This window comes from Solanum lycopersicum, chromosome 9 (genome assembly GCF_036512215.1).
Source record: "Solanum lycopersicum chromosome 9, SLM_r2.1".
Lineage (NCBI taxonomy): Eukaryota > Viridiplantae > Streptophyta > Magnoliopsida > Solanales > Solanaceae > Solanum > Solanum lycopersicum.
The window spans coordinates 462,513-518,730 of NC_090808.1; the positions used below are offsets into that span (position 1 = coordinate 462,513).

The following is a 56,218-nucleotide window of genomic DNA, read 5'->3' on the forward strand; positions in this document are numbered from 1 at the left end:
TAATTAACGGATTATATTATATTCTATAAATAATATGAATTTTCCATTGTAGGACAGTATAGTGTATATATTCCCTATGCCCTTATCACCTTATGTATTGTTTAACCAGACATAATTTTATTTTATTTTGAGAAAAATAAATTTTTAGAATTTGTAGGCTTAAATTAAATCTTAGACATTTATGTGATTACGAAAAAATTAAAAAAATTTAAGATTAAATTATTTATTTCTTCTTCTAATAGTAAAGTACTATTCTATTTTTAGACGAATTAAAAAAATCAAATCAATATGGGACTAGACCGTCTTTGTTATTGTAAACTGAGAATTCAAAGGTCATCTGACTTTGCTCTTTTCTTTGTTTATCCCCTTTATACGGACCTTCAAACATGGGCCTTAATCTATTGAAAGCCTGCTAAAAGTTGCTTATGAAATGTGCTTTTATAAAGGAGAAATTATGCAAATAATCAAACATATATATAATTCGTTAGCATAGGTATAATGTAAATTAATTAGGGCAATTTTTATATATAGCAAACATAAAATTCATATTTGTATGCTATAGCAAAATTTGCATAATTGCACTCCATAGCAAACATATAAATATATAATTCGCTATACATATACAATTGAAGCGAATTGTATAAAACGAGAAAGAGAAAGAGACTTGGGCAGAGAATTGTATAAAAACGAATTGTATAATTTTAAGTGTATAAAACGATTATATACAATTTGAATTTGTATAAAATGAGAAAGAGAGAAAGGTAAAAGAGACTTGTGCAGGTAATATACAATTGAATCGAATTGTATAAAACGAGAAAGAGAGAAATTATATACAATTTGAACTTATACAAAACGAGAAAGTGAGAAAGGCAAAAGAAAATGGGCAAGGGAATATTTTTATTGTATAATTATAAGTGTATAGGACGAAAATATATGTATTTGCATGTGTATATGCAATTTTCTCTCGCTTTATACAAACAGAAACACAATTTATACATTTCGTTTCTGTTTGTATAAGCGAGAGAGGAGAGGATGGCGAGCGAGATCTGGGAGAAAGGAGAGAGTGGAACAAAAATATATGTATTTATACAATTTTCTCTCGCTTTATACAAATAGAAACAGATTTTATACAGTTGTGTTTGTATAAAAGTGAGAGGAAGCGGGCGAGAGATGGAGCAAGAGAGGAGAGTGGCGAGCGAGAGTTTGAGGGAGAGATGTAACTGACAAAGAGTTTGCTATGGGACACAATTAAATCAAAGGTTGAATATAGCAATTAATTTAATTTATTAGTTTGTCATTATATACAATTTTCCCAATTAACTATCATTCACAACCTTTTTTGAGTTGTAGTTATATGCACCTTTCTCCTCTCTCTCTCGTATCTCTCCTCATTTAAATATATATAAATACAAATTATACATATATATTATTATATGACAAATATACAAATACAATTCGTCTCTCTCCATTCTGTACCCTCTTTCACTCGTCTCTCCCAAGATCAATCGTCTCTCTCCTCTCTCTCAATCTCAATCATTAGATATACAAATACATATGTATATCAGTTATATATATTCATTTAAAAAACACCAATTTATTTGATTAACTGAACTTAAATATAATCCGATCTTACAATATGCGTAAATTACACCCATAAAAATTTGCCAAGTTAAGGAGAGTATTTTCAATAATTTTTTGGTTTTTTATTAAGAGATACATGCTCCTACAAGAATATGAGATCACTTATTATATCATGTAGCAAATCAGATGTGTATTTAAGTTTAGTTAGTCAAGTAACATATTATTTTTAAAGCTATCAATAGTTTAGAAACGAAATTGATAATTTATATAGAGTTGAGTGAAATTTTCAATATTTTTCTCTTATTTAATATATATATATATATATATAACATATATATTTATTTTATAAAAATATCCTTTGACAAATATGACAAAAAGAATTGAAAAACGATTTCGAGAGGCAAGTGTAATTTTAACCGGAGTAATACATATATTAAAAACTCTTTTCATCCTTGACACTATGTTTTTCAATGTATTTAGCTAAACTAAACCTGTTTGAGAAGGGAAACAATGTAGAGTTATTCTGAATAATTGAAGATTTGAATGGCAAATTGATCAGACAAAGAAACTACTGTCACAGGTAATTTCCAATTTCTTCTTTTGCCGTGTTGTTCAATTGAAATTTTAAGCTCTTCATTCAGTATAATGTGCTAGTTTAATTGAATAAACTGAATACTAGGTGTTCGGTAAAATGTCTGAACCACTGTGAAACTGGTAATGAAGATTATTGTGCTTCATTATTAATAATGCAACAATTCCAAATTACTCGATCGAGTATTGGGGATAGGTGGTTAGACAGGACATGGAGCAGTTGCGACTTATTGAGGACCTTAGATAGGAGGTGTAGATGACACAAATCAGGGGTAGCATGCTAGTAGGTAGGAGTAGTGCATTGTGTTGGTGCCCTTTCTAGTAGTCTTAGTGTTATACTTGTAGTTTCTTGTTCATTGATTTTTTTGGTATATGTTGTTTCGTGTAGTTCGTTTGTAGTATTATTTGGTTGTAGTATTGTTCTGCTACTATCTCTTGTTTTGTAATTACCTATTGTATCTTGTATTTCCATTACGTCTTTCTTTAGTCTGTTTTTGTTTTGAGCTGAGGGTCTATCAGCAATACTCTACGGTCCCCAGACCTCACTTTTGGGAATATATTGGGCATGTAGTTGTTTGCTCGATTCAAGTTCATAGTGTGTGTCTAGTAGGTGTACATGTTTGAATGAATTAATGATCATCATAATTAAACTATATTGAACAATAACAGATAATAATTAATAAATGACTTCAAAAGAGACATTAATTTGCTTTGGATCAATCCTGTGCTACCTGTAACTATATACAGATTACAAATGTGCAGATATGAAGAAGCTTAAGAATCAAAACTTTTTGTGATATATGACTAATAAAGGTGAAGAAGAGGACGGCGTAGGAGGAAAAGAATTGGGGGATGATGACATATGACAAGTGCATTTTGGATCATGCATTGCTTCATTTTTCTGAAAATCAAGTTTACTACAGAAGACACAATAACGCCCAAGAGATGCTTCTTTTCCCCCCTCATCGTCATCTTCGGTGTCATCTGGGGTCTCATCTTCATAGTGTTCCACAGCCACAACCTTCCCAGGGTCAAATCTGGTGTAACTGAACCAGTATCTAGGAAACATCAGTTTAAGCATTCTCTCCAAATGTTTGTCAAAGTATTTGTTTCCTTGCTTGTAAAACAACAGAGGTGCAATGGAGATTGCTGCCCCTACTCCATATCCCACACCCGTAAATATGAACTGCCAATCATAAGAGTCATCTTGAGAACTTGGTGCTGGTTTCAACTCTGAAGTATCGCTTTTGCAAATGACGTTAAGAGGGAGCCCGCATAGGCCTCTGTTTCCTTCAAAGGATTCTGCTGAGAATGTTTCAAATTGATTACTTTGCGGGATTTTTCCAAACAAATTGTTGAACGATAAGTTCAAAACTGCTAAGAATGTGAGACTTGAAAGCTCTGAGGGGATCTCCCCGGACAGGTGGTTTCTTGACAGGTCTAGTGATTCAAGCACTTGTAGCTTCCCAATTGATTTTGGAATTGGTCCCTCGAGGGCATTGTGTGACAGGTTCAAAACATAAAGTGAGCTAAGATCTCCAACAGTATCTGGTATCTTTCCTTGAAATCTATTGGAAGAGAAATCAATAGATGTGAAGACCCTAAGAATCTTCACAAGCTCCAGCTCCATGCCTTTGATGATTAATGTCACTGTATCCTGATAGTACAAGTTACTTAGTTGTAAGAACTCATACTGGATATGATTGCGTCCTGTCTCCACGTAATCTTTTGCAACCATCATTCCTCTCCAATTTGTAAAGCATTCTGCATTCAACATACCAGTAAAATTGTTGGAAGCTATATCTATGATCTGGAGATTCTTCCAGCTATGTTTGGTTATATTACACGTAAGATTTCCATTGAATTTATTGGAGCGCAAGACTAGGACCTTCAGGCTGGTTGAGTTCCTCAACATGCATGGGAAACGATCAACAAGACTGTTATTTCCAACATTCAGGACCTCCAACAACGTGCAGTTGACAAGCGATTTTGGTAGCTTCCCTTCAAAGATATTCCTGCTGAGGTCTAAAGTTATTAGAGCACAACCAATTGGAAATGAATCTGGTATAACACCATGGAGTCTATTGTTCCCTAGATTCAGCACTCCAAGTTTTGGACTATATTCCAGTAGACATGGTGGTATTGTTCCACTCAAGGCATTGTTAGAGAAATCAAGAACTTGAAGGTAGCTGACGTTGCATATGGATTCAGGAATTATTCCAGTGATGCTATTGTTTGCTACCGAGAAAAAGGAGGCAAAACCAAGAGATCTTCCAATATCTGTTGGGATGGAATTGTTTAAATTATTGCTCGAGTAGTCCACATAGATGGCAGTGGAAGGTGGTATTAGTAAGTCACCTTTTAAACGGTTGGAATGCAAATCAAGGACTACAAGATTGCTGGAAACAGTGTAAGGCTGTTCCACGTACTCCAGCTGATTGAATGAAAGATTCAGGTGGGCGAGACCTCCACCACCAATTCCCCAGATCCAATTTGGTATTGCCCCCAATATTTGGTTGTCTGAAAGGTCTAAGTGCATCATCCTTGACTGATTCTTGAGATCGGGGAACTTTTGCAGCCGACAAGACGCTAATTTCAATATGTTCAACTGGGGAAATGTGAAAGAGGTTGAATTGCTGCTACTTGCATCAACAGTCAAGTTATTGTAAGAAAGCTCCAGTCTTGAAAGGTTGCTCAGCCTCCCAATGAGGTCAAGGGGAACTGTCCCTCTAAAGAAGTTGGAAGAAAGTGAGAGGACCTTAAGCCTCCCAACTTCAAACATGGACTTGGGAATCGATCCATTCAGGTGGTTGTTTCTCAAGTCAACTGTATCCAACGGAGAGGAGGATGCATTGCGAAATTCGTCGACTTGGCCAACAAATTGATTGCTGTAAAGAAAAAGCTGCTTCAACGAGGGGAGCTCAAATATATATGCAGGAAGGCTCCCGTTGAGTGAATTGTTCCCTAAATTAATGTAGACAAGTTCTGAGAGTCCTTCAAAATGAGCTCTAGACAAGAGACCAGTCAGACCATTACGTGAAAGGTCCAAGTAGATGAGTTTCTTGGCCCCTTGGAAATATGGGAGGGAACCAGTGAAATTGTTGAAGGAGAAATCTAAATAAACAAGATTGGTAAGGTTCGCCATTGTGGAAGGTATTGGTTCACTGAAATTGCAGTTGGAGAGTTCTAACCTGGATAGGTTTTGAAGGTTCGAAATGGTGTCTGGTAATGAACCAGAAAACTTGGTGTAGCTTAGTGATATCGTCCTCAATGATCCAATTTGAGGAAAAATCGGAATACTACCACTAAGCAATTTGTTAGTTGACAAGTCCAAAAACTCTAAGACTGGTACCTGAAAGATTCTTTTAGGAAATGTTCCTTGCAGATTACAAGAGGAGAGGGTCAAGGTAGTCAAGTTTGAGAAATTGGCAAAGTATTCAGGAACTGTGGTAGAGAGGTTGTTCTGGTCAAGACGGATGAAAGAGAGAAAGTGAAGCTTAGAAAGTGATTCATCAATAGGGCCTGAAATTCGACAAGTACGCAAGCTCAAGACAGTCAAGTTAGGCAAATATGAAGATAAAGATTGACACCACTCAGTCCTCTGAGCTGAGAGATCAACCCCATCAAGGTAAAGCTCTCTAAGCTCTGTTGAGTTCTCAATGAAATGACTCAAATTGGGATTCTCTAGTTTTAGTGGCTGGGCAAAGTCAGGGAAAAGAGTTGAGAGATCAAGAGTAACTAGCCTTGTTAACCTTGATAACATCATAGGAATTTGGCCAACAAAACCGGCATTGGATAAATTCAGGTACGTCAAGTTGGTGAGGTTGCCTATACCAACTGGTATGCCAACATTGAACTTGTTGTAAGCCAAATTTAGCCTCTCAAGATACTGAAGACTGAAAAGAGCACTTGCATTCTCAATTCCACTAGAAATTTTCTCATCATCCAGTTCCAAGGCAATCACATGACCAGAGAGGTCACATGTAACCCCATTCCAGTTACAACATTCACTTGTGTTGTGGTTCCATCTTGCCAATTTATTTGACAAAGTAGAATCATATTGGAAGCTGCCCTTCAACTGCAGCAACAATGACTTTTGATCATCAAGACATTGAGAGGAAACCAATAAAATCTCATTACCTAATAAAATTTGCAAAAAGGGTATGATGAAGAAGATCCATAGAAAGTGTAAAAATCTCATTGCTTAAGTCTTGGAGGAATTATAATCCATCAAACTTGTTGTTTTTTCTACTTTGGGATTGAAATGAAGGGAGAAGGTAGAAAAGAAGATAAATAATGAGGGGAAGAAATGGTCAAAAGAAAAACATGACAAGTGCTTGGTTGTTTAATTTTATGTATTTGCAGATTGTATTGTTTCTTTCTACGCGTTTTTATGTCGGGCCTATTTGTTTATTGGTTTGGTGACTTTGAATATACTTAAAGAAAATACTAATCAAAACCATGACTTTTTTTGCATTTGTTTGAATTTATATTTATGATTTAGGAGTTTCTATTCTAAGTGTGGGGTTGGCTGTTTACCATGGGATTCTCTCACATGCAAGGTTTTGATTACTACTTATATATTTCACCATTGGTCCAAAATAAGTATTTTTAATACTCCAACAATAATATTAAACAAAAACAAGAACTGTGTTGATTTCATACCATGAACAGATGTGACTTGTGTGTGTGTTTTTTTTTAAAAAAATCTTAGTAGCACTTGTAATCATTCACCATATTTATTTATTTTTGTCTTTTTTCCTATTTTGATTAGTAAATTGATATTACTAATAAAATTAAAAATGTACCTATTGTAACAGTAAGAATATATAGATGAATAATAAATTGAAGAAGAGGTATGGACAGGAGTGATTTGTAATAATTGAAATAATTGTTAGAAAATATTTTTTTATATATTTATTAAAAATAGAAACTTGACGATAAAAAGTCAATAGCAGTCCATTTTCAAAAATAGGGAAATTACGCATTTCTTTAAAGGAAGCAATTGCCAGACAGCCAACCATCTTCTTTAGAAAATTGTGGCTGACCCTACCTACTAGAAAAAGGTTACGATGACACGAAATTCGCGAAATTTAAGATTTTTTTTTAAAAATAAATATATATTAATATTATAATATTACTTACGTAGTTATTTAGTGTTAAGTATAAAGATATAATAATCTCGAGAATTATTCTTTGTTTGGTTGGATGTTTAATAAATCTTGAATAATTTATTCAATATTTATATCTTAGTGATGGAACAAGTTACTCATATAGAAGATAACTTATTCTTGATTCCAACCAAATTATAGAATATCTAAGGATGAAATAAAAAATTTTAAAAATAAAAATATATCCTTTTTAAAATGAATTTACATGTAAAGGGTATCACATAATAATTTACGATATAATATCGGAGAAGGAAAAATAAGAAAATTCTAAGAGAAAAATAATATGCCAAGTTGTTTTGCTATTCAGAACGGGAAAATGTTAATTAATTTTATAGGTGATAAAATTAAATAAGTAAACTTATTATAAAAATAAATAATAAGTTTGATTGGATTGTAACGAACTTGAATAACGTAATTATATAAATATTTTATAATGATTATATAGACTAATTGTGTTCTACCAAACATGTTCCAATTATGCTTCAGCCGATAAAATTGAATTTAATAGGTGAGACAGAGAGTTGGTTGTTATCGTTTTAAGTAATATTCTACGTCATTTTAATAAGTTTAAAATTCCGAGCATAGAAAACTGAATAAAATAGAAAAAATTATAGCAATTTTTATGGGTCCTCCTAGCTGAAGTTGATGTTTTGTTATTTTTTTCTTATGCATGTGAATCTCAATAATATAGGTGAAAATCAATTTTGTTCTTTTTCCTAATACTAAGTAAGGGGTTGTTGTATATAAAGATGTTTGGCGTGCAACAATACCTTGCAATTATAAAAATACTAATTAGAAAGCAATAACTGGTTTTTTCGGATATTCAATAAAGTTGAAACGATATAAAGAAAATTAGTGTGACTTTTACTCAAGAATGACATACACGAATTGAGAAATTGTTTAATTTATTTTAAAAAAAAGAAAGAAATTAGCCTACTAGTTTTCTACGTGATTGATTTTTTTTTTGGTATGTCTTTTTGTTGACTTACTCAATGTTTTGCAGAAATCCATAGATTAACTAACAAAAACTTGCAATTTCAGCAGTCCCCTGTCAACATGAAAAATAATTCAATATACGGAGTTATTCGCTAAAGCGGAGGCTATGATTCATCTGAACCCTTTTCAACGAAAAATTACACTATGACAAATTTATTCTAAACCGGTGTATCATTTTCATGAATGAAGCAAGACCAAAGAGGAGACTTCCACAAGTGTTGTGCAGGAGTCAATGAATGAGAATCTTCAGAGTCTTCTACACAATGAACCAAAAGGGCTAACATCAAACGAGGAGACTAGGAGGTAATTCAATCTCTACAAATACATAATTATTTTTTCGCATTTTTTATACGTGATTAAAATTATACTTTGTGTGTATATAAAAAATATTAAACAGTAAATTTAAGTTAAAGGTATAAATCAAAATAACTTCCACTCATATATAGGCCATAAATGAGGTAATTAATTTTCATCATATTTATAAAAATATCTCCTTTCACACTTGAAAGTGATCATTTAGTTGACTGTTGATAGAACATAAGCCTTACCCAGAAAATGACAGATTGTTGATGATCAAATACACTAAATTACATTATAGTAGTTATGTAAAATATCGTACTAAACACAACATTAATTAAAAGTAGAAAAAGAGAGTGGAATAACAAGCACTCGAGTAGAAAAATAAATCATCCTTCCTATAAGTGTTTTGCTATCCGGTTAAATAAATATATATGTATATTAATTTATGAACCACCAATAAAATTGATTGTTGGCTTAATGGTAAGTAAGGACCCTTATAAATGCTTCCCACACCAGTGTTTTAAAAAAAGGAAACATGTTTTGCAATATTTTTCTCTTTCTATCCTAAAGTTAAAATTCTCAAACAACTTCTGTAGTTACAATTACAACCTTTCGGAAATATCCAATAAAATTGAAACGATACACAAAAGATTAGCATGACCTTTACTCAAAGATGACGACATATACAAATTGAGAAATGATTAAACAGAGAAATTAAAACAAAGAAGAAAGAAATAAGCCTACTATTTTTCTACACGGTTGAATGTTCTTCTTCTTCTAATTTTTTCTTGTGGAATTTCTACATCTTTTTTTTTTAAATTTTTGGTCTCCAACTAAACCAGCCCCAGTTTGGCTAGTGCTATTTTTTTTTTTGTTGACTCTAGTGGAAGTCTCCTAAATTTTTCTCTTCCTCTGGTCTTTTGGTAGATTCAAGTTTTTAAAAAGTCAGAAATGTATCACAGTAGTACTTAGATATGAAAATTCTAACCATACAATTCCAATCATATTAACAATTTCATAAATGAAGCAAGACCAAAGAGGAGACTTCAAAGTCTTCCACAGAATGAACCAAAAGGGCTAACAACAAACAAGTTTTTAAGTTCCTTCGAACTGCATAACTGAGTCATATTCAAGCTAACAAGTTGCATGAAAATGATGGCAACTCTGTACTTCCTATGGCTTCTCTTGATTCCCTCGTTTCAAATCTTATCAGGATACCACATTTTCTTGGTTTCCTCTCAATGCCTTGACGATCAAAAGTCATTGTTGCTGCAGTTTAAGGGAAGCCTCCAATATGATTCTACTTTGTCAAAGAAATTGGCAAAATGGAACGACATGACAAGTGAATGTTGCAATTGGAATGGGGTTACATGCAATCTCTTTGGTCATGTGATCGCTTTGGAACTGGATGATGAGACTATTTCTAGTGGAATTGAGAATTCTAGTGCACTTTTCAGTCTTCAATATCTTGAGAGCCTAAATTTGGCTGACAACATGTTCAATGTTGGCATACCAGTTGGTATAGCCAACCTCACAAACTTGAAGTACCTGAATTTATCCAATGCTGGTTTTGTCGGGCAAATTCCTATAACATTATCAAGATTAACAAGGCTAGTTACTCTTGATCTCTCAACTATTCTCCCTTTTTTTGATCAGCCACTTAAACTTGAGAATCCCAATTTGAGTCATTTCATTGAGAACTCAACAGAGCTTAGAGAGCTTTACCTTGATGGGGTTGATCTTTCGTCTCAGAGGACTGAGTGGTGTCAATCTTTATCTTTACATTTGCCTAACTTGACCGTTTTGAGCTTGCGTGATTGTCAAATTTCAGGCCCTTTGGATGAATCACTTTCTAAGCTTCACTTTCTCTCTTTTGTCCAACTTGACCAGAACAATCTCTCTAGCACAGTTCCTGAATATTTTGCCAATTTCTCGAACTTGACTACATTGACCCTGGGCTCTTGTAATCTACAGGGAACATTTCCTGAAAGAATCTTTCAGGTATCAGTTTTAGAGAGTTTGGACTTGTCAATTAACAAGTTGCTTCGTGGTAGTATTCCAATTTTTTTCCGAAATGGATCTCTGAGGAGGATATCACTAAGCTACACCAACTTTTCCGGTTCATTACCAGAGTCCATTTCGAACCATCAAAATCTATCCAGGTTAGAGATTTCTAATTGCAATTTCTATGGATCAATACCTTCCACAATGGCAAACCTTAGAAATCTTGGTTATTTGGATTTCTCCTTCAACAATTTCACTGGTTCTATCCCATATTTTCGACTGTCCAAGAAACTCACCTACTTAGACCTTTCACGTAATGGTCTAACTGGTCTCTTGTCTAGAGCTCATTTTGAAGGACTCTCAGAGCTTGTCCACATTAATTTAGGGAACAATTTACTCAGCGGGAGACTTCCTGCATATATATTTGAGCTCCCCTCGTTGCAGCAGCTTTTTCTTTACAGAAATCAATTTGTTGGCCAAGTCGACGAATTTCGCAATGCATCCTCCTCTCCGTTGGATACAGTTGACTTGACAAACAACCACCTGAATGGATCGATTCCGAAGTCCATGTTTGAAATTGAAAGGCTTAAGGTGCTGTCACTTTCTTCCAACTTCTTTAGAGGGACAGTGCCCCTTGACCTCATTGGGAGGCTGAGCAACCTTTCAAGACTGGAGCTTTCTTACAATAACTTGACTGTTGATGCAAGTAGCAGCAATTCAACCTCTTTCACATTTCCCCAGTTGAACATATTGAAATTAGCGTCTTGTCGGCTGCAAAAGTTCCCCGATCTCAAGAATCAGTCATGGATGATGCACTTAGACCTTTCAGACAACCAAATATTGGGGGCAATACCAAATTGGATCTGGGGAATTGGTGGTGGAGGTCTCACCCACCTGAATCTTTCATTCAATCAGCATGAGTACGTGGAACAGCCTTACACTGTTTCCAGCAATCTTGTAGTCCTTGATTTGCATTCCAACCGTTTAAAAGGTGACTTACTAATACCACCTTGCACTGCCATCTATGTGGACTACTCTAGCAATAATTTAAACAATTCCATCCCAACAGATATTGGAAAGTCTCTTGGTTTTGCCTCCTTTTTCTCGGTAGCAAACAATGGCATTACTGGAATAATTCCTGAATCCATATGCAACTGCAGCTACCTTCAAGTTCTTGATTTCTCTAACAATGCCTTGAGTGGAACAATACCACCATGTCTACTGGAATATAGTACAAAACTTGGAGTGCTGAATCTTGGGAACAATAAACTCAATGGTGTTATACCAGATTCATTTTCAATTGGTTGTGCTCTACAAACATTAGACCTCAGTGCGAATAACTTACAAGGCAGGCTGCCAAAATCGATTGTGAATTGTAAGTTGTTGGAGGTCCTGAATGTTGGAAATAACAGACTTGTTGATCATTTCCCATGCATGTTGAGGAACTCAAACAGTCTGAGGGTCCTAGTCTTGCGCTCCAATAAATTCTATGGAAATCTTATGTGTGATGTAACCAGAAATAGCTGGCAGAATCTCCAGATCATAGATATAGCTTCCAACAACTTCACTGGTGTGTTGAATGCAGAATTCTTTTCAAATTGGAGAGGAATGATGGTTGCAGATGATTACGTGGAGACAGGACGCAATCATATCCAGTATGAGTTCTTACAACTAAGTAAATTGTACTATCAGGACACAGTGACATTAACCATCAAAGGCATGGAGCTGGAGCTTGTGAAGATTCTCAGGGTCTTCACATCTATTGATTTCTCTTCCAATAGATTTCAAGGAGCGATACCAGATGCTATCGGGAATCTCAGCTCACTTTATGTTCTGAATCTGTCACACAATGCCCTTGAGGGACCAATCCCAAAATCGATTGGGAAGCTACAAATGCTTGAATCACTAGACCTGTCAACAAACCACCTGTCCGGGGAGATCCCATCAGAGCTTGCAAGTCTCACATTCTTAGCAGCTTTGAACTTATCGTTCAACAAATTGTTTGGCAAAATTCCATCAACTAATCAGTTTCAAACATTCTCAGCAGATTCCTTTGAAGGAAACAGTGGCCTATGCGGGCTCCCTCTCAACAACAGTTGTCAAAGCAATGGCTCAGCCTCAGAGTCCCTGCCTCCACCAACTCCGCTACCAGACTCAGATGATGAATGGAAGTTCATTTTTGCAGCAGTTGGATACATAGTAGGGGCAGCAAATACTATTTCAGTTGTGTGGTTTTACAAGCCAGTGAAGAAATGGTTTGATAAGCATATGGAGAAATGCTTGCTTTGGTTTTCAAGAAAGTGATTATTAAACCCATAAATAATGAGTTTATTCTTGGAGTGTTTTGTTTTAAATAAACAACAGGATAAGGAAAATCAAGTCAATAAACTCGCAGAACATGATTGTTATTTCCTTTGATGAATGTATACAATTTTCAATATTGGTTCTTCAACCATAACCGCAGGCTAACTGTCAGTTGTTGGAAGTCCTGAATTTTGGAAATAACATACATTTTTATAGTTTCCCCTTCATGTTGAACAAAATGCATCCAGTCTTAGACTGCTGGAGTATTGCGCTACAACGGATTTTATGGAGATTGTCAATGTGATCCAACCAGCATAGCTGGAAAAATCTTAGTCAGGGGCGGAGCTAGTTAAGAAAATCATTAGAAATATTAAATTTAGAACCATAAAATTGGAAAGGTTGCAGTTTACTGCTGTTGCCATCAACTCAGATGATGGCTTGGATTGCATTGTTGTAAAAACAACCCTGAATGTGGAGTTTTATTCGTAAACAAATGAAAAGTACACAATTCAAATTTTAATATATATATATGTTTGTATATAACGTGCTATCTCTATTATAAAAATGATGTAAATTCCCATTTCGTCGTCTGCTTTGAAATGGTCTTATCAAACACTTCCTCTTATAAATTGTGTCAATGTATCAATGACATGGAGTGAATTTCACTGAAATTATTCAAAATAAATGTACTCGGCTAGGATCATTTTTTTTTTAATTCCTTTATTATTATATTATTTTTACACTAAATAATAATTTCGTAATCTACGATAAAATCTCAAAGGCATGGGATATTGTGTTAATAATTGGTCAAAATTTTTTATATTTTACAACAACTTTTTTTTTCTATTATTTCATTCAATCAATTTTTGTGTTTTTACGTGTAGTTTTGAATAATGAAACCAATTCCACAATTTTTGTTTATGTTTACTTTTAAGAATAATCTAACTAAAATATAAATAAAATTGAAAAAGTATTATTTAATGTAAAAATATATTTTTTTAAGAAATAACAAGAAAAATAATCTTGATTATTCATATTCACACCATTTGAAAAGTAATGGATAAAATAGTAATGAAGTAAATCAATTTGTGTTTCATATTATATATTTCCTTTTTTACCTCGTTACAAAAGAAAGTTACTTTAGCGAATAATTTAATTTTATTTATTTTATTATTATTAAAATATCTAAAAAAAATTATTTTATATAAAAAGTTTTAAACATTTATCAAATCGATGTCAATTTTATGGGAAAAAATTTTCCATTATACATTGTCATTTTTGTTTTCTTTTTTAAACCCTTAGCAAGTGTCTCGGGTAAGATTCGAATCGTTCATGTCAACCGATCCAATTACTTACTGACCTTTGATAACACCATGGAAGCAATGGAGATTGATTCTGCAGGTAAATCATTCCTTCTTCTTTTTTCTGTTGTATACAAATGGGAAATGGTGGGACTAATTTAGGATTGTTGAAAATAGGCAAGGATGAAGAAGGAAAAGCAAAACCTGTAATGGTAATACTGATAGGAGCTCCAGGAAGTGGCAAGTCCACTTTTTGTGACCTTGTTATGCGAGTCTCTACCAGGCCTTGGGTTCGTATTTGCCAGGTTAGTTCCAATTTTGCAATTTCACATGTGTTATGTTTTCCTTTGAATTTGAAGTATGTTCATGTTTGTCTTCTATGGAACGATTATTAAATGGAATACTATGTCAACGGACTGCTATTGTGATGTTACGGTCTCACTTTGGTGAATTGTATTTGCTATGGTAGGATACCATTGGGAATGGTAAGGCTGGGACAAAGAAGCAATGTTTAACTGGAGCAGCTAGTGCGCTGAAGGAAGGAAAAAGTGTATTTATAGATAGATGCAACTTAGATAGAGAACAGCGAGCCGATTTTGTGAAGCTTGTTGGTCCAGAAGTTGAGAAACACGCTGTGGCACTTGATCTTCCAGCTAAGCTTTGTATTTCTCGGTCGGTTAAGAGGACAGAGCATGAGGGAAATTTGCAAGGTGGGAAAGCTGCTGCAGTTGTGAATAGGATGCTGCAAAAGAAAGAGTTGCCTAAGCTGAATGAAGGGTATGATAGAATTACAGTTTGCCAAGATGAAAAAGATGTTCAAGGTTCTATCAATACGTACACTTCACTTGGTCCATCAGATAAACTTCCACCAGGCTTTTTCGGCCAGAAAGCCTCAGATGCCAAAGTCCAACTTGGTATAATGAAGTTTCTCAAAAAAAAGGATCCTCCTGGATGTTCTGATGCTGTGATGAATGTCTCTCGGGACAATACTCTTTCTCATGCCACCAAGGAGAAGGACTCCAACCAAGTACTAGAAAGCTGTGAAGAACCGAAAATGGCATCTGTTGGCAGTAGCATTTCTTTAGAAAATGCCCCCACACTTGCATTTCCATCTATTTCTACAGCAGATTTCCATTTCAATCTTGAAAAAGCATCAGATATAATAGTGGAAAAGGTCGAGGAATATGTAAATAAACTTGGGAATGCTAGGCTTGTCTTGGTGGATTTATCTCAGCATTCAAAAATATTGTCCCTTGTCAGGGATAAAGCTGCAGAGAAGAACATCGACTCCAAAAAGTTCTTTACGTTTGTCGGGAATATAACTAAACTGTACTCAGAAGGAGGTTTGCACTGCAACGTGATTGCTAATGCCACTAACTGGTAATTCTCTGTACCATGATACTGTGCTAGTGAAAATGAGAAACTTGATGTAATTATGCAAAAGGCTTACCAGAAACTTCCATTTTTCTTTCTGCTTGAATGTTTTCTTGTGGAGATTTTGTTTAGTGACAAGAAAGTCGTGAGGTAGATCAAGTGGTAATACATTAAATTCAATTGTACGCCATCTTTTCGGAGCCTCCAAATTGTACCTTTAAGTTTGGATGCAAAAGAAAGTATTCCGAGAGATGAAGTGCTATTTTTCAAATGACAAACAGTTTTAAGCCTGGTTGATGGCATGTTAAACAAATGGAACAGTGTGTAGCCTTGTGCCTGAAATAACCTTCTTTTGCCAGAGGTGCAATATGGAGGATTTATATATCCAGCAGAAATCTACTTTCATGATTCATGAGTCAATTTGGTACACACGCGTGGTATTGATGATGAGTTGTGTGCATGCAATCCATTAAAATAGCAGGGTGCTAGAAAATCTTGCGGATAGATCAATTTCCTTACAATGTCCCGCAGGTCCTTGATACAAATTAATTGTAATCTCACCAACTCGTTTTAATACAATATTCTGTCTACACACTCTTTCCCGTGTTTTCACCTTAAGTATTATCTTGCACAGATATTATGTGTTGTTAATTTTTTACGTCTCATCTAAGAGCCAACTTTGTTCAGGCGACTAAAACCAGGAGGTGGAGGCGTAAATGCTGCTATATTTAGTGCTGCTGGTCCCATTCTTGAAACTGCAACCAAAGCTAAAGCTGGATCTCTTAGTTCTGGAAAAGCTATTGTTGTCCCTCTTCCTTCCTCTTCTCCCTTGTTTAGTGGGGAAGGAGTTACTCATGTCATACATGTACTTGGACCAAATATGAATCCCCAAAGACCAAACTGTCTCGACAATGACTACATCAAGGGCTGTAAAATACTCCGAGAAGCTTACTCATCCCTCTTTGATGGTTTTGCATCTATAGTTAGGACTCAAGAAGAGTCATGTAAGGATAAGTTCGACAAAGAATTTAAAGGAGAAGTTCAACTAGAGCAAGGTTCTAGAAGTGGTGATCAGAAAGCCAAGCGTGAAGCTGTCTGTGAAACAGACATGAACAAGAAGTTTAAAAGCTTTGTGAAAGAACTCGGCCCCAATGTTGGAAGTTCTGTTGATGGAAAAACTGGTGGACAGTCAAGAAAGGCATGGGGCTCATGGGTTCAGGCTCTTTATGACACTGCAATGCATCCTGAGAGGCATAAGAATATAATAGAGATGTCAGATGATGTTGTAGTACTGAATGATCTTTATCCAAAGGTTATCTTTCTCTCCCTCACACTGCTTTTTGGCCCTTCTCCCTTGTGAATTTGAAAAATACATATATGGTTTATTTTCTCGTGCAGGCTCAGAAACACCTCTTAGTGTTGGCACGTGTTGAAGGTCTTGACAGTCTTGAAGATGTTAAGAAGGAGCACCTCACTTTATTAAAGACAATGCACAGTGTTGGCTTGAAGTGGGCAGAAAAACTTCTATGTGAAAACAATTCATTGACATTTCGCCTTGGATATCATTCGGTACGTTGAACCATCTCCAAATATTACTCCCTCCGTTTAAAAAAGGATGGCCTAGTTTGACTTGAAACGGAGTTTAATAAGTTTTTGCCACGTAGGTTCCTTCAATGCGTCAATTGCATCTTCATGTGATAAGCCAAGACTTCAATTCCAATCATCTTAAGAATAAGAAGCATTGGAACTCATTCAACTCCCCCTTCTTCCGGGATTCGGTTGATGTAATAGATGAAGTTAGTCAAAATGGGAAGGCCATTTTGAAGGACGAGAATATCCTTTCTATGGAGCTAAGGTGTCATCGATGTCGAAGTGCACATCCAAATATTCCTCGTCTTAAAGCACATATCGGTTCTTGTCAAGCACCCTTTCCTGCTTCTTTGCTGCAAAATGGTCGCTTAGTTTTCTCAGAAAGGTAAAGATGCACGTCATGGAGTTTAGACACTATGTTGTGCTGTTTGAAGTTGCTAGCAGCATATATATACACACAAATTCGAAAAATAGCTTAGGCTGTTGGGTAGTTTATGTGAACAATTTCCATTAATTTTGTGAACTTGTTGGAGACTTTCTTACTAATGTTCGTTTTTCAGCCCAATTACATTATTACCAAGGAAGAAAATCTTGATGAGTTGTGAAAAATCATGTTGAGATTCCGTGGAGTATCATATTGGTTGTAATTTGTAGTGAAGTTACCAGTGGTCTAGTTTTGCAGATGGTATAGTTACTGTTTATTTAATTTAAGGCAAAATTAAAGACCATCCCTGGATTTCGTTTCATAGAAAAATGCTTGTGTTATGTGTCAATTTCTTCATTGATTAAAAGGAGAAATGCTAGTGGGCTTATAGCTAATGGGGGATCTTTTACTAAAAGACTAGTTTTTGGGTTGGACTCTCTTGTTTGGGTTGAAAATAGAAATTGGGTTAGGTTTTGACCCATTTAAGTTCACTTTAGGCTCAAAGGGTTTAAAAATCAAGTTGGGTCATTGACCCTTCCAATTTGACCTTTAGCACACTTCTAAATTTCAGTTCAATTTTTTTTTAAAAAAAAGTTACAAACTGATAAATAAATCATAATTCGTTGAAATTGAACTCAATTCAAATTATCTTAGAATTCAATTCTTAATTTTGGACAGATTACTTATAGTTTGGCTTATTTTTGACAGCCATAGACTTCAAGATCAATCGATGATTGGATTCGGGACTGCTGGCCTGAGCCTAAACGGGTGCTAGACGTGACCAATAAGGTCGTTGGTTCTCAGGTAGAACATTTTAGATTTCGAATATAACAAATATTTGCATGAGTGTGACGGTGAACCAAAATCAATACGAATACGTAGGGAAAAAAAAGAAGGAAGACTTTCAAAGGAAAAGGCATTAATGGATGAACAAGTTAACAAAAGCAATACTTAGTGGAATACAAACCCTTCCTGCGAAAATCACAAGAAAACATTACAACATATAGTGGCAACTCTCAAATTGCAAGAATTCTTTGCAGCAAATTCAATATTCTTTGAACATTTTACTGTGGATTTGGTGGACGACTATTAGCTGCTGAGACCCTAGAACCCCATTCAAGTAGCTCTTTGCTAGTGTCATGTTTGTGGACAATCACTTCAATGAAACACAAACAGTCTTTCTTTGCTCCATTTGCTGTTTCAATTGCTTCCACCAACTCTTCTTCACAATAAACCTACATACAGTCGAGACGTTCAATATATTTATATCCTTCCATTCAAGATTCGGAGTAAAAAACAAAGACCGTGATTGAAAATTTGAACTTCTACTCACCTTGGTTGTCCAACATTTTCCTTCTCCGTTATGGATTGCATCGACTAATCCTGTGTAGTTCCAATTCTTGATCACATTGTAAGGTCCATCATGGATCTCAACTTCAATTGTATAACCACCATTGTTTATCAAGAAGATAATGGTCCTCTGCCCACACCTTAGCATTGTTGAAATATCTTGAGCAGTCATCTGCAAGTATATTTCATTCGTCATAAAGTTACCGGGGAAATGCAAACAATTCATTCTTTCTCTATTTTCAATTACCTGAAAGCTACCATCACCGATGCAGGCAATCACCCGTTTTTCTGGTGCAGCTTGTGCATAACCAAGAGTTGCACCAACAGACCAACCGATAGATCCATACTGCATTTGGAACTCATATCTAAAAACGACAATCAACAACTCATTTGATATGATGATGGAAATAAATACCAAAATGACAGCAATTTGTTCTGATCTTACCCGCATCCTTGTGGCAATTTCAGCTTCTGACAGTTGAACCACGAGTCCCCCGTCTCAGCAATCACAGCACTCTCACCAGTCAGCATATTTTGAATGTGTTGAAATAGAACGTTCACCCTTAATGCCTCCTTAGGCTTACATTTGAGAGGAAGTCCATCAGGAACATAAATCCTATGATAATTCTCATAAGAAGTTGGATTATGCTTTACTCTCTTTGCTAATGCGGAAAGGAAATCCCTCATTAGAACACAACCAAATGCAGGTCCGTTCCCAATTGTCACACGATCAGGCTGGACAATGATCACTTTGTCTTTCTTGAGAAGAAGAGAATAACCAACAGAGCTATAGTCGTTAAAAATTGGTCCAGCAAACAAGTAGGCATCAGCAGATTCAACAATTTCAGCACAGAAGGTCGTGCTCACTGCACCCCAGTAAGTTCCTAAGAAATGTGGATGGTGTTCCGGAACCAAACCTTTTGCGGCTGGCATCACTGCCACCGCGTAACCACAGCTGTCAGCCAGCTCAACAAAAGCATCACATGCCTTTGCAACGCGCATATTTTGCCCTCCAACAAGCACTGGCTTTACTGATTTGTTCAAGAACTCAGCCGCTGCTTCTACTGCTGCTTCCAACCCCATCATATTACTTAATCTATACCACAATAACACCAAAATAAGAAACTCGGATACTTAAACACACAGGCGAAGCCAGAATTTGATTCTGATGAATTTTATAGGATGATGAACGACCATCATGGACAACACAATATATAGTGTAACCAGCTCAAAACATGGAACCACTTGCCGTAAATATTTTCTCCTCCTAGACGTAGTACATATATTTTACCTGGGAGAGAGGGAAAACGGAACTGGTTCACGACTGAACGTAGGATGCGGAATCCCCGGCAAGTTACATCCTACACTAATATAAACCGGCTTACTCTCTTTCAAAGATGTGGAAATTGCAGTATCAATCAGTTCATGAGCATCTTCTAAATTATTCAACACAGCCTGCAAATTAAAATCAAACGAACTGTGTCGGAAATTTTAACATAAATTATTGTATCGGAGTCGTAAAATTGATGAACTTACCTGGTAGCAAGTCACAGTTTGAAAACAACGAAGCTCTTGACTAAAATCATGTAAACCAATAGTATGATGAAGTATTGTATTAGTTCCATAATCATTAGAATTAGGTCCACCAACCATACAAATCAAAGGTAAATTTTCACTATAAGCACCAGCAATTGCATTAACGATACTTAATCCACCGACGGTAAACGTAACAACACAAGCCCCAATTCCCCGTGCCCTAGCATATCCATCAGCTGCATAGCCTGCATTTAGCTCATTACAACAACCTATAAGGTTAAGTTCAGGTTCAGCAATGAGATGATCGAGAAGTGTCAAGTTGAAATCACCGGGAACGGAGAAAACGTCGGTTACTCCGATCTGAACTAACCGGCGGGCAAGGTGACGGCCGAGTGTTGAGTCAGGGGAATTGAATGGAATGGTGGAGTTTTGGATTGTAACAGCTTTATTGGTTGGTACGTTTGCTATGTCGCCATTTATTGGCTTGCAAGTGTCGATTTTGAAGTCCATTATTTATGAAGAATTTGATTTGTTTTGTGAGTGAGAAATGGAGGGAGTTATATAGTGTGTTGGATTATGAAGAAACAGGGGGCGGATTCAGGGAGTTATATAATTAGAGGTTTACTTAACAACTTATAGATTTTAGTAGTATTTATTAGCATGGGGCAGAAGTACAGATGAAGTGAGAAATATGCATAGAAAAAACATACATTTATATTTATGAATTTAATTAAACTTTAATCGTTATTATTTTTTATTGAAAATTTGTTGAAAGTATGGGTGAACGATTCAAGGTAAGGACATGCACTATGAAGAAATTTAATTTGAGCAGAAGAAAATAGATTTTTTTTTATCTTAATTAAACAATAAAAACTCTATCTTAATACTATTTAGCGATAAATTAGCACATTATTTATAAAAAAAATATGAATTGGCTAAGAGTTGTTAATTAAGCCACAAATTAGGTAACACATCCTTGTAAATCTTACCCAAGACATGCTTTGTAACGATATTTCAAATATATGAACTTAGTAAGAAATTTCCCAAATTATATATTGATATAAACACATGAAAAATAAAGTATACAAATTAAAAATTTTAGTGTTTTGTCTAAGCGAATTACCTTTATACTATAAAAATATAAAAGTTAATATATTTTCAAATTGTCACACTAGCAAATAATATTTTTTGGACAATTACAGCTGAAAAATTAAATTAATTTATAGTTTTTCTCAAGGACAAGAAAGATCACTAATATTTTGCGATTTTTAATTTTGTTATTAGTTATTTGACGTTGATTTTCATCGTTTCTTTGCAATTTACATTTTTTTCTTAATTGCGATTGCATCTACATCTTTAAATTCATGTACCTTTAGAACAATTATATTTCTTCTTGAATTTTCACTCATTTTACTAAAATATAGATAAGAAATATGAATTTTATCTTCACTCACTATTAATTTAATTCCGATATGCTTAGACACTTCCTGCTGCAATATTTGATGTATGCATATCCATCAAAATACAGGAATAAGGTTAGCTTAAAAATTTTAAACTGTTCAAATTTCATATTAAAAATAAGGTGTTTATTAACAAAAATAACACACAAAATCTGAAATATTTTGATTGAAAATGAAGAAATATTTATACATCGTCAAATACCATTTACTCTTCACTCACCAAAAAGTCCCCATTTTGACAGTTTAGACTTATAGGTCAATGCATTTTTTTACACGTGTCTTACATGCATATCCTCTACGTGTCATCGTTCAATAGGCTGTTGTTTATACCCTCACATAATATTCAAGATTCTCGCTTGTAGACAAAAAGGCCAAAATCAGAATATATACAACTCACTCGTATTTGATTTATTAAATTTAATTTTTAAATATATTAATTAGTTGGTGTTTCTTTTAAATCTTTAAGTTAATAATACTGATTGAAAATTTGGTATAATTTAAATTTTTTGTTTTAGAAATAATTTTACTGCTAATCGATGACATTTATTTATTTTTATTTTGATTTTAGTGGTCAGTGCTCTAGACCTATGTTCCAAGGCAAATTAATTAAAGCATATTTCACAGTCTTTCATGTCAAAAGTTTTGTTCGAAAACAAATGGAATTGCATTCACTTTAGAAAATACTATGGGATATGTCCGATGATGGGACGAGGGATATAGAGGTGGAGATGACGTGTGTTTGAAAAAAATATAATGAATATGAAATTTTAAATTTGTTTTTTTATTAAAAAAATATTTAATCAATCAAACATGAAAAGATTAAAAAATATGGTTTCTGTCGTATCGAATACTCCCAGTGTTATCTTAGCTTTCGGATGAAACCAAAATTGTGGGCAGGTATTGGTTTTCTGCTCTTCTCTTAGATAAAGAGAACTTTTTATTGTATAGGGTCGTTTAGTGTGATGAAAAGAGAAAGTTACCATGAGATAGAATTTTAGTATTTTTTAATTTCTTGTTTAGTTAGATGAAATAGGATAATCTTTTTTAGGATTAATAAATTGTATTGAAATAAGTTATCCCCCGAATGAAATAATAATAATCCTAGGATAAGTGTAAAATAACAAAAATATCTTCTTCAGTTTTCTTTTATACACCACTTTTGTATTCATGTATATTGAACATAATTTTTAATAACTATAATAACATTCACAATCTTAATTAAAAGTTGTTCTTATGAAAATATATTCTTCTATTAGAAAAAATTTATAAATATAATTTTTATAAGTTAAATTTATTTATCTAATTCTTATGTTTATTCATACTTTGATTTCTCTTTAAAATATTCTCTCGCTACTAAATTACATACTTTGAATTGTAACAGTTTAATACTCAATAATTATATTCTATGTATCAATTAATATAGATAATTTTAGTAATAAAATTTCTTTTAGTTTGATAAACGTAGATTGAAAGTTTTATTTTTAAGCTAAATATATAAGATGAGGTCTTATTTTTAAGTTAAATACCATGAAAGTTTTAATTTTAAAAACACAAGACACAATCATAAAAATGAAAACACAAAAATATTTAAGCTAAATACCACGAAATTTTATGTAAGAATGAATAACTAATACTTGCAAACTAAACATTAAAATAAATTATTAATAAGGCGGGGGATATTTTCGTAAACAAACAACTTATTTTTAAGAATCATGTAATGAATATAAGTTTGAATACGACAAACCAAACATACAATAAAACTCAAGATAACTCAATAATACATTAAATATATTAGAAACAAATAATAACACAACTATATACTATAGTTAGTCAAAATATTAGTAAAGAGAACTAATTAATATTAACCTAATATTAGCTATTTCTCAAAATTTTCTCAATATGAATTGCACCTCACATTTTTTTGTTAGGGCCATTAATTGCTCCTCCAACAAATTCTTGGTGAATTTCCAAGTCAATTTTAGGCAGATGAATTGGCTTTTGCCAATTCTTGGACAACTTCCAAGTGCTCCAAGTTAGCGTCACAATTCTATGGACCAATTTAAGTTCTTGTAATATTTTCTTCATATTTTCCATGTGTGTACTCAATTTTCAAATTCAAAACTTAATTTTCTTTTAAAAAGAAAAAAACTACTCAAATTTCAACATTCTAAAATATTTGTTTTAGTTTGAAAAATTCTCCTTAGCTTATAAATCAGTCTACAAAATTGAATTCACACAGTGAGTATTCATTCATTATATTAGGTTATACTCGATTAAAATGTAGCATATAATGATTTATTTATTGTGAAAAAAATTAAAGATTTAGTTGTAATATATCAAGATGTCTCAATAATATTAAATTAAATAATAATGATTAATTAACGGACTCAAAAACAAGTTATTTGAAATATGCAGTAAGCTCTTGACATTATCGAAACAAAAATTACAAATCAAACTTCGACAGTAAAAGCAAAATATTCAATTCAAGGCAAACACCTCTACATAGTACATACAATATGTATGTAAAATTTTAGTTCTTAACTATGTATTATTTTGATGGTTGAGTCCAATTTTTGTTGATTATTTTTAGAACTTAAAAAACCAAACTAATACAACTTTCAGAAAACTGATTGATAGTTCATCCATTGACAAAGGTAACAAATCTAACTAGTCTGATTATAAGATTATAATATAGATGAAAAATTGCAACAAACTTGAGAAACCAGACTATAGAAACATTGGCAAAACGTACATGCTATAATGTAAGTTCAGTTCTATTGTATGCTGCGGCTATGTGCATTTTCCTAATCCAAGAAAGAGAACCCTACTCCACCAATGGTTAATCAACTTTGCTGCTAAATCAACTTCTTCCAGCTCATGACGATGGGCTACATGAACTATTAATAAAGGGGCAACCTTGAAGCACTGGCTGTACATTTTTTCCAGATCTCAGTGTTGTTCATTTCCACTAAAGTTGGTTCCTAATTTTTTACTTTGCTACAGGTTTCTGTCTGGTGTTGGAAAATTGTACGTCCCCACTGAGAACGGAGCTAATGAAACTCTCTGCATTTTCAGCAGTAATTTCTCCCTCATAAACTGCAAACTTACCTTTTCGCGGCTTGTATGCAAGAAGGACCTTGTCTGATGATTTATATCCTGATTTGTCAAATGCATTCAAGAAAGACTGCTGCCTCACTGCATCTAAAACTGCATAGGAAACTGAATCTCTCGAGCCATAGGGTGTATTTTGTCGTCTTGATAATGACTTTTGAGAGACCTAAAGTTGGCAAAATTTGAGCCACAAATCAGTTAAGTCAGATGTATTTCATACCAGAGGAGAGTAAATCATAAATCACTGAACAAAGTCTATACAGTTGACGACTTACCGATAATAGAACTTTTTCTAGTTTATCTTTTGCTTTAGATGACCTGAAAACACCAATCACACAAACAGGAGTTTTCTCCCCACAAATGTCATTGAAATTAGAGCCTGTCAGTACCGGTACTTGCTTAGCCTCTGACTCACTCTGCTCACTTTTACTCTGTGTTGAAGCTGCCTTCTTATTTTTTCTTTCAAAATTGTCCAGTAAACCACTTAGATCTTGAATTGCCGACTTAAGATCTTTTACAGAGATTCCTGTGCTTAAAATCTGTTTCTCCCCATTGGATAGCCAGCCAACAATGGCAGGAAGAGCATCAACACCCAACCTTCGTAGAGCAGGATCAGAAGAATCACGAACCTATTAAACACAACACAGGCTTTAGTAAAAAACTTGCAAAGAACAAATGCAGTCATGTTCAAATCCAAATTCAAGTTCGTACAATATTTAAAAATTCATACGGATAAATTTAGTCATATACTCTAACCTGTGCATCATAGAAGACAAAACGGTTTCGATACAATCCACTAAGAGCACGCCAAATAACTGGAGTATCTTTCTTTGCTGAGAGAAGCATCACTTTGGGTAAACCTCCTACAGACTGGGAAACAAAATCAAAGTGGTCCAAATCTACACGCTTTGAGAATCTAGGAAGATGATCATGGCAAAAACTTTTCACCCTCTTCACATCTAAATCATCACTGTACTCCATCAACGCACCATCCCCACTTGATTTTAATGAATACACAAACAATCTTGGCACATTGCGTGGATATATGCCAAGACCCTTGCAAAAAGATGCATCAGTTTCACAGTTTATTCTCCCCACCTATCACAGTAAGAGCACATCAGTGGAAATACAGTAATGACTACAGTCTAGAAGTATTATGATGTAAGTAAAAGGATGCATACCTTCATTGCCCCATCCAATGAGCTTGCAACATCTCTAATGACAGATTCATAATATTGGATATCTCTCGATATAGATGTATGAGAGAGTAATAGCCAAGTCATTCCTTTATCAGATATTTCTTTCTTATACAACTGCGAGTTTATGGAAGGGATGCTCTTGCCAGAGTTCTTGGTTCTAGACTGAGACTTGCCTGAACCACCAAAGCCACTAAAACCCCCAAATCTACTCCCACTTCCCATACCACTGCCAAACATGTTGGAGAATATATCATCTAAACCAAAGCCAGAAGAGCTTTGGCTGCCAGGACCGCCAAAGGAAAATGAAAATGATTTTCCACCTCCTTGTCCACCCATACCACCTGGCCCGAAGTTAAACCCACTTTGACCTGGTCCACCACTTGTGAAGTATGTATATCCACCGTGATCTCCAGAGCTGCCAACATCAAATCCAGGAGCTCCCTTCTCATCTCCATATAGGTCATAGTTTTTCCTCTTCTCCTCGTCGGACAGAATTTCATAAGCTGAAATTTGATAGACAGATTATACAACTACTTAATAACACTGATCATCAAACAAGCAAACACACAGAGAAAGAAAATGCATGTTGTAACTAGTTGCACACATCAAGATAACTCAGATTGTATGGGTTTTAACCTTCAATCACCACCATCTTTGGATCCTAGATAAAATCAAACCTACCTAGCACCTTGAAGAAAGATCTAAAAAAATTTCATCTTTGGATCTCAGATTCTAATGATAAATTCAGCAAGAATTTAAAAAAAAAACAGCAAAGCAGTTCTTCTAATTTCCTTAACTACAATTTTTTTCTTTCCTCTTTTTAATTAGCAGAGTGCTGAAAAGGAAGATAGAAATCAGAAGCTGCTATACCGTTATTAATCTCAGCAAATTTCTCTTGTGCACCCTTACTTTTGTTCTTGTCCGGATGATATTGGAGTGAGAGCCTGAAAATGAAAAGGGATAAAGGAGAAGATTAAAAGGACAGAACATTATTTGCCGGAAAACTAATGCAGAGAAGTTCAACAATTGAAAAATCAGTAATTAAATACAATCAAATTTTCAAAAAAAACCAGCTTCATACAAAGGTCCACTAGAATTTAATCGACCATGAGCATATTTGCAACTCTATATTGCAGGATCCAAATTGAAGGAAAATCCAGTAACCTACTGCATGCTGATAGTAAAGAGGCCATCGAAAAAATTGTCAATATGTTTCTTTTCCTTCAAATTTAAGGTCTTACTTCCAACTACTTATCCCGTCCCATTCCAAGACAATGACAAGGATAAGTAGTTAAGAACAATTGGATCAGACTGATCAATACAAGATCATTTGTCCTCAGGCAAAACAAGCTATGTTCAAATTCAATCAATGTTCTTGAGGGCTTGTTTGAGGTAGGCTTAATCCCGAAAGCTAGGTAAATCTCAGTTTGGCATTCCTCCTCTGAGCACCAAGGAACTAAGGAAGAGCCTTATTTGTACAGTCTTTGCTTTAAGCGGGAAGCAATGTAGTTGGCAAAGCGATTTATTAATCATTAGCAGAAATTTTAGGATGAATGATTGAGTGATAAACCGATAATGAATAATAAACTGAAGATTTACCATTAGAACTAGTTAATGAGAACCTAAAACTACTTCTTTAGATCTAAACAAAAAAATGAAATGGTTGATAATTAAATATTATATGATATTTTACTCTACATGATTTTTTTACTCTACATACTTTGTCTAGCGATATAGTAATATTATTCTTTATCAAATTTATATATTTGTCTTTATATTGTTTCCTTACACTGCATCCACATTTTTTGCTTTTCCATTCAATATTATTGTGCTTGCACTTAAACGCCTAGCACTTGTCCAAACTTTTTGCCTTTGATATTTCAATCAAAGTTCTTAGCTTATGACGAAAACATCCAGTTATTGCAGCCCTAAGATTTTGGATCCTTCGGAAAACAGTAATATTAAAGTTATGAAGAGTCCTGCTTTTCTATAATCACTAAGAGTCCAGAAATTTACATATACTCTGCACTCTCTTGGTGTGTCACTTGTAGGGGTTTCATCCCAGAAGCATGTAAGACATGAATAGAATCGAAGGCCAAACTACAAGTACTCCAAGACATGTTAAAGTTTGAAGCACAAAATAGAAGTACTTGGGAAATACTCATCACCCCTACAAATCCTCAAGTTAGGTAATTCCTACCAACAAAGAGACATCAATCATGGCAGAACCTCCAGTAAAACATGTAGATAGGATAACAGTTGATATAGTTATGCCAAACTTTGGCTAAGAGAAACTTGACTACTGTATGGTAAGCATGTAATAACAAAAGCACAAACATTGAGATTTAAAGAACAAATGATAATGGAAAAAAGATGAGCCCTGTACAGAACTTACTTGTGAAAAGCTTTCTGGATCTCACGTTGACTTGCACTTTTATCAACTCCAAGCACCTGGAAAAAATCAAAATCACTGTTAACCATGGAAGATGAGGTAATCACTCTGCATATGGACACTCAGGATCTATAGAGCATTATGAACTGTCACGTAATTAAGTCTTTAGGCTTATCAATGCCAAATATTTCAGGTTTATTTTCTTAAAACTAGCAAACATGAGATGATTTCTCCATTTAGTCTCCATTTTGAAGAGTATCAACATAGTGATCAATTAGAGATAGTACTTGCCACACCTAACTTCAAACAGTACTTTCGTGGTTCCTCTTTACATTGATTCTCTTTGTGCCACAAAAATGGGTGTATGTATCAGCAGTAGCAGATAAAAAATCTGGGTTAACAATGGAACACAATGCATCGTGACTATTTTTTTAGAATCCATCATGCATATCAGCATTCTGGGAGTTTCTCCCTTTACATTCTCATTAAACTCACTCTTAAACTTTTACTTATCATCAAAAATATTAAAATCACATAAAACAGATTATTCCACAGTCAAATCAATAATACGTCTGCTTCCCTTCCTTTTTAGGGACAATCCTTCATTTACTCTATTTCCTAGTTTCAAAACACAATTTCTCAATTAGAACATTATCCTAATATACAAAAAAAAACTTAGTTCAATAGAACAATTCCAATAAACCCCCAAACAAAACCTATGAACAAATAAAAACAAAAACAATTCAAAAACATCATGACAACTCAATCACCAAAGGGGTAGCCTTTGCATAGCTAGTAAAGTTGCTGTCATGGGTTCAAAAACAGCTCTTCCACAAAATAAATACAAGATAAGACTGCATATAATAGACCAGCTTACAAAGCCCAAAGCTTTAATGCACCGGGCTCCCCATGAGAACTCAATCACCAAAATCAGTTCAAAATCTAACAGCGTGAAAATTTAAACCAATTAGCCCTCAATCGATGCTCAATCAATGTAGTTAAAATCCTCTATATCCGTTTCAAATTCCACTAGATTCGTGCCTAATTCATGCCAATATAAAAAATACATATATTAAACATGAATTAAGACCGGAAAAAACAAGAAACAGAGAATCATATATACCTTATAAGGATCAACGGTTTTAGATTGTACGTTAAGAACAAAGAGTGATGCACATAGAACAATGACTATCGAAATTTGTCGAGTCTTCATATTCGCGTCGATTTTTAGGATCCAAATACAACTTGTCGGGTCGATTGTTCTTCAGAAATCGTAGTAGTGAATTTGAGAGACATACATGATGAAGAAGAAGTTGGTCTTAATAGATTTCGCGGGGGGTGGGGAAGGTTCCAGATCATTCGGCTAGTTTTTGATGACGTGGCATTTGTGACATGGCTACACGAGTTTTGGCCAATCACATTTTAGATTTCTCCATTATGTTGTAAAAAGTAATATTTATTTATTTTGATTTTAGTTTGATTCCAATGTGACAGAAACAATTTGGATAGTTAATTAAAAAAAGGGGAAAATTATGTGATTAACTAAATATATAGTAGTTAAATATCTGACATAGCTATAATCTGCATTATTCATAATTTGAAATTTATTTTTAGTTATTATTGTTACATTCTCTTGCTCTCTCCTCTCTTTTTCTTTCCCTCTCTGACCTCTCTCCCCAATTTTGCTCATCACTCTCTTCCTTTTCTTTTCAATCATCTCTCCCTACCCTATCTTCTCTTATATCCCAGTCTCTCTCTCACTTTATACAAATACAAATGTATAGTTTGTGTTTGTATGAAGCGAGAGATGCGTGATATATAAATACGAATATATATGTTTTTATCATATACACTTATAATTATGTAAATACAATCTTTTCCTACTCAATTTTTTTTTATCTCTCACACTTTATACAAACACAAATTATACAAAGAGAGATGGAACATACAAATTCAAATATTTTAACTCGATTTAATTGTATGCAAAATACAAATTCAAATGTTTTAACTCGATAAAATTGTATGCAGATATAAAAATACAATAATTGATACATATACATAATAGTTACATATATACAATTATGTAATTGATACATATATATACAATTCACCTCTTCCCATTACTCTCTACCCTCTCTCTCTCCTCCAAATTGTATGCAGTTATACAAATACAATAATTAATATATATATATATATATATACACAGTAGTTACATGTATATAATTATCGAATCGATACACTTATACAATTCACATATACCTCAATTTCTGCCCTCTCTCGCTCACCTCTTTCTCTCTTCTAATCTTGCTCATCAGTCTCCTCCCTAAGAAAAAGCCTCAAAGAACACAGATTTGATATCTTGAACAAGTTTATGCACTGATAATGAAGGAGACAAAAAGTAATACTCCCTCTATATAGGTGCACATGAATTATGAACAACTTCACTATATTTAAGCAAGAGTTGTTCCTTACTTCAAACTACATCTTAACTCAAATTCTATGTATTATTTGTTCTACCTCGAGTGAGATTCTTTCTTTTATTCAAATCTCTTGTCACTTTAGTCTCTTTCTTTAAATCAAACTTCTTAATTCTTTTGTGTTGTAGTTAAGCTTCAAAGTATTATTTAACCAGCTTCACTAACATGCTTATGTCAATCATCAAAATTGTATAGAATCCAACAATATCCTATCTTACTTCCGTTCAAGAATGAGCTTCTTTTGAAGCTTCTGGTACTCCTATTTTATTTACTGGCAATTCAAATATTGCAATGAACTTAAAATATTCACTTTGTTTACCCTATCAATAATATTGTTTCAAATCGTGATACATCTAAAATGTATAAAATATCTAGAAATGTGAGTCTCAATTAGAATAGTTTTTGATTAGTTCATTAACACGTGGAACACACACTCCCCTTAGGACACCTTCACCATCAATCATTGACTCTTTTGTTTTTTCTTGCAAGACCTTTTCATAAATTGTGTTGAACTTGAATATCTTCAAATTAGCTATCCTTGATCTGATCCATAAAGAAAATTTTAACTTGCATACGAACCAATACCCCATAGGATCCTGACAACTCAAGCTTTGTAATTAAGATTGTTAGCTCAAGTCTGAACCTCTCGAACTAATATATACTTTGTAACTTCTAAACAAGCTAGGGTATCCATGCTTTTAAACTTCCTATCCAACACATCAACCATCAAATTAATCTTATTTGAATGATATAAGATAGTCACTTAAGTATATTCTTTCCGTAGTTCTATTCACTCGTGTTATCTCAGATTAAGATTCCTCTAAATAAATATTGTAGGTTGTAGTGATTGGTGAATACTTTACCACGAACATCATAAAAATAGTGCATTTAAATATTTAGATAAAACATTATAACTGTCAGCCTAAGGTTATGCATAAAATAATTCTTTTCATACACTTATAACTATATTAAAGGCACACACAATGAATTGTTCATTCTGCGTCAAAACAACATCTTTATCTTTCATAGGCAATGAAAAGAAGAGAGGAGGAATGTTCCTTAACAACATCGATATCGCAATGTATGACCCACTTGTGGTCTTTGACAATTTTGTTGCTTTTAAAATAGTCATATTACTTATATAGTCTTTTAAACATATTCATAATTCAAGTAGATCTTTCACGGTGAAATATTCAACTATATGTCTTTCGTCCACGTGATAATAAAAAAAAATTATAGCATTTATTTTATCGTGATTTGATGCTTAATTCTTATTTAGCATTTTTATATGTACTGTTTTTTCCTCTCATTTTATAACATTAACCTAATATTAATTTTACAATTTGTAATTCTTTTCTCCATATTTAAACTCCATCACTATGGAGCACTTTCAACAAAAAGATCAAAAAAAGAAAAGAAACAGATATAGAAGTTCAGCTGTGTGAGCCTCTGACCATGCCAAATAGGGAAGAGGTTAACAAAACTCCAAACTTCTTTCCATTTTCTTCTCCATTTTATATACAGTGAACTTCTCCTGCATTTCCATTCCTATCAGATCGCTAAGCAATCGCCATTTCCATCCAAATCCTCCGCAAAATCTTCCATTTTCTCCCTCCTCTGCTCCGCTGCTGCTTGACTCAACGATTCTACTCAGTGCTTGAACTCATCCGATTGGTTCAGCCATGGCTTTATCAGCCTCCGACCTGCCAGCGATGTATTCGTTGCTGACAAATTCACTCAGCGGCGAACAAAGCGTGCGTAAACCAGCTGAAGCAGCCCTAGCTCAATCAGAAAACCGGCCGGGTTTTTGTTCTTGTCTTATGGTAATTCTTTCCCTCTTTTTTACATTTGATTTTCTTATTTTAGGGTTTTTGAATGATAAGTTGCGGAAAGGTGATGTTTTTAACATTGTAGGAAGTGATTACTGCTAAGGACTTGGCGTCTCAAGTGGATGTTCGATTACTGGCATCCGTCTACTTCAAAAATAGCATAAATCGGTATTGGAGGAATAAGCGTGATTCCACGTGAGTATTCAAGTTTATTACTCAGTTGTGCATGTTCTGGGTTTACTGAATACAAGTTCTTTTTTCCTCCTAATCTTCGATTGTTGCATTGTTCTATAAAACTATGACCAAGATAGTGTCATCCCAATTGTATCCGGAAATCCATTGTTTAGTGCAGAACAGAAAAAGAGTAATGTATTCCCCAAACACACTTATATATGTATGCATGTTTGTTATATGTGTATCTGTGTATGTCTGTGCAAGATAAGTTAGTGTACTCCCCATTATAGGATTCCTTCGAAATTGCGTGGATATAATTTGTTTTCAAATTCTGGAAATTAAAGGATGGAGATGGAACAAATTGTAGGAGTCCTAAGAATTGTTGTACTCCTTTTATCCCCAAATGTTCCCATCCTTGAAAATTTTCATATATATTTTTTTTTATAAAGATAATTTTGTATTCATCCTTAATGCTGGAGACCTCCAAAAATTGGTTTCCAATAAAGAAAAAACAAAAAGGCTTATAAATTACAAAGAGCCTGTAAAATCCAAATTTGTGCAGCTTCTTCTATCCCTTACTCTTTACACCAAAAATAAAAGTAGTCAAGCAGTTCCATTTGGCTTTCTCTATCGAATCAACTTTGTTATCATAGCATATGCTATTTCTTTCTTTCCAAATACACCACCAAATGCATGATGATATTATACTTTACCATTTTCTCCCCCCTCTGCTGATCTAGCAACTAAGTTGATCTGCTGTATGCTCAGGCATATCTGTATGTGTTGGTCCCAGAAAAAGGTTTCACAATTGTGTTGTCACTTTGCAATGGAGGAACAGATGAATGTTGGTTTCCTCATTTCTCATTACAGAGAGAACACCAAGAGGCAATATAGAAACCCCTCCTTTTCAATTTCTCACGAGTGGAGCATGCTCTTCTGGCAACCAACCAAGAGAAACACTTTACCTTGGTTGGCACCTTGTTCCTCCAAATCTGCTTCCAGGGGTCAAGCTTACCACCTGGATGCTCCTTCACCTCCTTAATATATAGCTTGTTAACAGAAAGGCTTCTGTCTCTTATATATGTATATCCTATATGTGTATAAGTCAATTTAGAGTACTCCCCATATTTTACAGAAAAATCCTTTGAAACTGTTTCTGGACATGACTAGTTCTCTAATTCTGGAAAGCTAAAGGATGCAGATGGAATGAACTCTAGGAATTTATTACACTATTAACCTAAACTGGTCGTGTTCTTTGTAAATCTTTGTCCTATTTACTGCAGAAATTCCCTGTTGTTTTCCTACTATCTATTCTAAATGATGCCCTAAATTATCTCTGACTGAATGATTATTTGTTCAAGGAAATGGACCACAATTTTGGGTCATCTGAAAGGAGAATATCAGACTGTAAATTTGAGATTGATGAGTATAAGTTATTAGCATATGTTCCTTCTTCAATGTCTAAAGGAAAGTCCTCAATCAAAGAAAATGGTCAGCGTTATATTGTTCAGTGAAGGAATCATTCTGAATGCACTTTAACTTACATAATTTATTTCCAAGATATTCATCAAAAGAAATGACCCATGTATGACTTACAAGGTAATATTAGTTTGAAACTTGTCAAAAAATGAAAAAAAAGACAGTGTTATTGGGATATCAAATTATGTATCTTCCCATTTATGTGGCTCAAGCTCGTCAAAAATGTCAATATTGTGTGTTGGATTCTCCAGAAGTACTGTATTTTTTGAGAATCCGACAAAAGTGCATCATCAGAAGTGAAGAACCCTCAACTTATCTTTCATAATGCAGACAAATGAAATTCTGTGATAAAATAAAATTATGGAAGTATAGTTACAAATGCAAAGCAGGCCACTGTGTGAGAAAAGAGGATGTCACTGTCAAGATGATAATGGCAATTTTCAGCTATTGGCTGCAGTAAGATAGGTTATTATTCAATTTTGGTGGCTTGATGCAACATATGAATGTGGATTGAATTTTCAGATTGCTTGTTTCTTCCCAACTAGCTCTGATTTGCCTTTTTATGTTCCATGTGTTGTGATTTCTCCTTCCTGTGCATGTTTATATATTTGTATTACTGCTGTAAATGACTATTTGCTTATCTCTGGAACATCTTGACAGGGGAATTAGCAATGAGGAGAAATTACATTTAAGACAAAAACTGTTGTCACACTTGAGGGAAGAGAATTACCAGGTGATGCAGATTTATGTTTGGTTTTGTAATGAGCATACAGATAGCTAGAGCTCTTTTTTCTTCTCTGAAAATTGTCATCCCTGTTATCGACATTTGTTGCTTCACTACTTAGAGATCTGAATTATTTTGTCATTGATTGACATATTTGTAAGTGCTTTCCTGATTTCTCAACTGTTGCGTGATTGCCTGGTGCAGATTGCCCTTACATTGTCTGTGATCATCTCAAAGATTGCTAGGATCGATTACCCTAAAGAATGGTATGGTGTTCTCCATAACTATTCAAATTACAATAGATTATTGAGGAAGAACTATTTTATTCTTTTGTCTTTTATGATTATTATCTTGACCTCTTAAATTCTTTTTTGGACACAGAGATTATAAAAAGAAATATGAAATCACTAGATGTTGGGGTGAACATTTTAGATGTCTAAGAGTCAAACCCTAATTGACAGTTACAAGGCCCTTTTGTCTAGATGCGCCCTTGAAGTTTCCTTGCTCATTCTGAAGATTTAAATTATTCTGGTGAAAGGATTTTTTTGCTTGCCCACTCTTTATATGAGACCAGCTTTTTAACTGGTCATTTCACATATAATTCATCTGACAAAGTTCATTTTATGCATCCCTTTATTTCTTTCAACCGATTTGGCAACTTTTAGCTCTACAAAGTTAGGTGATTTACCGGGTTGTCGTCTCACTTGGCCCATACCCCGAGCTGTTGACCAGAATTGAAATTCACTTGCTTATACTGCCAAAGCTGTCTCAAGAATCACCGAGAAATATCATGATTCCGATTTCATTGGGATAATTTGAGGTGTAAATGCAAATCCAAATATGAATATAGCTTTTTCTTTTTTTTCACCTATGAATATATCTCTAGTTGATAGAGTTAAAGAGTGGCTGGAGTCATATCCAATATTCTCCAGAGAAGTTAATGGTTGAAGTCTCTAAACGATTTTCCCGATTACCAGGTTGAAGGCTGTTTATTTAAAAGGAAAAACTAAACCACTGGTGTTATGTTTTTGATAGAACCAAGTTTCTACCAGCTTTTACATTTATGTGAAGCAACATGTGAAACAAAAATCCTTTTTTTGTGTGCTTAACTAATCTATCCTTGTAAAGTTGCATCTTCTTGATGCCTTGATATGAATCTACTTACTTCATCAAAAAAAGAAAAGAAAAAGTGAAGCAACATGTGAAACAAAGGTCAAAGGTCTATTCTGTTCAACAAAAGAAACTTACAATTTTGATCCATCCTAATTACCAAAATTCTTGTTTTGATGCATTTGTCTGGATCAGAATTGAAGAGCATGTCAAGGGGAAGAATTATCGTTAAACAATATTACTCTATATGGTTATGAAAAACACTTGTTTTTCTTCTTCTTTAAAAGTAATCCAACGTAAATAGATTATCTGTTTAGGAAGAGCTTTACTTATATGCACCCATCTAAACACGCGCGCGCGCGCACAAACACATATATAAAGAGTATTTGATATTCACTTCTTTTTGAAGGATATAGATCTTCACTGCCCCTTAGGGTTCTTATACTTTTTGGTCCTCGATAAAATACTAATGAATTGGTCATTGTTTTTTTTAACAAGAAAAACAGCAAATGAAGGAATTAAGGACCTAGATTGGGCTCTGAAGTTAATACCCATTTATACAATCCTTTATAGACACTTACTATTGTAAAGGATCTATTCATTTTTACTCTTGATAAGTTTGCTTCTGTAGTGGTCCTTATTTCTCTTTTTTCCTTTTACTGCAGTTTCACAACCATATCTTTTTTTGGGGTATAAGTAGTATCACCACTAAATCTTAAGGTTCGATTGTTTGATTACAATTGCAGTGTTTTTTGTTATAGCTTATTATCAGCTATCAAATATGAACTAGCCAAGTCAAGGAGAAACAACGTAGTCAATTGCATTTGAATCAAATCAGGTGGTTTAAAATCCCCCATGAGTGAATTTGGGACCCCAGCCTTTAGTGCTGAAGATTAATACACAAAACTGTTACCGTTGTCAAAAAAAGTATATTAAATAGCAATCTTTGCATTTTAGAACTATAGTACTCCACCTTGAGCTCTATGTTATACTTTATCCTCAAGTGCAATCCTGATTCAGTTTTGGTGGTCAAAAAGATTATCCAGTTGTTCTAGATGGTTATACTAGAGTACTCTTTACTGCCCTAATCCCTAAGATTTCTCCCGGTCCTTAATGGGTTTGCTTCTCCATGTTTAGTTGGTTGTGTTCCAATATTTATAAAAAAATTTATTGTCTAAATACCTTTCTGATATTTTCCGAATTTATTAATACACTAATCATTAATTTTAAATTCTCCTACAGGCCAGAACTTTTTTCCTTTTTAGCACAACAGCTTCAATCGGCAGATATTCTTACTTCACATAGAATATTCATGATTCTTTACAGAACCTTGAAGGAGTTGTCTACAAAGAGGCTTACATCAGACCAAAGGACCTTTGCTGAGGTGCTGTTGGTTGTCTTCTTCTTCCTGCATGCTTTTGATATCTTTGAGCACCAAGTGATTACTGAAAAATTTAAAGGTTTGGTAGTGCATTAGTATCTCCTTAATGTAACATAAAGTAATAGAGTAATAAAGATATTTAGTCCTCGTGAAGAGAACACTAAGAGATATGTGTCCTAGACTTAGCTAAAAGATAGGACACAGTGGAAGAAAAAGATCCATACAGGTGATAAAGCTACTTAGGGGTGTCAAATGGGCGGGTTAGGTTGAAATTAGAGATATTAAAATGGGTTGAAATAAAAATTCGGTTGGGTCATGACCGATCCAAGTTCACTTTGGGCTCACATGGGCTAAAAATCGGGCTGGTTCATGACCCACCCAATTTGACCCTCTTAATCTCAATTCTTTTAATATATTGTTATTTAACTTTTATATTTAATAAAAAGTTAAAAATTGGTAGATAAATCCTAAAAGATATAAAATAGATAGTAATCCATACCTTCAATATAGGAACATACATTACATCAATGCAAATAAAAAGTCTTGAAATGGGTTGGGCGGGTTGCCTATATTTGGGATCATTTTGACACCCCTGGTGCTACTAGTTGAAAGGTTTTAAACTTGGTAGAGAACTTCTATTATTATTATTATAATTTATATGCATATATTTTGACTTAATTTTTCACTTTTGTTTTATTTAGTTAGATGAGGATATGTGCTTAAATGAAGAAGTGAGGATTCATATCTTGACCCCAACTTGGTTGGACTGAGGCGTATTTGTTGTTGTTGGAGTCTTGTTTTGTCAAAATTAGGGTTCAACAACTGAGTTGTATGTACGAGTCCAAATATTACATGGAATGCTTGATGGTATCTATTTTATAGAACCTTTCTACATTGTGTATAAATATAATACAATCTAAAATTAATTTGAAGACAAATATGCACATGCTTTTTATTTGCATTGATGTATGTTATGTATGCACATGCTAATATACTTGTAGATGTTTGTACATTGCATCTAATCATCAGCTAGTGTTGTTGCTTTTGTTATCATGAGGTCATCATATAAATTTACCTAGGTGTTAGAATGCCTACTCTTTGTCTGTGTAAAGCATAATTTTGCATTTTATCAGTTCTTATTCTTTGGCACAGGTACAAGCAATTGCATGAGAGTGTAACTCTTAATGGCTGATAGCCCTGCTTCATATGTCTAGTCACTTGCTATTTTATTTTGCAGACTGCTTAACTGAAATCTCTTATTTTACTTATTGGTTATTAGATGACAGCCGTTATGAGTATGAAAATAAAATATCATGTCCACGGTTTCCCAAATAATTTTCAGTCATCACAAATTGTCTCTTTGAGTCTGCTCTGGTCATAAACTTTGATATGATGGATTGGACTTCCTGAGTAGCCTCGATTGATATTTCATGATCTTTCTAACAGATATGCACACAGTTCTTCGATTATAGTTGGCATCTTTGGCAGACTGATGTGCAGACAATACTCCATGGTTTCTCAGCTCTTGCTCAAACCTTTGGTGGGAGTGCTACTGAATTACATCATGATGATCTTTACTTAACATGTGAGAGATGGTTTCTATGTTCAAAGATAATTAGGCAGTTGATAATTTCTGGCTTTCCGAGTGATGCCAAAACCTTACAGGTATGGGTCAAAATTCATTCTTCACCCCCACCCCAAAGAGAAAAAAAAACATAAGAAAGATAAAGGATGGTTTCTAGCTAATTCCCTTTTGTCAGAGTAATTTATTGATTTTTCTCTCCCCCATTTTAAGGAGGTGCGGCATGTCAAAGAGGTTGCTCCAGTGCTTTTGAATGCCATCCAATCACTACTTCCATACTGTGAGAATGAATTTCAGATCATTATCTAAACTTCATATTTACTTTTTCTCCATGAATTATTTGTCTTTCAATACTCGCAATTTCCTTGTAGAACGTTGTTGCATCATAGAAGAGTACTCAGGTCTGGCAGTGTAATCTGTCTGTCATGATCTGGAGGTTCAAAATTTTCACATGTATGTATGAGCCTCCTGTGTACTTACGTAAAGAAGTGAAAAAAGTTGGGGTTGCATTTTATTTTATTAGGATTTTTTCATGCTGACCTTACTGATAAGAAAATGGTAATCAATATAATGGATGTTAGTGTCTTCTTGGGAGCCCCTTTATTGACTTTCGGACTATTACATGACAAGAGAAAGAATTACTTTGTTTGGGTCTTGTTCTTTCTCCCCAGTGCCATCTGGAGAAAATGCATTGGAAATGCTATTTCAGAGTCATTTTATTCAAGCACTTAAACGGTATATTTCAATCCACTGCATTGGCTTCAACCGTGGACGTCAAAAGTAATTTCAATCCAACGACAAATGCACATAAGCAATGTAACACAACTTGTTTCAGATATCGAGGCATGCTTTGATTTTATCTAAAAGTAGAAAATATCAATCAACAAATGACAATATCATTGCCTTACTAACCGGGCATGTGACATACACACACTCAGTTTTATGGTAAAAAAGTTTTGCCTACTAATCTTTATAAAGGCCAGCATGCATCCTCTAAGTGAGTAACTTCATAAAAAGGGCTAGTATTGATCGTGCCTTGATATCCCAAAGTGTCACATCTGATAAGTGAATCATTGAAGCTCTAACGATAAGTTTTCACGATGCTTGAGACTCCTTAAAATACTAGTGCAACTTTTGTTAGATTACTGGCAATTTACACTTGTGAATGTTGCTTAGCAAGATAATTTTCTTCCCTCAACAGTATATAGTGGAAACCCAAATTCCTGTTTTATTGAATTCTAGGAATGAAAGATGATGAAAAGAAAGTAGAAATACAAACGTAGAGTGGAAATGCACAATTTTTTGTTCTCCTTTTTGTTTGTTTGGTAATAAACAGAGAGGAAGTAAAAGGAAAATGTGGGTCGGGGCTTGATTCCTATTTCTTCTCTGTTGGTTTAATGCCGCCTAACAAGAAAAGGGAAAATGTCTTTTTATATTTCTTCCAAACTAATATCTTGATCACTCCTTAAATTTGCAGATTCATCTATCCAGGACCATCACCCTAAATTTTGGGATCTATTAAAAAGGGCTTGTACAAAGTTAATGAAGATTTTAGTCGCCATCCAGCAGCGACATCCTTATTCATTTGGGGATAAATGTGTCCTTCCACTTATCACGGAATTCTGTTTAAGCAAGATTTTGGATCCTGAACCACATATTATGTCCTTTGAGCAATTCATGATTCAATGTATGGTAATGGTGAAAACAATCTTGGAAGGTAAAGAGTATAAGAAAAACTTGACAGGACGCGTGGTTGATGAAAATAGAGTTACATTTGAGCAGATGAAGCAAAACATATCTAGTACGGTTGCTGGCCTTCTTACTTCCCTTTTGCCTACTGACCGGGTTGTACTCCTGTGTAATATATTGATAAGGAGGTAAGTCATCCAACTCTTCATGGGTCTTCTTCTTGCTATTTTATGTGAAGCAACTGATTTGCTGAATGAGGTTCCCAAGCACCGGATTAAAAATGTAACAAGCTTAACAATTTTTAATGATCTTTTGGTCCTCATCTCTATTCCATTTGTGGTAGTCATACTATCCTCAATCAATTCAGATAGTCCAACTTGAGTGGCTCTTTCTGGTGCCCTAATTTCAAGTAAAATGAATCAATGTTCTTTCCATCACAGGTTTTAGACTTGCAGGGTTACTTTAGGTGCAAGTAGGGTTTGAAGTAGGTGGAGAAGGTGCAATAAAGGGTAGTTATACTTTTTTAGGTGTGAGTAGGGTTTGATGGAGGTGGAGAAGGTGCATAAAAGGGTAGTTGTTCTTTTTGTGAATTCTAGTGCTGGAAGATCCATTTCCAACATTAAATAAGTGGGGGAGGATCTGTTTAGGTTAAAGAAATTGAGTATTTTCCTTTGCACCCAAGGGTGTGGCTTAGTGGTTTTTGAAGCGGGTTGAGAACCTTGATGTCTCATGTTCAAATCCCGTCATAGGCAAAAACACTAGGTGATTCCATGTGTCCTAGCCTTGATGGAACAAAGTTACCTGTTACTTGTGTTGGTGGGGAGGTATGGAGTAATTCCTGAATTAGTCGAGGTGCTCTTAAGCTGGTCTAGATACTGCGATTAATATTTTACTTTCTTGTTTCTCAGTGTTGGGGTAGTGGGAATTTGAATGCAGAATGCTGAATCTTGTTTTGTGAGGGGCATAAGAATTATGATATCCTCTTGACCACTTGATTTAATTTTCCAAAACTATTTTGCCACATGATGAAAACCTTCAGTTTCTGTTGACTTCAAACACACACTGTTCTTGCCCAATAAAATGAAAGAGCATTTGGAAGGGAGTGTAGGTGGAGATTATCCGGGTCCCATCTGGATGTCCACAAGCTGAGGAAAGGGGAAGTTTTGAATATTACTTGATATCTTCTGTTCTGAGAGAAAATTTTAAGCTGTTCTAATTATAACATACAGAAAAGGATTAAAAAAATACGTTTTAACTATGCAAAGTTGTACAATAATGCCCCTATTGTTACTTTTGGGTCAAAATATCCCTTTTAAAAAGAAAAGAAACAATATGATTACTAGGAAAAAGGGACATTTTGACCCAAAAGCAACAAAAGGGACTTTTTTGGACCAAAATATTAATAGAAGGGGCATTTTTGGATCAAACTATTAATGGAGGGCTTTTTTATACAATTTTACATTGTTTAAGGTCATTTTTATCTTTTCTGTATAATATATTATTGAGACCTCCTTATTCTTCCAATTTCACCAAATGTAGGTACTTTGTTCTGACTGCAAGTGATATGGAGGAATGGCACCAGAACCCAGAGTCTTTCTATCACGAGCAGGACTCAGTGCTATGGTCAGAGAAACTAAGGCCATGTGCTGAAGCTCTATATATTGTCTTGTTTGAAAATCATAGTCAAGTATGTTGACCATATTCCCTGTGTTGTTCTATAACCTTAACACATTGCATGAGTCTGGGCATGAGCTTGTTATGTGATTTTCAGCTGCTAGGACCTGTTGTTGTCTCTATTCTGCAAGAGGCTATGAGTGGTTGCCCTTCTGCAGTTAATGAAATAACTCCAGCACTGCTTCTTAAGGATGCTGCTTATGGTGCTGCCGCATACATTTACTATGAGCTCTCGAACTATCTGAGTTTCAAGGATTGGTATGTGCTTTTCATGCTTGAAATATTGCTGCATCAAATAGCTTTGACCCTCAAGACATGTTTTGGAATTTTCTATCCTCTTATTATCTTAGCAACGGCATCTGAAACAAGGTGATAAAACATGAGGAACCACATTAGCAAAACAGGATAAAAGAAATAGCAAATGATAGGTGGCTTCGCCTTGCTGTGTTATTCACATGAAGGGAATGGATAAAGTCAGCTATATATTTCTCAACATCATGATTTATTAGTAACTTTTTCCTCTTGATCTTAAAATATATTCAGGTGCCATATATTGAATGGTTTGTTCTCCCATTGTCCAAGACAGTGTAACTCATCCTTTTGAGACCACTCTATTATATGAACTCATTATTTTAAACAATATTACTTAGTAATTTTGTTGGGGTTTGCGAAATTGAAAGTCGTATTCTATTGGGAATATAAATATACGTCTTCACAATCTCTTAACATGTTATGCAGGTTCAATGGAGCCTTATCATTGGAGTTGACGAATGATCATCCCAATATGCGGATAATCCACAGAAAAGTAGCACTAATCCTTGGACAATGGGTTTCAGAGGTATTAAGACTCCATCCATCAAAAATGCGAATTTCCTGGAAATTGCTTTATGCAGTGTTTGAATCAAGAAGGGGAGATGGAAAGTAAAAAATGTCTATTTCCCCATTTCTGTCAAATTTGGAATGGGTTAAAGGACTGATATGCGAGGGTATGCGAGGGTTACTCACCATCCATTTTTACTTCCTAACCAAACAATGGAATGGAACTTTTCTCTTCGCTTCTTTTGGGTTGTATAACTCCCCCTTCTGCAACTTCTCTTTAACCCTACTATACAAGGCTATGACTTTCCTTCTCCTAGATTGAGGGTGAGAATTGATGAATCTCCTTGAGCACACACATTGCAGTGATATTAAGTTGATTAATATTTGTGGTTTGAAGTGTCCTTTACGAACTTCTCATAACTCTTGGTTGTCCCATATTCTATGCTCTTGAATAGGACAAACAGATGCATATCGTTCTTTTTACCATTCTAAGACTGCAACCGTAGCCATTATGGACGAAAGCAACTAATTGCAGTTCTCCTTTGTCATCATAGAGATGCAGGAAAAAAAAACCCCAATTATTCAAGAATGATTTTTTTAGTAAAACAAGTTCAGCATTCCTTTAATGAGAGTTTATTGGTAGTCTAAACTGTAAAAGACCCTAAGAAGTGTCTTCCTTAGGGGAAATATAACATACTTTTAATTGAACAAGTTTATAGCATGTATATATGCTGCTCCTCTCATTTCTACAGACTTCCACGTAACTGCAAGTTAAGTTTTGTTTTCTTGTCATAGAAGTCAAGCATAAGTTATTTGTAAAATCAGTTTTGGATTACCAATATATAAGCTGTAATCCATGGGAATATAGAAAGAGATGAGTATTCTATGAAATGTTCATGCAGTCCTCGTTCTTCAGTCAGCAGTTCTTGTAGAAAAATGTTTAATATGGTGAACCCTTGTTGGTTCATAGTAATCTAAAATAGTACTTCCTCTGTCCCAAGTAATGTGGCAAACTTTCCTGTTTAGTCTATTCCAAAAAGAATATCATTTTTCTATAACTAGAAAGAATTTAATTTTAGATTACTCTTTTATCCTTAATGAAATGATTTATAGCCACACAAATATCTAAGGTTTGTTTTAGACCACAAATGTCAAATGTTCTGTTTCTTAAATTTTGTGTCAAGTCAAATGGTGCCACATAAATTGAGATAGAGGAGTGTAGTATATATATAAAAAGTTGTTGTCTTTGCTTTATTACAGTACATATGCTATTGTTAATTGACAGTTGTAGGTTGTTATTATGATAGTTATGTGCTATGGTGCTAGCAATTGTGTCTACTTTTGTCCAACTGTGTTTCCACATCATATTAGAGATGACAGCAGAAGCGATCACATATGCTTTTGTCTAACTGTGTTTTCTCACAGATTAAAGATGACACCAGAAGAGCCGTTTATTGTGCTCTAATCAGATTACTTCAGGAGAGTGACTTGTGTGTAAGGGTATGCCACATTTTATATTAAACAACTACTTCTGAATTAAGCTGTACATCTATCAGAATTTTCTGAATTTCAATTTTCTATTCATTCACTTTGTGTTATACTGAAGCTACTTTGTCTCTTCTTTTAGCTGACCGCATGCCGGTCGTTGTATTATCATATTGAAGATGCAACTTTTAATGAGAATGAGTTCTTAGATCTTCTTCCGGTTTGTTGGGATCTGTGTTTCAAAGTGGTGGATGAAGTACAGGAATTTGACTCAAAGGTAGATATCACTTTAAACGGCCTATTTAATTCTCATTTATTTATTTGTTTATTTCTTTTTGTCTATATAGCTCGGACTCTTTAAAAATGTCGGTGCACCCATGTTGGATCCAACCCAAATCCTTTGACATTTTGAAGAGTTCGAGCAACATAAGTTTTGATAACCAAGAAAACCAAGGGCCACTGGTTCACGGTTTGAAACTCGATGGATAGTGGACCTGCCCCTCTACCCTTCACTATTTAATTACTCCCCCCTGTTCCTATTTATGTGATACTTTCCTTTTCATTCAGTCCAAAAAGAATGAGACATTTCCTTGTTTGGCAAAAAGCTTACGAAGGTGTACTCTTCTATTTAAAAATTCATTTATTTTAACGGAAGTTTTGGAGAATCGCACTGTCTTCCCATATTTCTTAAACTTTGTTCCAAGTCAAACTACATCACAAAAATTGGGATGAGGGGAGAGTCAAATGACTCTTTCTTTTTTTTGTAATATTGCTGTATCCAATTTCTGGTATCTTTAGTTCCCTAGACCTTTGCAATAGCTCTCAGTTAAGGACAAACAGTACCAATTCAGTGGTTATATGCACATGCATAAGTTAATTTTTTTGACATATTTTGGGTGTTATTGACTGATGCTTGAATGAATTGTAACATTGTTGAGGAGGCTCACAAATATTTTAGGGGGAAGGTTAGAGAGAGGTTCCATTTCCAAGTTATCTCTTGCCCTGTTCTTTTTCTTTGCTCTGTGAAAAAAAAATGCTCATGTTAAAATTGTTAGAAAATGGGGAAAAAGGAGAAGAAAAAGAAACAGGATTCTTTCTGAGCAAGGTAACACTAAAAACAAGATATGTCCCTTTAACTTTTTTTAAAATCACGGAAATCTTTTTCTCAACTTATGATGTGTTCTTTCAATCTGTCTTTAGCAATCAATCTTCTATATTTTTCAGTTGTTTTTAACTTTTCTGCTCTCTATGTTATCTTTTTTTTTTGATAAAATTTTCAGGTTCAAGTTCTGAATACTATTTCTGTTCTGATAGCACGTGTTACTGAAATTACACCATATGCAAACAAGTTGATGCTATTTTTCCAGAAGGTATCCTTCTGGTTTTCTTTTTCCGCTTCTCCTTGTTGATATGTTAAGTTAAGTTTGATCACTTATGTGCAGTTGAAGTTTTATTTTATTACCATTACCATTACCGTTCCAGAGTACAATCTCTGTAAGATTCTGCCTTCCTAAAATTTCATTTAGAAGTTGGAGAACTGGAGAAAGCTCGGGATTTTTTAGTAAACTTTTTGCATTAGATGGTAGATTCTATGCCGTCACTTTATGCTGTTTCTCAAGCTTCCCATTTGGAGACCCAAACTTAATTACCTCTATTCTTCTTACTTTCATTTTGTATAGTTTCTGAGGAAAATTTGTTGATAGGATTGCATGAAAGAGTAGGTTTTCTTAATGAATTCCACGTGCTTTTGTTTCCCATTAAACTGTATCTGCTTGATTTACTGTTCTTTCTTTTTTTGCTGATTAGAGCTGTTCCTTTATTAGGCATGGGAAGAATCTTCTAGTGAAAGCATCTTGCAGATTCAACTTCTTACTGCATTGAAGAATTTTGTAGTTGCTCTCGGTTATCAGTCGCCTAAATCGTACGGCATGTTATTGCCGATTTTGCGAAGTGGAATTAACATAACCAGCCCTGATGAACTTCTAGAAGACTGCATGCAGGCATGTTCTATATATGACCGATTTAATTGATTAGTTCCATTTCATATTAGAACTGTGCCCTAATTCCAGCCAGTTTTTCATGCAGTTATGGGAAGCAACACTTATTAATGCGCCTTCTATGGTACCAGAATTGTTGGGGTATTTCCCATGTCTTGTGGAAATATTGGAAAGAAGTTTTGATCACTTGAAGGTTGAGGAGAGATTTAACAGAACTAGTATTTTCAGTTCTGGATTTTTTTTTTGCTGATGTTTCATGACATGTAGGTTGCTACCAATATCATTGAAGACTATGTTATTTTGGGTGGAAGGGAGTTTCTCAGTTTGCATGCGTCTAATATTGCTAAACTTCTAGATCTGGTGGTTGGGAATGTCAATGACAGGGGACTACTCTCAGTTATTCCAGTCATTGACATTCTAGTTCAGGTATTTGATTTCCTTGCAACTTTTATTTAGTTATGTGTTGGTGGAAGGCCAGGAATTATAGATTAACCAGATAAATATTATGTTACCTAAGCTGCTTTAGTTTCAGTGTACTTCTTTTGAAACAGAGCTGGAAATAGTCAAAAATGAAGGGATAGGAAAACGAATGGACATGCTTCTTAAAATGTATAATTCCATATGTTCTGAATTTGAGCTTTAAGTAAGAAAAAAGTTAAGGAAAAGCTAAGTTGCCCAGACTCGGGTGCGGGTGTCCGATACGGGTGCGGGATCTAGATGTGGATCCTTCTTGATTTAATTTTTAAGATTCAGGGATATGGATCCATGTAGTGATACGAACGGGTGCTGGGATTCACCTAAAAATAATTAAAATATCTAAAAATAGAGTTAGAAAACCTAAATTATGAGATATTATGGGAGAACTTGAGGGAGAATCCTGGAAGGAGATTATTGGAAAAAGACTGGCATAGAAATTTCTATACAAAAGGTATTCCATTTTCTTCAATTTCACCTTAGCTTTTGTATTGATTATGGACAATCATTAAAACGTCCACACTTACCCCATCGAATTTGAAAGTACCCAAAATCGGTTGACCAAATTGGACATATCCCACACCCATGTCGTGTCGACACGGGTGTAGCACCAAAAGTGAAGAGTCTGAGCAACTTAGAGGAAAAGAGTAGTTGATATAATTCTTAAAACCTTCAATTCCTTTGTTTTAAATTTGAGCTTTGATAATATTAAAATATATCAAAAGTAAGTTCCAATACAAACTTCTCATGTTATAAACTTGAGCTTTGATAAGATGAAAATGTATCGAGACTAGGTTTCAGTACAAACTTCTCACTGACTCTGACTAGAACATTGGTGGATTTTTAATAAAGGCCCAAAAGGGTTCTTCCTGCGAATGATATGTGCTAATACTTTTATGATGTGGCAGTGTTTCCCGATTGAAGTGCCTCAGCTTATCAGTTCCACACTGCAGGTAACTGTAGTTTTCTTCTGCTTCTCTGTTTTCTCTAGGCACTACGTGTATGTCTACCTTACTTAATGGCATGATTTCACGTGGTTCCATGAATGTTGCTAGAAACTTATAATCATGTGCCTGACTGGGGGAGATGATCATGATCCTTCCAAGGCAGCTGTAAAAGCATCATCATCAGCACTGCTGGCAAGGATTTTGGTGATGAACACGAATTATCTTGCACAGCTAACTTCTGATCCATCACTGTCTATACACCTTCAGAAATCTGGTTTTCCTAGTGAAGAAAACATACTCCTTTGCCTCGTCGACATGTGGCTTGAAAAGGTGAGTTAAATGATTAAATTTGGAGTTCGATAGATATCATTGTGATTAATGGTTTTCTTTAGAAATGGTAAGGTGTGTTCTTGGTTTGTCTGTTCTGCTGTATCAAGGTGCAAATTTGTGAGGCATTAACCATTGATCCCAGTTGAGCACTGGGTTGTCAAGGGTGACCCTGAAGGAAGGTTCAAAACGGGCCCTTCAGTATCACCATCAAGGTTTTAAGACACATTTCCTTGCCAATGAGCCTCTTCTTAAGAGGCAACTCTAAACAATTGATCTTTCACTTTATCATATTTTTTTTAATTTCTTACTGGTTGAGATTGTCCTCCAAACTTTCTTCAATGATTTGTGCCTTCCTTTACCCTAACTTGACTTTAGATCCCTCAACTCCCCTTTTGTTTTCTCCTTCTGCTTCTTCAGCATCCAGAATTACCTTTTCCAGTTCATGAAGGAGCAAGGCCATCATCTGTAAATTATTTATCCTTTCTTTATTGTGGGTTAATGTTGTTAATTCTATATGGCTGGAACTTAATGGTCTTGCATCTTCTCAATCCTTTTATAGAATGTTTTGGGAAGTTTAGCCTGAATTTTTTTTTTGAACTTGGTTCTGATAACAACTTTGTGTGGTGTCCCTCACCTGACTTTTTATGTTATTGTTGGTCTTTTGTTTTGTGAAATTTTCTCAGGTTGACAATGTTACCTCTTTCCAGAAGAAGACAATTGGTTTGGCCCTCTCTATAATTCTGACTTTGAGGTTGCCTCAAGTACTTGATAAACTTGATCAGATTATGAGGTATTTGATTGAATTTGTAATCGTGAGATTTATTTATGTATTTCGGTTGATCATTATCCTAATCTGATATGTATGTTTTGTTTATGCTAATCTTGCCTCTATGCTTTTGGTAGTGTATGTACAAGTGTTATAATGGGTGGAAGTGAGGATTTAAGTGAAGAAGAGTCTAGGTATGTCTGATAATCTTCCTTTTTTACTTTAATGGCTCTTGAGATTTTGACAACTGATGAGACTGCATTTGCATTATAAAATGTAAAACCACAGTAGTGACAATGTAAGCTCTAGCAAACCTCATGTGCCAAGCAAGGAGTTGAGGAGGAGACAGGTAATTGGTGCTTATACTTATAAATAAATACGGCAATGTAGGGTTTTTCCGTATTGGTTTCTTAGTGAGAATTTTCTTTTTTAGATGAAACTCTCGGACCCAATAAACCAGATTTCATTGGAGAACTCAGTGAGAGACAATCTTCAAACTTGTTCATCTCTTCATGGGGAATCCTTTAATGCAGTCATTGGTAGATTGCACCCTTCAGTACTCAATCAATTAAAACAAGCATTGAAGATGCCATGAGTTAAATAGTGGGCGTCAATTCTTGATGTTATTTTCTAAGTTGGTCTTTTGAGTTCAATGATCTCACCAAGGCGTAAGAAAGGTCAGTCATTCTCTATATGGATGCATTTAAGTTTCTTATTTTTCCTTGATCCCCAAATACATATTTTTTTGTTTAATATTATGTGGACATATATTGAAGGGAGGTGCATATATCATGGCAATGCATCTGTTATAATTTAAGAGAATACATGCAGTAGTAAATGATTATAATGAAACCGGTGGTGCAGTGGATGTGGTTGCTCCTCTCGTAATCAGAGGTTTCGGGTTCGAGCCCTGGATATGGAAAAATCCTTGGTAGGGAGAGCTTTCACCTGAATGGGGGCCTATGCGTCGGGAATCTGGATTAGTCCAGCTTCCGGTGCTAACCTTGATATTAGGGTGTTTTCTTGATAAAGATGGATAAACATGTGATATGTCTCTAACATCTTTTGGTATTTGCTCTCAAGTATGAATGAACAAAAATGGTAGAAGGGACGCGAAGCATTATGCTGCAAAATTTCCTTCACATTCAAATATAGTTTGTTTTTAAGCCCAAGTAAATCATTTCCTATTATTTTGTAAAATGAAAATGACTAAAAAGCTAGCAGAAATTGGAATTACATGGAGATTAAATAAATCATAATGTAGTCCAGTGGTTTGTGAAGTTCATATTTTATTGAAATAGTAAGGTATACGTTTCTTAAGTTATTTGATTTACTTGTGACTTACAGCTGATCCTTGCAGTGTGCAAAACTTCTATTGTGCTTCTCATTTTAACTCATTATGAGACTTTTTTCCTTAGTTGACTATCTTCAGTCTTAAATTGACCCTTATATACTTTTCCCACATCTCTGGCCATGCTTTACTAAGGTCAAAACTGATGTATTCTTCTACTGTCCAGGTCTCACCTAGAAGCATGCTGCTGCGTCGTTATTCATGAAGTTCCATTTTTTTTGCCCCTATTGTTTGGCTGGATTGTTGTTGTCCTGGGTGGGTTGTTTTGCCCTAGTTGTGCAGGGGGAGAGAGGAGGTGTTGCTATTAAGGGCATTCTCCACTTAGCCACCCAATTTTTCTCCCCATTCGTTCGGGGTGCGAGCTTGTGTTGTAAATAGCATGATCCTCTCATGTCGTGGTTTTTAAGGCATAAAGGATCAGAGCTTGAGGTTGTAATACTGGATAGTGTGCAGTCACCATTTGCTCAAAGCAGGAAATAGGGACCAATGACAATTCAAACGGCATTTACCAACTATTCTAGTTATTGCGCTTGTGGCTTTTTGAATTTTATTTCTTTGACGTGTTTCAAATTTATCCCATACTTTTAAATATTGTCTAAATTTATCCTCTCTTATATTGTCCGGTCATATTTACCCCTATAGTTATACTTTCTTTCCGTATGTACCCTTCTACTTTCATACTATATTTACCTTCTAGAGTTAACAGAAAAAGTTACCTCCCAATTCTGATGACCCACGATAACCTGAATCCCTTTTTAAGGCACTTATTCATTTATAATTTTTTAAATGCCACAACTCTCACATTAGCATAAAGGTTTGTTTTAATTAATATTCTCAATACATCAACATAATATACACGTATAAAGTATAGGGAGAAAAATTAAAAGTTGATTAATAAATTGAATGAAAAAATGCTATTGATTGATTGTTATTGGATTAACGATTTTTTGATGATTATATAAATCATATATTACCAGAAGTGGAAATTTGGATTTCCAAAAAAGATGGTAGACTATAACACACGAAAATTGGCAAAATGGGTCGTTTACTTGCTTTGGAACTTGTTTCACTTTGAAATAGGCCTTTCCGGTCGTGGTGATCAACTGACTCTATCACTAAGGTCTTAATGGACGTTCATGTAAATTTTCAGCAAAACTGATGTTGGAAAACTGGATCACCAAAAAAATGGTGGACTATAGCACACGAAAATCAACAAAATGAAGGAGGGCGGTGGTTACCTGCTTTGGGGTTTGTTTAACCTTTAAAATGAGTTATTTTGACTCCATAGCTAAGGTCTTAATGGATGTCAATCTAAATTAGCAACAAAAAATTTGTTGGAATTCTGAATCACCAACAAAGATGTTAGACTATAGCACACGAAAATTAAAAAAAGGGGGCTTTACTTGCTCTAAGGCTCGTTCGTTTGACCTTGATAATGGGTTATTTTGGCTATGGTGGCCATTTGGCTCTATAACTAAGGTCTCATGAAGTATAACACACAAAAATTGGCAAAATGGGGGTTTACCTGCTCTAGGGATTGTTTGACCTTGAAAATAGGTTGTTTTAGCCGGGGTGACAATTTGGATCCATAGATAAGGTCTTAACGTACATCCATGTAAATTTTTGGCAAAAATGATAATGAAATTTTGGATCACTAAAAAAGATGGTAGACTATAGCACATAAAAATTGGTAAAATGGGGGGTTTACCTGTTCCGAGACTCGTTTGACCTTGAAAATGAGTCTTTTTTCTGTGGTGACCAACTGAATCCATAACTAATGTTTTAATGGACCTCCATATAAATTTTTTTGGCAAACACAACTTCAGAATTCTGGATCACCAAAAAAAATGGTGGATTATAGCACACGATAATCGATAAAATGGGAGGTTTACCTTCTCTACGCTCATTTGACCTTAAAATCAGGCTATTTTGGCCGTGGTGATCAACTGACTCCAGAGCTAAGGTTCACGGATGTCCACGTAAGTTTTTCACAAAAGTAATATCGGTATTTCAGATCACTAAAAATCTCATGGACTATAGCACACGAAAATCAATAAAATGAGGGGTTTACCCGCTCTGGGATTGTTTGGCCTTAAAAATTGGCCGTTTTGGCCGTGATGACCAAATGACTCTATCTTAGTTCTTAACGCATGTCCACGTAAATTTTTGAGGAAAATGATGTCAGAATTCCGGATCACCAAAAATCCCATGAATTATAGCACACGAAAATCGGCAAACTAAGGGGTTTACATTCTCTAAGGATCGATTGAACTTTAAAATGGGCCTTTTTATCTGTGGTGACAAATTGACTTCATATCTAAGGTCTTAACAAACGTCAATGTAAATTTTGACAAAAATAACGTCAGAATTCTGGATTATAAAAAAGACGGTGGACAATAGCACACGAAAATTAACAAAATAGGGGTTTTACCTATTGTGGGGTTCATTTGACATTGAAATGGGTCATTTTGACCGTGATGACCAATTAGATCCATTGTTAAGCTCTTAACGAGTGTCCATGTAAATTTTTGGCAAAATAACGTCGAAATCTAGATCACCAAAATAGATTGTGGACTATAGCACACGAAAATCGATTAAATAGGGGGTTTGCTTGCTCTGGGCTCATTTGACCTTGAAAATGGATTGTTTTGGCAGTGGTGACTAACTAGCTCCATAGCTAAGGTATTAACAGACGTCCATGTAATTTCTTTTTTTGCAAAAATGATGTTGGAATGTTGGATCACAAAAAATCTCATGGACAATAGCATACGAAAATTGACAAAATGAGGGGTTTACATACTCTAGCGCTTTTTTGACCTTGAAAATAGGCTATTTTGGCCGTGGTGATCAACTAGATCCATAGCACAAGAAAATAGGTTGTTTTGGGGATGTCCGTTACAAGCTTAGAAATTGAAACAGTTCGTCCCATGGGGAAAACTGATGGATTTTTAAAGTTCAAACGAGTCTAAAGCAGGCAAGCGTATATTTTATCAATTTTCGTGTGCTATAATCCATGAATTTTTTTATCCGAAAATCCTGAAACAAAATCACTAAAAATTTTCATGGACGTCCTTAAGACCTTAGAAATGGATTCAATTTTTCGCGGGTAAAAATGATGCATTTTCAAGTTTAAACGAGCTCCAAAGCAGTCAAAGACATATTTTATCGATTTTTTATTTTATAACCCATTGATTTTTTTCTGATCCAAAAATCCTAAAACAAAATGGCTGAATTTTTCATGGACATCCGCTAAGACATTAGAAATCGAACTAATTCATTCCGCGGGAAACAATGGTACATTTTCAAGTTCAAATAAGCCCCATAGCATGCAAAGAATCAATTTTAGTGTGCTATAGCCCATGAAACTTTTTTTATCTGAAAAATCCTAAAACAAAATGATTGAATTTTTTTTTGACGTCCGCTAAGACCTTAGAAATGGAACCAGTTCATCCCGCGGATAAAAATGGTGCATTTTCAGGTTCAAACGAGGCCCAAAGCAGGCAAAGGTAGATTTTATCGATTTTCGTTTGCTATAGCCATGATTTTTTTTTTCAATTCGGAAAACTCAAAACCAAATGACTAAAATTTTTAATGGATGTTGGTTATAAATGGAACCAGTTAGTCTCACAAGGAAAAATGGTGAATTTTTCAAGTTCAAATGAGCCCCCAAAGTAGGCAAAGAATGTTTTTACCGATTTTGTGTGCTATGACCCATAAATTTTTTTAATCCAGTAATCCTAAACAAAAAGGCCAAATATTTTAAAAGGCCTCCGTTAAGAACTTCGAAATGGAATCGGGGGGGGGGGGGGAATAGTGCATTTTCAAGTTAAAACGAGCTCAAATCAGGCAAAGATAGATTTTATCAATGTCTATAGTCCCTGGATTTTTTAGATCAGGAAAACGTGAAATAAAATGACAAAAAATTTTCATGGACGTATGTTAAGACTTGAGAAATGAAACCAGTTAGTCCCGAGGGAAATATTGATGCATTTTCAAATTCAAACGATCACCAAAGAGGGCAAATACAAATTCAACTGATTTTCGCGTGCTATAGCCTATGAATTTTTTTAATCCAAAAAATCTGAAATAAAATGATTGATATTTTCATTGATGTCTGTTAAGACCTTAGAAATAGAACCAGTTCATTTCGTGAGCGAAAATGGTGCATTTTCAAGTCAACCAATCCCTAATGCAGACAAAAGCAGATTTTACCAATGTTCGTGTAATATAGCCCATGGATTCTTTCACATTCGAAATTTTTTAAAAATGGATGCAATTTTCATAGACGTTCGTTAAGACCTTAGAAATTAAAGCAGTTCATCCTACGGGAAAAAAAGAGCATTTTCGAGTTCAAACAAGCCTCAAGACAGACGAAGATAGATTTTATCAATTTTCGTGTGCTTAGTGAATTTTTTTGATCCAGAAATTCTAAAATAAAATGACTGAAATTTTTCATGGACGTCTGTTAAGACCTTAAAAATGTAACTAATTTGTCACACGAGAAAAAATGGTGCATTTTCAAGTCAAACTAGCCCAAAAGCAGGAAATGATTGATTTTATCAATTTTCGTGTGCTATAGCCATAGATTATTTTATATCCATAAATTTCAAATAAAATGGCCAAAAATTTTCATGGACATCCGTTAAAACCTTAGAAATGGAAAATGTTCGTCCTGCAGGAAAATAATGCATTTTCAAATTCAAACAAGCCCCAAAGCAGGCAAAGACATATTTTAAGATTTTCGTGTGCTATAAACCATGAATTTTTTAATCCAAAAATCCCAAAACAAAATGGCCGAAATTTTTCATGGACATCTATTAAGACCTTAGATTTAGAACAAGTTCATCCCGCTTGAAAAAATGGTACATTTTAAAGTTCAAACGAGCTTCAAAGCAGACAAATTTTCGTGTGCTATATAGCCCATGGATTTTTTTGATCCGAATATCACGAATAAAATAGCCGAATTTTTTCATGGACGTTTATAAGACCTTAGAAATTGAACCAGTTCATCCCGATGAAGAAATGACGTATTTTCAAGTTCAAACGAGCGCTAAAGTACACAAAGGTAGATTTTTCAAATTTTCATGTGCTATAGACCATTGATTTTTTTAATTCGGAAATCCTAAAACAAAATGGCTGAAATTATTCATGGACGTCCGTTAAGACATTAGAAATAGAACCAATTTGTCTGCGGTATATTTTCAAATTCAAACGAGACCAAAAGAAGGCAAAGGCATAATTATCGA

General features: G+C 34.6%; 6 protein-coding genes and 1 non-coding gene across 11 annotated transcripts; 4 read left to right on the plus strand and 3 right to left on the minus strand.

Annotated features, from left to right (window-relative positions):
* Positions 1 to 2,889: 2,889 nt before the first annotated feature.
* On the minus strand, positions 2,890 to 6,373 carry Ve2 (verticillium wilt disease resistance protein Ve2). Its single transcript, NM_001247804.2, is given in 1 exon segment — positions 2,890 to 6,373. A coding segment is annotated over 1 exon segment (3,420 nt). The 3' UTR covers positions 2,890 to 2,953.
* Positions 6,374 to 9,240: 2,867 nt separating this feature from the next.
* LOC112940009 (U6 spliceosomal RNA) lies at positions 9,241 to 9,342 on the plus strand. Its single transcript, XR_003248324.1, has one exon. It is a non-coding gene; the product is annotated as a U6 spliceosomal RNA (small nuclear RNA).
* Positions 9,343 to 9,785: 443 nt separating this feature from the next.
* Ve1 (verticillium wilt disease resistance protein) lies at positions 9,786 to 13,167 on the plus strand. Its single transcript, NM_001247545.2, is given in 1 exon segment — positions 9,786 to 13,167. A coding segment is annotated over 1 exon segment (3,162 nt). The 3' UTR covers positions 12,948 to 13,167.
* Positions 13,168 to 13,613: 446 nt separating this feature from the next.
* LOC101257206 (transcription factor bHLH140) lies at positions 13,614 to 18,580 on the plus strand. 5 transcript variants are annotated; one of them, XM_026032741.2, is made up of 8 exons: positions 14,201 to 14,348; positions 14,426 to 14,553; positions 14,718 to 15,628; positions 16,310 to 16,934; positions 17,021 to 17,191; positions 17,287 to 17,597; positions 18,345 to 18,440; positions 18,519 to 18,580. In XM_026032741.2, exons 1-7 carry the CDS (start codon positions 14,321 to 14,323, stop codon positions 18,409 to 18,411), a joined length of 2,241 nt encoding a protein of 746 aa, XP_025888526.2. In that variant the 5' UTR covers positions 14,201 to 14,320; the 3' UTR covers positions 18,412 to 18,440; positions 18,519 to 18,580. The 5 variants fall into 5 exon arrangements, with proteins under 5 accessions (XP_069145183.1, XP_025888526.2, XP_010326095.2 ...); XM_069289081.1 differs by having other exon boundaries at positions 14,234 to 14,348; positions 14,411 to 14,553; XM_010327793.4 differs by having other exon boundaries at positions 18,345 to 18,551.
* Positions 18,539 to 21,209, minus strand: LOC101256911 (pyruvate decarboxylase 1). The gene is made up of 6 exons (XM_004246730.5): positions 20,523 to 21,209; positions 20,278 to 20,441; positions 19,432 to 20,082; positions 19,234 to 19,351; positions 18,970 to 19,158; positions 18,539 to 18,871 (listed from the first exon to the last, which is right to left on the minus strand). Exons 1-6 carry the CDS (start codon positions 21,030 to 21,032, stop codon positions 18,701 to 18,703), a joined length of 1,803 nt encoding a protein of 600 aa, XP_004246778.1. The 5' UTR covers positions 21,033 to 21,209; the 3' UTR covers positions 18,539 to 18,700.
* A 3,389-nt stretch (positions 21,210 to 24,598) lies between these two features.
* Positions 24,599 to 30,059, minus strand: LOC101256620 (dnaJ protein ERDJ3A). Its single transcript, XM_004246729.5, has 7 exons — positions 29,808 to 30,059; positions 28,688 to 28,743; positions 27,163 to 27,236; positions 26,275 to 26,795; positions 25,850 to 26,191; positions 25,369 to 25,722; positions 24,599 to 25,259 (listed from the first exon to the last, which is right to left on the minus strand). Exons 1-7 carry the CDS (start codon positions 29,895 to 29,897, stop codon positions 24,972 to 24,974), a joined length of 1,725 nt encoding a protein of 574 aa, XP_004246777.1. The 5' UTR covers positions 29,898 to 30,059; the 3' UTR covers positions 24,599 to 24,971.
* Positions 30,060 to 32,476: 2,417 nt separating this feature from the next.
* LOC101256320 (uncharacterized) lies at positions 32,477 to 51,586 on the plus strand. The gene is made up of 24 exons (XM_004246728.5): positions 32,477 to 32,984; positions 33,076 to 33,185; positions 35,304 to 35,376; positions 35,572 to 35,633; positions 37,720 to 37,861; positions 39,305 to 39,523; positions 39,654 to 39,720; positions 40,918 to 41,317; positions 42,669 to 42,816; positions 42,901 to 43,061; positions 43,542 to 43,641; positions 45,048 to 45,122; positions 45,250 to 45,384; positions 46,388 to 46,477; positions 46,931 to 47,107; positions 47,193 to 47,297; positions 47,372 to 47,530; positions 48,487 to 48,531; positions 48,634 to 48,855; positions 49,539 to 49,645; positions 49,759 to 49,815; positions 49,910 to 49,970; positions 50,055 to 50,298; positions 51,139 to 51,586. The coding sequence occupies exons 1-23, from the start codon at positions 32,844 to 32,846 to the stop codon at positions 50,214 to 50,216; spliced, it is 3,018 nt and encodes a 1,005-aa protein (XP_004246776.1). The 5' UTR covers positions 32,477 to 32,843; the 3' UTR covers positions 50,217 to 50,298; positions 51,139 to 51,586.
* The last annotated feature ends 4,632 nt before the right edge of the window (positions 51,587 to 56,218 follow it).

Coding starts and splice junctions, on each gene's coding strand:
- LOC101256911 (XM_004246730.5), bottom strand. CDS start 21,032: ATGGACTTCAAAATCGACACTTGCAAGCCAATAAATGGCGACATAGCA. Junction 20,083..20,277: donor CCGTTTTCCCTCTCTCCCAG/GTAAAATATATG, acceptor ATTGTGGTATAG/ATTAAGTAATATGATGGGGT. Junction 18,872..18,969: donor GAAAATGTTGGACAACCAAG/GTGAGTAGAAGT, acceptor GACTGTATGTAG/GTTTATTGTGAAGAAGAGTT.
- LOC101257206 (XM_069289082.1), top strand. CDS start 14,192: ATGGGAAAAAATTTTCCATTATACATTGTCATTTTTGTTTTCTTTTTT. Junction 14,349..14,425: donor AATGGAGATTGATTCTGCAG/GTAAATCATTCC, acceptor TGTTGAAAATAG/GCAAGGATGAAGAAGGAAAA. Junction 14,554..14,717: donor CTTGGGTTCGTATTTGCCAG/GTTAGTTCCAAT, acceptor TTGCTATGGTAG/GATACCATTGGGAATGGTAA.
- LOC101256320 (XM_004246728.5), top strand. CDS start 32,844: ATGGCTTTATCAGCCTCCGACCTGCCAGCGATGTATTCGTTGCTGACA. Junction 41,318..42,668: donor TGTAATATATTGATAAGGAG/GTAAGTCATCCA, acceptor CACCAAATGTAG/GTACTTTGTTCTGACTGCAA. Junction 43,642..45,047: donor TTGGACAATGGGTTTCAGAG/GTATTAAGACTC, acceptor GTTTTCTCACAG/ATTAAAGATGACACCAGAAG.
- LOC101256620 (XM_004246729.5), bottom strand. CDS start 29,897: ATGAAGACTCGACAAATTTCGATAGTCATTGTTCTATGTGCATCACTC. Junction 28,744..29,807: donor AAACCGTTGATCCTTATAAG/GTATATATGATT, acceptor GATTTTTTCCAG/GTGCTTGGAGTTGATAAAAG. Junction 27,237..28,687: donor ATCCAGAAAGCTTTTCACAA/GTAAGTTCTGTA, acceptor TTTCATTTTCAG/GCTCTCACTCCAATATCATC.